The sequence below is a fragment of the Gossypium hirsutum genome, chromosome D04, assembly GCF_007990345.1.
Source record: "Gossypium hirsutum isolate 1008001.06 chromosome D04, Gossypium_hirsutum_v2.1, whole genome shotgun sequence".
Taxonomy (NCBI): domain Eukaryota; kingdom Viridiplantae; phylum Streptophyta; class Magnoliopsida; order Malvales; family Malvaceae; genus Gossypium; species Gossypium hirsutum.
The window spans coordinates 3,723,531-3,795,579 of NC_053440.1; the positions used below are offsets into that span (position 1 = coordinate 3,723,531).

The window sequence follows — 72,049 nt, forward strand, 5'->3', positions numbered from 1 at the left end:
AATAAAAAAACTATATTTGAAAGGCTCTAAACCGAAAAAATCTGAAAAAATAGAAACACAAACTAATTCCAATCCTAAAAATTTTGAATCCTAGTTTATTTGAATCCAAAAGTCTTAATCAGGGTCAGTTGAGTAATTTTTCGTTGTGTCTCATTAAATAAGACAATTGAATATTTATATACATGATTACTATTTATAGAATTGACGTTTTTAGTAGACTTTATACATGTAGGACACGTGTACTGTTCTGGGCTGTTTGCTGGACTTCGTGACCCCCACATGTGAACTCCTTAGGTATATGTGAGCTGAGACCACGAGCTCTCCTTGTGAGCACCCCATGACATGTGCAAGCTGAAATCGTGAGCTCCCGTTATGAGCACCTCGTAGCATGTGCAAGCTGCGACAACAAACCCCTATTACCGCTTTCTCACTGTAACACTTGAGTAGATAGCTTTCTCACTGTAACACTTGCGTGTATCCACTCGATGAGGTTTAACCGAATCGCAAATAAACGACCCAAACCTTATATAGTTATCGAATTGATGATCATGACAGAGTCCATTCGAATCAGCCCGATTGCAACCTCCCATTGCAGTTGCGTCTTTGTTTATTCTTGTATGAATAATAAATAGACTAAACACCACAAAATTATGGATGGATAGGGAAAGCGCAACCCGAAAAAGTAAATTAAAAAAAAAAAAGAGAGAGCACAGATCCCTAAATCAATCATGCTTCTCAAATTAAGATTGGATAAAGCGACCAACTTGTCTTTGCACATTCCTAGCCTCGCCTGTTATGTTTTTTGTCAGTTGCGGAAATTGGGTTCCACTCATACACCAAACTATACATCACTCATCAAATCAATTTATTTATCACATCTAACTATAGAAGAAAAATAAAGATTACGTCTCCCAAAATGTCTCAAGGATATATATCATCATATTTATGGAATAACCATATAAAAAAAAGTTCTGTAAATTCTCAAACACAAATAAAAAAGTTTAGGTGAGTAAAAACTACAATTTAGAATGATAGGATGAGTAATCATATAAAAATATTATAAATTCTAATGGACGTAAATGAGCTGCCGACTCTCCAATTTCTTGGATCTTGCGGCTTTGGATTAAAGCTTAAATCCCATATATGTATGTGTGAAAAAGAACAGGGAATGTTGGTTTAATTATTTGGTAAATTTTCACTGCAGGTGCTGTGAGTATGCCTCCTAGCTAGGCGTATGATTGATGTTTTGGACAAACTTCGTATCAAACCTCTACATATACCTGTAAATATGGAATTTCAGAGGCAATACTACAACCATATATCTATTATTGCCTTTCTTTCTTTCTTTCTTTCCTAGTGATTAATTATACTAAAACTAATGCAAACTATGAATGGTGTAGTAAGCTCTGAAGAACGCTCCTTGGAACAGGGACTTGAACCTTCCCTTTCTTGCAGTTCCTCCGTCCAACACAAAGCCAAACTCAGAGCAGATGAGGGCACTGAGATTAGCATTTTCGATGCCCAGAGATACTTCAACGAAACCAACAGCGATATCAGAGTGTGCAAGAGGGTTTCCCCGCTTAACATGCCCAACCTGGAATTAGATCCTATTTCATCAGCGCCCCAGCGTGATGTTTCCTCCACCTCTTGTGCCGACGGCTATGGCTATGGCTATGGCTATGGCATGACCTACCGAGTTCGTTCTTTCCATGCAACTCCAACGGCTTCATCAGAGGCTAGCTGGAATAGCCAGACTGGTCTTTTGTCGAATCCTCCTGGCGCCATTGCGGTGTCTATGACCATGAAAAATCCTACCACTGATCACAAGAGAAAAGGGTGTGGTAAATTGAAATGGCTTTGGGGCCGAAGCTGTCCCTGCTCCGGCAACAAATCCGTTCAAGTTGAGCCCAAAACACCCTTGGGCATGAATCAGAAAAGTTCAAGCGTTGCTGACGGAGATAATAAACGGGAAGAGAGATTATTAGCCTCTAATCCTCACAGGATGTCAGCAGAGAATCAATTTGATTCCAGCTTAGGGCGACAGCGTGTGGTAGCTTCGGTTTCAGCATCAGCAAGACCAAGGCCCCTGATGATAAGTGATGACTACTCCGGGACAGCTGTAGCTGGTTTCACCTTTCCAATACTTAATCAACAACCAACATCATCCCGTCTTAAAATGGCAGTGCCGCTAAATAGAAATCATAACTCCCTTAATGATGGTGGTGAGGATCCACCTCGAGACTCGTTGGAGGTGTTCCGACCTTCTGACCAATCATCATCTATATCTGTTCCAAAGAAACTGGTGTCCATAACTGACGATGATGTTGGCAGTGATACCAGCTCAGACTTGTTCGAAATCGAGAGCTTTTCCACGACCACCCAGGGCCAGACCATGTCAAATCCACTGTACCATCGTCGAGATTCGATGGAAGAGGCCTCCAGCTTTAATATAAGAAGATCGATGGTATTAGCAGCAGCAGCTTCGCCGATGATGTCGGAGTGTTACGAGCCGAGCGAGGCAAGCATAGATTGGAGCGTGACGACGGCAGAAGGGTGTGGTGAAGCGGAGGAGAACATCACAGCGGTTGGCAAAGGGGGGAAGAAGAAATCAGGGAATGGGGGGTTGTTGAGCTGTCGATGCGAGAAGGCGGTGAGCGTGGGGCCTAATCCCGTCAAGTACGTGCCCCCTCAGAGACAGGCAGCTACTACAATCAACCATGTGGGCTGCGCAACGTGAACAAGCCACCGTTTGCCCCTCTGTTTTCTTTTTTTCTTTTATTTTGAGTGTTCTCTGAGTTTTGACACTAGTAGACTTGTCATAAAATTTACCCATCATTCGGTTGTTTTGCATTTTTCCCATATTTTATACCGTTTCAATTTAATATAATAAATTAATTTATTATTTACACACAATTATTAATAAAGAAAAAATTTTGAAAGGTAAGTTCATTAATTTATTCAATGGATGGAATTATACAATTCAAATAAAATAATAATAAATACTCGTCGTAGATGATGAAAAATAAGCATCAACATAACAAAGGCTTTAGCCTTAGGCCCCCTTTGGATGGCAACGCACAACAGTGCGGTGGATTTTTTCTCCTTTAATATCAGTCTGACTGCATTGGAGTCAACTGAGACAGCCTTTGGATGTGTTGGCTGCCAGCACAGTGAGAGATTTCTACTGCACTGGACAGCCTTGGGCTGACTGGTGGATAAAGCAGCAGTTAGGACAAGCTGGGGCAATAGACATATTTAGGAGACAATAATACCATTACTTTAATTTATTAATTTACCATTTTATCCTTAGATGTTAAACTAATTTCTTTCCCAATCTTATTTGTTTTCAGATTTGGGAACAAAACAGCAGAAATCTCCCCTCGTTCTTGCTGGTTTCTCTCTTGTTTACTGGTTTGTCCCTCGTTTTTGCTAGTTTCTCCCCTCTTTTTTACTTTGTTCTTGGTTGTGGGAGCTTAGGATATTCTGTTTCCTCTATCAAACTAACAAGTTAGAGATATCTTGTGTTTTTTTCCCTCTATTTTCTCATGCTCAACATTTACCTTTTTTCTCTATTGACAGGGGAAGTCTACATTTGGACGGTTGGTTAGAAAGTGTTATTCTTCCTTCAAAGTGAGATGGTTTGCTGTCACTCACTGTTATTATTGTTGTTATTGTTATTGCTTTTCTTTTGAGTAGTCTGGTTCTAAATGATATATTGACCTTATCCTATAGGTAGCAACATTTTATCTTTTGATCTTTGGACCTATAATTTAGCATGGTTTACAGTAATATTATTACTAACTATAATTTTAAGTCATACACAATGAAATTACCTAAACATCTAAACTCAAAAACATTATAACTTAAAGCTTGTAGGGCACAAATCAAATTTCCAAGGCTTTTAACACTTGCTTAAGCAAAGAAAAAACACAAACAAATGCATGTAATTATTCCCGATAACGATCAAATTATACAATAGATTCAAAGTTAGAACAGAAAAAAAAGTGAAAGGAAGTCGAAAATAGTACTTCAAAGGAACTAGGATAGGAGTCAAATGGAGTCTCCCCTACTTCAATAGCATCAGTCCCCATTCAATATATATATCCCTGACTATATATAAACAAAGAACACTAGTCAAGTAATTAAACAGATCAAAAACTGCAAACAAGCTATAAATGATAAAAATTACAAACCAATCAATTTAGGAAGAAGGAGATTTAATTCATTGACCTGAAATTCAGCTGTCTTCTCAAAGGTAGTAATCTTATGCACAAATCCAAAAGCTAAAATACCTGCATTATTAAATCCTTTAGAAAGATGAATGGAAAATAAATCAAGTAAAAGGACTCCAAAAAGTCATTACAACCTATAATTTCCAGTAACAAATCTGCCAAAAAATAAGGAATGGAGATAACTTCAACATACCAGGCCTTAAGCATCGAGACAGAAATAATAGATAATATTAACAGAATACACCTTAACAATTGCAGTGATGCATTTCAGATTTTCTAATGATGTTAACAAAAATTATAGAACATGTAAAATCTATGAGTTTGCCGAAGTACTAGAATGAAGTAAAGCATAAAAAGAAAAAGGATGAAAAATTGATCTATATGTGCTAAGAATCAGCAAATCTTAATAAAAAAAACAAAAGCTAACAAAGGTATAAAAGATTTTACCCGAGCATAGAAGTAAACCACCATGGCACAAGTAATTCTAAAAAATTCAGGAAATAAATGATACCATACCAAGCAACAAAATGAGCCAACATAGCATCTTAATCCATGAAATTTTTAATATGACATAAGAAAAGAAATGTTGAAGAAACAAAGTGGCTGACAAATGATACTAAGGAACATAAGTAAAATAGTATGAGAAAAGAATTGAGGAAATTATTTTAAAAGAAAGAGGAAAAAAACAAAATAAGAAAAAAATCGAACCTTGGTATGAGGCCAAAGTTGATCAGGAGACACATGCATTGTGCAACCTTCTTTACCCGATTCCCACTCCACAACAAAGCGAGCTAAGACACCTGATCCAAAGCCTATATTAAACAAAAACAAGAGGATCTTATTTTATGTGTTCAACAAGTTATCTACATTAAAAAGCCTATATTAAACAAAAATTCTGAGTGTTGAGGAGGAGTCCATGTAGCAGGGGAAAATGAATTTTAAGCATAATTGATTTCATAATCCAGCCTATCTCCCCTAATTAACACCCAACATGAAAAGTCATTACATGTCTAGTTTTATAACAACTATGATTCCTACTGCTGCAAAGCTTGTTCTTTTTCTTGAAAGCATCAGCAGCAAAGTTTTGATGTGAAATAAGAGGTCTTTTTTCTTATTATTAAATTTCCATGTTTATGAAACGAGATGTAAACTGCTTTTAACCAAAAGCTAATCATCCAGGCAGTCTACAACACAGCTTAAATTGACTTTTGGCAATTATCCAATTTTATTTTATAATGGCAATCAACTATACGGTCTATTCATCTGTTTAGCTTCAATTAAAAACAATCCTTGTCTTTAAATTAATTAGCTTTAATGTTCTGGGCAAAAAGTTTTAGGCCATAAAGGCAGATTATTTTCTAAAACTGTAATTACATTAAAAACATAAACCACAAATATTAGTAAAAAACCTCAAACCTTAACTTATCTTTAAACCCCGCAAACAAAAAAGGCAGCAAAGTACTAAAACCAACAGATTCCTCAAAACATAAAACAAAAAAAGATCTAGTGTAAGATTCATGACAATACATGCATCTATCAATTTCATGCTATAACCACACTATTGTATTTGCTTATACCTCGCCGGTATGAGAGAAGCAACCATGGAGAAAAGTTTCATCCATCCAATGAACAAGGTCACCAACCCAGATCGTTTTAACCTCATCCGATTTACACCCTTGTTGCTATTTCTGTTGTTGCTGCTACTGCTGTTGGTATTGTTGATAATGGGAATGGGAATGGGAAATGGGAAATGGGAATGGGTATTGCATGGGAATGGGAAATGGGAGGAGGGCACGGTGGAAGAGGGGAATCGATGGAAGAGGGGAGATGGGAATGGGAAATGGGAGGATGGCACGGTGGAATGGGAAATTGGAATGGGTATTGCATGGGAATAGGAAATGGGAGGAGGGTACGGTGGAAGAGGGGAATGAGGGAAGATGGGAGATGGGAATGGAGAAATTGCATTGTATTTAAAATTTTAGAAATTAAAAAATACGTGTAGTGTATTTTAAAAATAAAAAAAATATATGTAGTGTATTTTAAAAATAAAAAAATATATGTACTATATTTTAAAAATAAAAAATATATATGTAGTGTATTTTAAAATATATATATATGTAGTGTATTTTAAAAGTAAAAAAAATATGTAGTGTATTTTAAAAATAAAAAATATATATGTAGTGTATTTTAAATATATATATGTAGTGTATTTTAAAAGTAAAAAAAATATATGTAGTGTATTTTAAAAATAAAAAATATATGTAGTGTATTTTAAAAATAAAAAATATATAAAGTAGTCAATTAAAAAATTTGCAACTCTCCACTTTCATATATTAAAGGTTTTAACCAACATTTTTATTAAAGGTTACAACTTAGAGGTTCATAAAAAAATTTTGAAGGATAAGTATTTTCATACATTATATTAGTTTGTTTGTTCAAGTTACTGTATTTTCATACACAAACTTTAAGTGCTTAAGCAATGATAACATAATGGAAAGCATATACGAAAAAAACAAAAGCTACTGAGCCCTTATTGGCAAATTCGGTACATGTATGTATGCATATGCAAGTGCATGTGGCTGACATGCAAAGCCAATTGCTTTTAAATTTTTGCTACCTTGCATGCAATAAGGACTTTGCAAACTTCATTAGCCAATACTAGCCTCTTGAACATCATCAACAAGCAATTAAAATTGAAAGGAAAAGGTAGATAAAATTAAGTACACAAGTAATAGAGAATAAAAGACTTTTAACTCAAATAGCAGATAAACACAAAAGCTATTTTGCATTACTTGTGATTAGAGTACGAATATTCCCTTAGTGTAATGATGTAGGACTTATTGCTAAAGAGTTATACATTTCCAATGAAATTAATCACCACTGCTTTTGTATCTAATTATATATTTATGGTTTTATGTCTATTGACATTTAAAATCAAAATAAAAATAGATGGTAAAGACACGAAATTTTGTGGAGGGAGATAGTAGCTTAGCAACAAAAGCTGTTTGGGGTGATGAGTTGACGTTGATATTTTGTGAACTTTGCGTGAATGAAGTCAATGCTGGCAATAGACCGACAACTCATCTAAACTCAAAAGGATGGGAAAATGTCATTGCTCTTTTTCAAGCAAAAACACAAAAAAGTTATGGAAAACCTCAATTGAAAAATAAGTGGGATACATTAAAAAAGGAATAGAGGTTATGGAGGGAGTTGCTTAAGGAATCTATAGGTATTGGATGGTGTCCATCTAAAAAGACGGTCGATGCTACCGAAGAATGGTGGGCTACAAAAATACAGGTTAGTGTTAACTTTATCATTATTTTAATGCATAAAGTTTATTGAAATTAATAATTTACAATTATAAAAATCTTAGTATAACATTTAACATTTAGCATTTTATGTAGGAAAATCCTGATTTTAAAGGATTTAAGAAGAAAGGAATTGAGCCACGATTGAATGAGTTAATGTGGCAAATGTTTGGTGGCATTGTAGCCACCGGAGAGAACGCATGGGCACCTTCGTCTGGTGTTCTTCCAAGTGGGGTTCCTATGGGAGATGATGCACCTTATAAGGGATTTGGTGATTCAGATGAACATAGTAACGAGAATGAAGGTATTCCCCCTGATGAGGTACCATCAAACCCTTCTCATGAAATCCCTAATCGAAGAAAGCAAACACTTGGGGCTGTACACGGTAAGGGAAAAAATCAAGTTCAAGTAGAAAATCATCAAGAAATACATTAACTACTCAGATTGAGAAATTGTGTGAGAGTATGGCTAGTCCAAGGAAGTCAGTGAATGAAATTATTTTTCCTCACTCTCAATATACTATTTCAAATGCAATGGATGCTTTGCGTGCTTTGGGAGACGAAATTCCAAAAAGAGATGAACTGTACTATTTTGCCACCAAAATGTTCCAAATACCGGTGAAACGAGAAATGTTTTTGAACTTAGATCCAGATGATAGGGTTTGGTGGCTTCGACGTGAGTATGCTGAATAAAATCCAATTGCATCATTTTCATCCTTGGTAGCAACATCCTCATTTCCCTTCCAACCATACCATCAACCACCTCCACCATCAGCTCCTTAGAAATATTATTGTAATATAACTATACTACTTTTTATATGTAAAACTAATGTATGCTACTTTTTATGTTTGGTATTTTTATGTTATGCTTTTAATCAAGTTTTTGTGTTGTATAGAATGTCACGAGATTTTAAAGGATTTATTTTCATTTGATTACTTTTTCAGGTTATGGATGAATTTAACAATATGTATAATAGTTTTGATATGAATTATGATACCTCTGAATTAAGTGAAGAAGCTCAACGAAGAATAGCCACAATTGTTACCCAAGTTGAGCACAACAATTATCATAATGAGGAAGAATATGTGTTAAGCAGTGTATTGGTACACCATGAAACTTATTTCACTATGCAACCGCGTATGGATTCAAATTATACTGGTCAAATGTGGGTGGATGAAGTATTAAATGGGCACGATGATCGTTGCATGATTAGTTTTAGGATGCAAAAAAATATATTTCACAGATTGTTGCATGATTTGCAAACAAATTATGGCTTAAAGAATGGGAAAGTATCGGCGATGGAGAAGTTAGCATTATCATTGTACATTCTTGGAAATAGAGAATCAAATTCAAATGCAACAGAGCGATTTCAACGATCTGCGGAAACTGTTAGTCGAATTTTTACTGATATGTTGCATATATTTGCTCGAATGGGAATAGACACGATTAAACCCATTGAAGGTCAATTCGAGGAAGTACCGAACCATATTCGACATGATACAAGATATTGGCCTCACTTTAAGGTAAAATTTACACAATCTTTATATTTTTAAAACATAAATTATTTCTAACTTTTATCTCATTACTTGTATTTATTTTAAAGGATTGTATTGGGGCCATAGATAGAACACACATAAAAGCATGCATTTCGCCTTCTTCTCAAATACCTTATATCGGACGGAAAGGTGAACCAACTCAAAATATTATGGCAGCTTGTGACTTCAACATGTGCTTTATTTTTGCATTTCCTGGTTGGGAAGGAACAGCACATGATAATAGAATTTTTTGCAAGCACTTAAAAAGCAAGAGTTGAAGTTTCCACACCCTCCACCAGGTCGAACTTTAATTTTTTAATTACTTTTTACATAAAAAATATTAAAATTTTTAATTTATTTTAAACTTGATATTATGTTTTACTTTTTTTGCAGGAAAATATTATCTTGTGGATTCCGGATATTCACAAATGGCAGGTTTTCTAGGTCCATATAGGGGGGAACGATATCATTTACCTGATTTCCGTCGAGGTAATCATCAAGTATCTGGAAAAAAAAGAAATCTTTAATCATGCCCATTCTTCGTTACGCTCTGTGATTGAACGAACATTTGGAGTGTGGAAAAAAAAAAGGCCAATATTAAGAGATATTCCAAGTTACTCATTCGACAAGCAAGTTTTAATAGTTATTGCAACAATGGTTTTGCATAATTACATTCGAAGACATGCTTGGTCAAATGATGAGGATTTTCGAGAATTTGAGAATATACCGGACATGCCAGTCTCTTCAAGCCAGTTTGACAGAGGTGAATCGAGTTCTTCTAACAGAGAAAGTGACCTTGAAATCACAATGTTAAGGGAAACCATTGCAACTAGTTTAATGAATCAATATTTGTAAACACATTTTGTATCATAACCTAATTTCTAGTAATAATGAAACTTGTTATGTCTTATGTTACTATATTTTTTTTATTAAAAATCATCCGTTTAGATACTTCAAAATTAGATCCAAGTATAATGTTATTATTTGTGAAAATAATATTTATCATTGTTATAAAAAAAATTAATTATAACTATAAAAAATTAAAAATAATTATCATTTTATCTAATAATTAATTTAAATTAATTATATAATTCATTAAAATATTGGAAGATATATTTTAATATTTTATTAAATGAATTTGCATATTTTAATAATTTTAAAAAAGTAAAATAATTTAAATAACTTCTATTATATATCAATTCTAATCTGATGTCCTTAATAGTCATTTTTCATTCTCACCTCACCGCTACAGCTGCGTTTGAATCCAAACACACACTCCACCATTATTTCTAATCTCACCGCTACAGTACCCAATCTCACCGCTACAATAACTAATCTCACCGCCACCACTATTTTTAACCTCACCGGAGGTAAACACACCGCCCATCCAAACTAGCCCTTAATATCAATAGAACATCATAACATGTTGACAATTGGCTTCATCACAACTCAAGCACGACATATCTGGAGTGATTGCAAGCACTTAATACGATAAGAGAATCAACCCCAAATGGTCCAAAACAGCGAGCAAAAATCGACAAAAGAATCAAGCATTCACTAAACTAGAGAGGACGACAACAAAACTATCCATAAAATCACTTGTAAAACTAAGGTTACATGCATAAGCAAGACTAAAAACGTGCTACAAGAGCAAACAAAAACTTCTAAAACTGAAAACTTATTAAACAATGGAAAAACAAACAAAAAAAATGTAAAACTTAAGACAACATAGGTCCAAATTAACTCGTAAAATCATTTATTATTTGGAAATACTCTCAAAACAGAAACATATTAAGAAGTTGATGAAGAGCCATCCACTTTCCAAAAAACTTTACTGGTGGCCGGTAGAGGTTTAGCGAACAACAAGCATTGTCATTTGTCCATCACAACTTATGAAGACAACAAAGATACCCACAGAATAAATCCGCAAACTGAAAAGAAAGAAGACACGTGGAGTGGATAAGAAGAAGTTAAAGAAATTTTTAACTTATTATAAATTTCAAAACACCAGTTGTTACCTTTTCTCAAACAGAAAACAAATCAAGCTCTACATGCTTAAACTTAGAGTGCAGACTGGATTTGCTACAGTTGCCATGGCACTTGAATTATCACACCACACCACAGCTTTGCCAGCAACTTTAACTTGTAGTTCAAACAAAAAGGACTCAAGCCAGGTAACTTCAGCAGCAGCATGAGTAAGGCTTTTGTATTTAGCCTCTGTAGTGGATCGTGACACCACATGTTGCTTCCTAAAGCCCCAAGAAACAGGATTGGCTCCTAGAAAAAGACAAAACCCAATACTGGACCTCCTATCATCTAGATCAGTTCCCCAATTAGCATTTGAATAGCCAACAAGAGATAAACAAGATGTAGTAGTGAAAGAGATCCCATAATCCAAAGTGGCTTGAAAATATCTCAGGATGCATTTGATTGATTTAAAGTGTTGATCAAGAGGCTTGTGCATAAATTGGCACACCTTATTAACAACAAATGCAATCTCAGGCCTGGTGATCACTATGTATTGGAGGGCTCCCACTATACTTTTGTATTCTGACTTATTTTCATAGAACTTTCAATATGTGCAAACAAATTGCACTAGGTAACCATGGGAGTGGGAGTGCCCTTGGCCTGATCCATATGACTCCTTCTTAGCAAGTCTGTGATATGTTTTCTTTGATTGAGAAACAAGACAATAGATGTAAATGACACTTCTAACCCTAAAAAATAACTCAACTTCCCTAGATCCTTCACAGAAAACTTGGAGCGCAAAGACTAAACAAATGCATCTACATTTGATTGCTTATTACCAGTGGCAATTATGTCATCTACATAAACTATAACACACAACACCATGTCTCCTGACCTCTTGATGAAGAGAGAAGTATCTGATTTAGACAAAACAGCTCCTGTAGCAACCAAATATTCTTTTAACTTGTGGAACTAAGCTCGAGGAGCCTGTTTGAGGCCATAAACTGCCTTTTTTAACTTGCACACCAATAGTTTGTCTCCTTTTGTTGCTTAAACCAGGCGGTTGAATTATATAGATCTCTTCTAAGAGATAACCATTCATGAAAACATTGTTGATGTCAACCTGCTTCAATTGCCAACCAAAAGTCACAGCTAATGTCAAAACTACTCGAATTGTTGTTGGCTTAACCACTAGACTAAAAGTTTCTTAAAAGTTAATACTAGCTTATTGCAAGTAAGCTTTGACTACCAATCGACCCTTGTAATGTGCTACAAAGCCATCAACATATCATTTAAGCTTGAAAATCCACTTACAGCCCACACCTCTCCTATTAGCAGGTAAGGGTACCAGTTCCCATATCTTATTTCTAATAAAGGCATGATACTCTTTTTGAGAAACTTTGGTCCACTCAACAATAGTGAAGGCTTCTTCAATAGTCAATGGCTTGTGCTTATCAAGTTTAGCTGAAAAGACCTTAGGCTTGTAAATTCCATTCTTGGAACGAGTCTGCATAGGGTGAATGTTGGAGCATAGAGGCAAACACTAAGAAGAGTGGGTGCACTAAGGGAACTAAGAGCAACAACAGGAATAGAGGAAGACTTGGATGATGGGAAACTATCTGCTGAAGTTGAAAGACCAGCAACGTCTCACCCAATAGGTATAGCAAAGGGGCACAGGTCTCTTTCACTCAACAATGAATTCGAAGGATTCCCCGAATTTCAATTCCACCAAAATATACTTCTTTCAATTCAAGGACAATTTACCCAACCCATTGGAAATGACCTGTTTTATTTTCGATGCCTCTTAATGACCTGTTCTATTTTCGATGCCCCCTCGTCTAGGCAACATAAAAGAGTCCCAAGCAGATGGGATCTTTCTTTTCTTTTAAATAATACATGTATTGAAACAAAGATACGTTAGGCCATATACCCCAATGTCCGCACAATATGATAAACCCTATGATTAGCCACCAAGAAATGCCAATCAAATATCCAAGCCCCATGCTGTAGTGCTTAGGAGCTCCTAGATGAAGGAATGCACAGAAAGATGAAAGCTCGCTCCCAGCACATACAATGGGAAATAAAACCCATGCTTGCCGCCACTATAATTTGGCCCATACGCAGCACTGAAATGGTGTGTCCCGCTTGGAACACTAAATTCATATTTAGGGTAGTTCTGAAGGAGACACATGCACCTCAGTACCCTCCATGTTTTCTGCTCCATGGCAGTACATTTGTACACACCGCTAACAACTACTTCATCTACCACCCTTTCATCTTTTGGATTTCTCCTTTTCAAAATTAACGTCACGGCAATGGGTTTATCCTTTACGACGTCGGACCTATCCCCTGACGACTAATCCCTAGCAAGTTTCTCTGCCTTTGGTGTCCACAATCTCTGCTTTCTAGCCATTTTTTTATTTTTTCGATAGCAACAACGCAAAAAGGATAAACGTGTCTACAGAAATTATGATAAAGAAAATAGGAAAGCCCCTAACTCTAACAACTAAAGAAGAACTTCAGATGAACAAGAAGGCACAGAATAATCTTGAAAACCAAAGGGATAAAAAATGGCTTCAAGGATAACCAAGGCCAACATTTATAAAATTTTCCTTAAAGTCCCTTACAAACGCACCGTTTTAAGCTCAAAGGCCATGAGCAATAACATTCGACCACGTACACTGTGTCAGATGCATCATTGTCACTACTCTCTAGACACAATTAAATCCAACTTTGCATTTAAGGTAGACCTTCTAGAAGAAATAGGACAACCCTTCATCTTTCTCGGTGAAAGTAACGTTTTGCCCTCCCAAGACAATTGAGGAAAAGAGTGTCTCACGAAAGGCCACTTTGTAACCTACCCTTTGACTTGGAAATTACCATTATACCTCTCCCCAACATATACACATTTCAGTAGAATATATGGCTTTAACCTTCCTTTTGACTCTATCGGGAGTTACAACTTACTTAGCCATCTGTCGCGACTAAAGATGTACCGACCTTCCTCTTTCATAGTCATCTGCTTGGAAACTCTTCCCAGCCAACTCCTCTGCTTCTAGAAATAGGGCATGCACCTGCCTTTTAGGTGTGAACAATCAACCTGTCCTTTATTCCATTTTTGACTCTTCGCCTCTTAAGATGAACACACCTCCTTCACACCACCAGATACTCCTCCTTACCTCCTCTCTTATTATACATTGTATCAACAATAATAAACAATGAAATACTAATAGAAAACAAATATATATATAATTGTATATCTTAATTATTCTATTTATATATATTTGTTACTAAAGTTATCTATTGCTACTCATTGTTATCAAATCATTATATACTTTATTTAATAGTTTTCAATAAAAATATATTTAAAACATTTGGCTTTATATTACATCAATATTAAATTTAAATTTAATTTAAAAATATAAATAAATATAATAAAATTTAAATAATAACAATAAAAATAAAAATAAATATGTAAACATTCTCTATTTTAATTTTCTATATGCATTTACATATGAATTATGTAAAATATAAATTTCATAATATTTTACAATAAAATTTTATTAAATAATTTTTTACAGTAATTTTAATTATATATAATTCTTATTTAATTATAAATTAATTTTAAAATTATATATTTTAAAGGAATAACTTACATTAGGATGATCTTAAAAACTAAAGTTTTTGGGCACTAATAAAATTTTGCCACATCATCAAATTTTCAAGATATGAAATTATTATTAACAGCCCGGTCTAAACCCTAGTCGGACAGTGGTTTCAGGACCACAAATCCGAATTATAAAAATATTTTAATATTATTTTCTGTGTCTATTATGTGTGAATTTGCTTGCGTGAAATTTTCGTGTCTTAATTTTATCGTTTAAGTGTCCGATTAAATGAAAGAATTTAATCGCATAAAATAAAAATTTAAGGGTTAAATTCAATAGGGCCGAATAATAGTTGTTCTTTTAATTTAAAGGCTTTATGTGGCAAATAGACCATTATTAAAGCTAGTGGGAGGTATTTGACAAGAATGACCTTAACATATAAGTTAGAAATTATTATTAAAGGTTAATTGGTAAATGAATTATAATGTATATATTATAATAAAACAAATGAAAATGTTAGTGGATTGTTCATCCACCCATCACCGAATGTTGAAAGAAAAAGAAAGAGTTGAAGCTTTTTTATATTCGGCCTAGGTTGAGCTTGATTGAGGTAATTTTTTAATCGGTTTTTGATAATTTTTACGTTTTTTGAGATCGTTGCTTCATGTTCTTCAAAACCCATGCTTTAATTTTTGGAATTTATGATGATTTTGTGATGTACCATTGATGATAGTTTTTGATTTTTGTTGGTTGATAGTAGAAAATAAAATGTATGTGATAGATTATAATGTTTGTTTTTGAATTTTTGATGAAATTGATTATTTTGAGTTAAATTGTAAGAAATATTAAATTGAGGGACTAAAATGTGAAATAAACGACATGCAAGGACCTATACGAGACTAGGGAATATTCGTCCAAACTACATTGTGATTAATTTGAAATATTTTGTGTTTTGTGCAATTTGGACTGAATTGTAAAAATGTTAAATATTTGGGGCAAAATGGTAAATCACTCATTTATGTCTTTTTGGATGAAATTAAATGAAATTATGTTTGAATGAGTTAAATTTGAATGTGTTTAGATCAAGAATTAAAGAAATCAGACTTGGATCAGGGGAAAAATAAAGTCGTCGATTAATCGATCCGTTCCGGTTTATCGCCATCCGAGGTAAGTTTGTAATCAAATAGGTGTTATAATTTCTGAATAAATATTAATTATATATGCTGAGATGAAAGTATGCAAATATAGCTGAATGTATTTTAGTTGGAAAGTAGAAATAGACGTGAATGTGATTTATCAATATTTAGCATTAAGTGTGCAAGTATGGGATAGCTATAGTTATATGAACGGCACTAAGTGTGCGAAACTAAAATGACGAGGTTGAATAAAGGGCACTAAGTGTGCGAAATTAAAATAGAGATGTTGAATAATGGGCACTAAGTGTGCGATACCGAGAGCAATTTGGTTAGATGAGAAAGAGCACTAATTGTGTAACTTTATTATGGTCTCGAACAATTATTTAATACATGATAGATCAAGTATGAAATGGTTGAATAATGCATGATATCAAGGTAAGTTGGTTGCTTCGATTGTGAATAATAAAAAAATGTTATATGAGGTAAATGAAAGTATATGAGTACATGAAGGCCTATATTCAGTCAAATGGTAAATATAAGTGATATTATAATTGTGAATTATATGCATTTATATATATGAATGAGCACATTTGGTAAAGAGTTGGTATATGATTTGAAAGTGAAAAAAAAATACGTCTTTAATTACATGTAGATTCGGCCAAGTTGAAATTGATTCTTAGTTACATATTAGATTCGGTATTTATAAAAGTTAAATATAAAATCTATGGCATGTATAGGCTATACTACCTTTTGAATATATATATATATATATTTTGAATGAAGTGTGTATATATAATAAGCCATACGAAAATGGCTTGTTTATTTTGTTATGGATGGTTTCATGTTTTGATTAAATATTATGGTTGATAATATGGCTATGTTTCGTAAATGGTTGAGATGCTAATTTAATGTCTTTATATTTGGTAATTGAGATTGAATTTGGATTATCATTTACTATGTGAAAGTTGTATATTGAGTTACTGTGATTATAGGATAGTTGAAATTGATTATTTGCATAATGAATCTTGTTTATGGAATTGGCCTTATAAATGACCTTTGATTAATTGGGAGAATAAATAATACTAATATATATATGTATATATATAGGATTCGGTGTTGGTATGTTTGGTATGAAAATGTTGAATATTGTTGAATTTGACATTAGTTAAAAATAAAATTATATTCGGCTAAAGTTTAAAAAATTGACCATATGAATAGTAACTTTATTTGTTTGATGAACAAATATTTATATACAATTTGATTAACAGTTTTGTGTAATTGAATAATAATATGTGAATATACTATGAAATTATATAAATGCTTATGGAATGTTTGGCCCAATGGTTATAAATGTTTGTATTTATAAGGTTGGTATAGGTACATATATTAAAATATAACGGTTACATGTAAAATAAGTAAATTTTAAATGTGAGTTTTATATACATAATTGGTCTTTGTTGTTTATTATAGATTTATTAGTCGAATAGGCAAAATGTGATATGACCGATAGTGGTGTTTGAAATATTCTGGATAAATTTTAATTATTAATTATATGTTTAAAAATATGTTTGATACATGATATGAAATGACTCGTAATAAGTTGATATTACATTTTTTATTTAAGATTAGGTTGTTTTAGTAGGTTGAACATGCATATATCTATGATTATTCGAATTTAATTTTGGTTCGTTAATACCTTGTAACCCAATTCCGGTGACGGTTACGGGTGTTACAATTATTATACTCTTATCCATATAGAAGTTATTTTATGGACCTTTTTCACCACATTATTCATGACCACTTTTCAATTATTTAATAATATTTCAACAATTTTTTCCATGTCATTGACACATAATTTTGGTAATTTTTTTACCCTGAATCTAGAATCTCAAACCCTTAACCAAAAACTTAGAACCCCAAACCATAACCTCGAACCCTTGCACCCTAAACTTGAACACTAAACCTTGAGCTCGTAATTTGTAACCCTTGAACCTTGAACCCAAACCTAGTTATACCCTTGAACCTTGAATCCAAAGCCCAAACTTGAACCCGAACCTTAAACCTTAAATCTCAAACCCAAATCTTGAACCTCGGGGTTCGGGGTTCAAGGTTCAGTGTTCGAGTTCAAGGTTTAGGTTCAAGATAAAATAATTATCAAAATTATGTGTCAATTATATGAAAAAAATTACTAATTTTTTTATTAAATTGGTTGCACAAAAATAAAAAAAATTAACTTATGATAAAAAACAAAATAATTATAATTTGTAAAAGAATAAAAATATGTTTGTTTATAATTTTAAAAAATAATTATTTTAAGTAATTTAATTAAAGTTAAATTAAGTTGGAGAAGATATTAGATATAGATGAGTGTATAAATACTTTGTTATCTTTAAAATAAAATTTAATGGCGTGGCACTATTTTATTGGTGCATGAAAACTATACTTTTTAGAATGATCCTAATATAACTTATTCCCATATAAAAAATATTGTAATATTTATATAAATATACATTTTTACTTTGTTAATAAGTTATATATCATTGATTACTTTATTCATAATATTTTTATCTTATATAAGTTATTTATTACTATGTTATATGTAAGTTAAAAATTTCGTGTATAAAATTACATATTAAATTATAATTCATGTATCGTTTTGAGATTTTTCCCTAAAATTTATAGTACATAACTAATAACGTATTCTTATGCGATCAATCATGTATTATTTTACATATTTTATAAATCTTTTAATATCATGTTATTTATCATATAATACTATTTTATAACTATATTTTTAATTATAAAATTTATCAAATCTTATTAATAAATTACTCGTATAATTATTTAACTATTCAAGAGATTTGAATTTGTTTATTCAAATATTAAAATTATTTGACGAACCGTTAAAGAATAATGTATGTTAGTATCATGTTATATCGTAATAAACTAAAGTCAAAGGTTCCCTTTACTTGATTTGTTGCATTTCATATAGGATTGTGGAGAGTGGTCCAAGGTTGATAGGAGAAATTATTGAATCATTTTTGGTGAAAAATCAATCAAAGCTGGAAAGTTGCTTTCTGTATAAGGGAATGAATAAATGGCAGGTACGATATTTTAAAGCAACCCTCTTGAATTTCAGGTTTTGTCATCCATTTTACTAGATAAGATTATAAAAATAATTTTTTTTATTTTTTATAAATTATTAAATGCTCTGTTTGAGAATTAAAATATTTCAAGTAAATCTCAAATTTATATATCAATCTTGATTTAATGTAAAATTGTATATATGAACTTTAATTTGATGTAATTAAACATAAGAAACTTTAATTGCGGTTTAAATATATATTTGAAACTTTAATTTTGATTTAATCATACACATTTAAAGAAATAAATACATTAATTTATTTTTATATTGAATTAATATACTTATTTATATATGCAATATATAAAATAAAATGATGTTATATCAATAATTATGTTAATAATTTATAAGAATTTAATCAAATCAAAATTTCATGTATAAAATTACATAAAATTAAAGTTCATATGTACAATTACACATTAAATTACAGTTCATGTATAATTTTGAGATTTATCTTTTTTTTTTATAAATTCAAAACTTCTATTGCATATCCAAATAAATGATTTGGATTTAAAAATCTAAATTCAATTTTTTTTTCTCAAATCACGGTTTCCAAATTGAGCATAAGCAATTTAGTGAATAATAATTAATAAAGGAAAAATATTTGTTACATTCTTAATAGAGATTAAAAACTCCACAAGTAAATTAATTGAGTCTTAACTTGATTGGTCTCGACATTGTTGTCAATGTAGGAGTGGGCTCAAGAGCACTGAAGCACATTATCCTTCTATTTAAGGGTTGGAGAAGGATTATGGGTAATTCTATGTAATGAATCAAAAAAACCAAATATAATAAGAACCTATAATGAGATTAATGTTAAAAAAAAACTCCACTAGTCGAGTTAGGATATAGTAAAAACACTCTACTTTTGAAATTAAAAAGTGCATTATCAATGCACTTAAATTTCACTAGGCCAACTAATTGGACCAGTTAGACTGGGAGCAGGTTGGGTTATCGGTTCGATAAGAAGTAAAAAACTAGTTGACCCACAAGCTGGTATGGATTGGCTGAACTGAACTAAAAAAACCGATTGAATCGATAGTTGAACCAATTTCGAATAGGTTTGACCAATTAATTCCCAAAGTGATCGATCAGACTAGTTTAAAGCAAATAAGTTATTTAAAAAATAAACATATTAAAAAATTATAAAAATCAGTTCAATTTATTTTTTTATCTCAGTTTAACCAGTTCATACCAATTCATGGGTGAACTTGTGTTTTACCTCTCACCAAATCAATATCCAACCTAGTTCTTGGTCCGACCGATCTGATTTAAGTAACATTGAATTTTGGAAATTTTTATATTTTAAAAATATTTTTATTTTTGAATTTTAAAGAGTTTTTTTTCATATTTTTAGTTTTTTAAAATATAATTTTTAAAATTTTTATGCATTTTGTTTGAATATGAAAAATTTTAAGTTCTTTTAAAAAGTTTACATTATTTTTAAAGGGTATGAAGTAGATTGACAAAAAATTATAAATATTGAGGGCTGGAAAAGTCGGTTGACTGTAAATTTATACGGATTGATTGAATTGGGTTAAAAAAATTAGTTGAATCAATTTTTATAATTTTTTATTTTTGATATTTTAATAATTTAATTGCTTTGAATAGGTCAAATCGATTATTCAGGGAGCCAATTGATCAATCTAGTTGAAATCAGTTCAATTATCGGTGAAATCGGTCTTTTAACTTAGTTCAACTAGTCTGTATTGGTTTACGGGTCAACTAATTTTTTTACCTCTTATTGAATTGATATCCCAGTCGATTCTCGATCCAATTGGTCGATCTGGTTTGGTTTAGAAAACATTGAATTTTGAACTTCTTTAATATTTTTAAAATTATTTTTATTTTTTTGAATTTTAAAGTGTTTTTATTTTTTTAAATATAACTTTTAATTTTTATGGTTTTATTTAAAATGTGAAAAAATAATTTTAAAATTTATTTAAAAAAATATGTACCACTAAAGGTAATGACCACATTGACAAAAAAAAACAAAACACTATGAATATTGAAGGCTAAAAATGTTATTTTACTTTTAACATCATTAACTTAAATGACAAACGAGAGATTCAAGATTTTTAAATAAAAAAGTACAGGGTTTTAATATTTCAAAATTAAAGGATAAAAATTAAATTTTAAATTTGAGAAGAGCATAGAGAAATTTGAAAAATTTAAACCATTATTAAATTATAGGTTAAAAATATCTTATTAAAAATTTAAATAATACAAATATTAATATTTTAAAAATTGATCCTCCAAAAAGGGTAGGCACCCCTAAAGAGATGACTTGAAAAGAAGTTCTTGGCAAAGCACATATGAAAAGGAAAGGAATCAAAAGGAAATAAAAGTAAAGAAAACGTGAAGCAAAGAAGTCTTGTAGAGCTGGGAAGAGCCAAAATAAAAAACACAAAAATATATATAAAAAAACGCATTTTACAATTATTGTAATTTTAACTTCCTTCCTGATTTTCGTGAAATTAAAATTTCTAAATGAAAATAAGTGCATTTTTGAGTTTATATTTTCTCAAAAAAAAACGTTAATTTATTTTTATATTAGATAAATATAATTATTTATGTATGCAATATATAAATAGAAAATAATATTATATCAATAATTGTGTTAATAATTTACAAGAATTGGATTAAATAAAAAAATTATGTAAAAAATTACACAAAATCAAAATTTATGTATGCGATTACACATTAAACTATAGTTCATGTATAATTTTGATATTTATCTCTTTATTAATTAATTATCTAAAATATCCAAAAATTTATCTAAATGAAAGTCAAACCCTTTCCAAATTTATAATGAAAATAAATCTAAAATAATGGATTCAAATATAAAAGAAAAGATTGATAATTAGTTGAAAATTTAAGAACAAATACATAACAAAAGTTCAACACTCTTATAGTGTTCTGCCGGTACCGCTTGATATATTGGCGACACTAGACTAAAATGTGATCAATTAAAATATCAAGGACCTGATATGAAAATTTCCCTTTAAATTTACTTTTGAAAAAGCACAAACCTTAAATAGGGTTAATTATTTTGCAAACCCTCTTTGTTTATTCCCTTTTAACACAAAAAAAAATAGTAGAAGTCTTTTACCAATTAGTCAAAAAAAATCTCTTACCAATTAGTCCAAAAAGAATTTATACTAAAAAGTATTTTTTGTAAAGAAGTCGATTCACCGAAAATAAATTTAATGTATTTTTCGAAAAATAAATTTTCTATTCAAATTATGTTTAACAATAATCATAATAATTTTCTTTCGCTTATATTATACTTGGAAATTATAAATTTAATAAATAATTATAATTTATAGATAATAAAAAAATAAAAAAATAAAGATAAAAAATTGACTGTTGAATAAATGGAATCGCTTATGAATTTCGTGTATTTTACTTTACAGTTATTAATCGAGAATGTGAGCACTTCTGGTTCTTACAACATTAATAAATAACAATTAAAAGAAAAAAGGAAGAGGCAAACACGAAGCATGAGCGACCGACGTTTTCATAGTATACAAGAAAAATACCTTAGACTCCTCGTGCTTCAGCTTTACAAAAAGGACGCATCATTTGGCGTTGAAAACGCGCATTTCTATCCTCCTCCTACTCCTTCTTCTTCTTCTTCTTCTTCTTCTTCATGAATTTTGGTCTCCGTCTATGCCACTTCTCCCTCGTTGTCTTTCTCTCCTACCTTCTTTGAATCTTCTTTGGATTTTTAAATTTTAACAAAAACCCTAGGCAAAACAAAAAAACCAATAACGAAATTAAGTTTGAAATTCGTAGAGCCAAAGAGAGAGGGAGAGAGAGAGGGGGGTGATTGTTTGTAATCGTTAGAGATGATGGATCTAAGGAGATTAGCGTTGGTGGTTGTGACTGTTGCGGTGACGGTGGTGGGTGAATTCGGTTGTGGTTGTTTTGGGAACGTGTTGACTTTAAATGTGTTACGTAAATTTGCAGGCCACGGAAAGAATTTAAGTGCATTGAGAGCTCATGATATCCGTCGTCATGGTAGGCTTCTCTCTACTATCGGTGTGGATCTCCCTTTAGGTGGCAATGGTCATCCTTCTGAAACTGGGTTAGTTTTCTTTCTTTCTTTCCCTGAATTACTTTTGGTTCTATGTATAAATATTTGTGTTCCTTTATATGTTATGTTTGAAGGAATTCTTTTTGGAGTAAAACCGAATCAGGTGAAGGGAATTCTTATTTTTCCTTTCCAGGAGAATTTTAGTTTGGCTGAATTTTGATGTTTCTCTATGATGATGGTTAATTATAGTAGAGTTCACTTATTGCATGAGGTCCGATTGCTGCAAGAAAGGATTTTTTATTTTATTTTAAATTTCTTATTCAGAGGGTCAGGTATGATTGAATTTATTATTATTTTCAATTACTTTTGAGTTTTATCTTATTTAGTTGAAAATTTCAGCTGGTTAAAGTCCATGGTGCCTTTGGTTAAATGCTTAATTGCCCTCTAATTCCACCCAATGCATATACTTAATAATTTTTTTAAAGCTAATGGTAGCTTAATATTCAGCTGATTTGCTCTATTGGATCTATCAGAAATAGGGGTTAATTTTCTTTGCATTAATTTTGTTTTGGGGTGCTAGTTTATCTCTCATTTTCTTAATCTTTTTCAGGCTTTATTTTGCTAAAATTGGATTAGGAAATCCATCAAAGGACTATTATGTGCAAGTTGATACTGGAAGTGACATTCTATGGGTGAATTGTGCTGGTTGTGACAAGTGCCCCACAAAAAGTGACCTCGGTGTATGTTCATTTTATAACTAGATCTTAATCTCTGTAGAGTACTATGTCTAGTTTAAAGTTGTGGCTATTGTGTTCTTTTTATTATGATAAATTTTTGTTGTGAAAACATTTATTGTTTGGTTACTCTATTGCAGCTAGGATTAACATTATATGATCCAAAGAAGTCCTCCACTTCAAGCCTGGTTTATTGTGATCAAGATTTTTGTACTTCGACATATGATGGTCCACTCCCTGGTTGCAAGTCCAATCTTCAGTGCCAATATAATGTTGTTTATGGTGATGGAAGCTCAACAGCTGGATACTTTGTAAAGGACAATATGAAACTGGAGCAGGTGACTGGTAACCTTCAAAGTAGATCTACAAATGGGACTGTTGTATTCGGGTGAGTTGGAATTCTGATGGATTCTGATTTTTCAGGACACAGCTTAGTTTTCTGCTATTGTTGCTTACTTGCTTATTCTCCTTGTTCATGAAAATGGTCCTTATAGGTTGGTCTACTAGGAAGCTAAATGTTTATAATTCACTTGAGCATGGCCTTGGCTTTGAGGCTAGTTTTCATTCAGTCTTGACCTAGGAACAGTTTGTAACTATTATTTGTCCTACATCATATGTATATTGTGCACAAATAGATGGGTAGTTTCATTTTGGGGCTTGAAGTCTTAATCAAGTATTCATAGATTTGTTGAGCACTCTTGTCAGAGGCTATAGCTGACAAAGACAGTTTTATGGTTCTCTCTAAGTGTTTGGCTGTAATATAAGATACCGTTGTGCCTTGCTATGCTGAAATATTAGTTCTGCTCTTAGGTTAAGATCTTACCAGACAAGGCAGAAAATGTGGGGTTAATTCATTTAGCCTCTAATTTCTTTGAACAGGACTTTTCTTTGTGCACTTGCGCATTTAATTTTCGATTAACTAATATGTGGTGTGTATAATTCCTTTGTGTTTGTGGTACCTGGATTGCAAGACATACTAATCGAGTCTTCTTTTTTCTTCAGCGGATCTTCCTCCTACCTCTTTCTTCTGTTCCTTACTGGTTACTGGATTTAGTCATGACTGGGACAATCTTGTTTATTATCTTAAAATTCTGTTCAAGTTTTTCATGTGTTTTTGGCGCCTACCCTTTTCTTTCTCTACTAGTTGTTCAACATATTGAATCACTCCCCTACCCCCACCAAACCAAAAGAAAAAGAAAAGGGAAATAGCTCATGTTCTTTAGAAGTGATTTGAGATGGGTGGAGTCTGTTGATGTGTATTTGTTGTAGGGGCAGAACTTACAATGTCAAGGGAAACATGTTCTGCTGCAACTGCTGCTGATGTGTATTTTTGGTTATTGATGTTTAGAATTTCCTTTTGTGGTTAGGTGCGGTGCTAGACAATCTGGGGAATTAGGATCATCAAGTGAAGCACTAGATGGGATACTAGGATTTGGACAAGCAAATTCTTCTATAATTTCACAACTGGCTGCATCTGGGAAAGTAAAAAATCGTTTGCACACTGTTTGGATAATATAGAGGGAGGTGGAATCTTTGCGATTGGTGAAGTGGTATCTCCGAAAGTCAAAAGGACACCTATGGTTCAAAACCAGTAAGTGGTCTATCTTAAAAGCTTCTTTTTTATATCTATGTTTTATGATTGATGGTTTGTAGCTTAAACTTTTTTCTCATTGAGGGTGATAATGACCAAGAAATTCTAGTTGGGGCTTCCTAATTTTGCTTCTTTTTTTTTTTTTTGGGGGGGGGGTGGTGTTCTTTATCTACCCTTCTTTCTGATTCAGTAATTTAGGTGCAAGATTGTTTCACTGTTGCATGCTTGGTTGTAAAGCATAAATGTTGCCTGTTTTAGGTCATGCTCAATTTTTTAGAATGGAATATTGTGGTTTCTTTATCTTGTAGTTTAATGTCTAAGTTGTATTTTACTTCCCCAAACTAGCATTTGTAAATGGCAAATTGCGCTTCAAGTTGTTGGCTATAGTAATTCTTTACATTGACTATTATATTGGATGATGACCATGATTACATTCAAATCTAGGATTTGATAGATCTCTATTACATTGTTAATCTGAAACACGTATCTTAAACTCATTCTCTCGTACTCCCTCTGATAAACAGTTTACAAAGTGTCTTCTTTTATTGTCTGCATTCATTCTCATTTATGCATGTCAAAGTGAATGCAAATCAATCCTATCAATTTCTTGTGTCCCAAATGAGGCTTATGGAATTTAGGAAGAGAGCAGTATAGATTTAATTCATAGCTAAAATGTTTTCAAGTTTCTGGTGCATCTCATCCTTGGGAAACAATATAAATGCTGTGTTTCTTTCATAGCGCAGGATTAAAATTTTTGTAGGAGATCATGATTGACAAATTAAACCATTTTGCTATTTACTTGTGTTTGTTCATGGATTGCCTTGTAGTTTTCAACTTTTTGTTTAAGGTCTTACTCTTTTTCATCTATCAGGTCTTTTGGTTTATAAATTCATAAATATGTTTTTATTGACACTCTTAGGGCACATTACAATATTGTAATGAAGGATATTGAGGTCGGTGGTGATCTACTGCGACTTCCAAGTGATATTTTTGATAGTGGAGATCAAAAGGGAACAATAGTGGATAGTGGTACAACCTTAGCATATCTTCCATCATCAATTTATGAACCACTAATGACAAAGGTAAACATTACCACTTATCTTATGTTGATTTTGACATTATCTATTACTAATTACATCATCTCTTCTGTCAATAGATTCTCTCCCAGCAACCTGCATTGAACTTGCATACTGTAGAAGACCAATTTACATGTTTTCAGTTTGCGGGAAGGTAAGATACTGCAATTGTAGTCTCTGGTATATATGTCGGTAATACACATCATTTGTTTGTTCTTGATATGGATAATAGCTTTATCTGCAATGTTTGCAATTTCTGATGTTCCGAATGTTACATTTCCCAAGATTTACTTTAATTTGAACATTTCATGCTTTAATATTATATCTCATTTTATATACAATTCCAAATTGAGGTGTTATTCCTTATATTCCCTAACACTAACAATAAAAAATGTGCATTTGATCGAGGATGCAGTTATAAGGAAAAAAATTAAACAGTCAAATGCACTCATGCAATACTGATTTACCTAAAAGAAATTGTGAGATAAGAACACATACGTTTATTGCATATTTTTATTTACTTTGAACCAGAATGACTAGAAAGTTTTATTCTAACTTGGAATCTCTTAGGACTTGGAGAAATATGGCAAAATTGTAGTCAGTAATAAATAGATTTTTTATCCCACTCTTGTCAAAAAGATGTACTATGTGATTGTGACTTTTCAAGAACATGTTTTTACTTCACTTTTGTTTCTTGTTTTCTTTTTAACTGTTGCTCTCTCGCGCTTTTCAGAAATCTTAGGACAGATTTATAATAAATTGCTGCCTTCTTGCGCTTAATCATAATTTGTTATTGATAGTCTAGCAAAAAAAAAAAAAAAAGGAAAATTGTTAATTTATATTTTGATTGCCTTGATTCTTTCATTTCTTTGCCTCAAGGTCAAGTTACTTTTGTTGGACTGATCAGGCTTTTTCTTTCATTAATTCCTGTGAATTACTTTGTTTGAGACTTGCTGCTTCCTTTTGTTATGTGCTCTTGCAGTGTTGATAGTGGATTTCCAGTCGTAAAGTTCCATTTTGAAGATTCCCTTGTTTTAACGGTTTTTCCCCATGAGTATACATTCCAAATTCGTGTAAGTACAATATATATCTTTTAATTCATTTTATGATCTGCAGACATGTTTCTTGCATTGATGTTGATATTTGGAAGTCTTATATTGCTAATCACCTTAGGCGTTTACGAGGGGAACGTTTGTTTTTATTGTAGAATGCTAACTATTAGTCCATAAAGCTTCATACTATGGTAAAGTATCTTATGTTGAACTTTGTTTCTCACCCAAGTCTTCATCTTTTTGTGTAATTTATGCAAATTATGGGTCTTGTCTATTATCATAATAGATGCAAACATGTTAACTTGCATAATTTAGCTAGGCCTATTTAGAGGTATGCATTTGGTTGGTTTGGTTTTTATGTATCAATAACCGAATAAACAGACAAATCTATTAAAGCTGAATCGACCTATCCTATTGCCACAACCAATATAACTGAACCGAACTTCAGTTAGGTGGGTTTTTTCAGTTTTGATTTCTTTTTCTTTTGCTTTTTAAAGTGCATTTCTTTATATACCCTTAAAAGTTCCATCCTTGTTTCAACTTTAGATTAGCTTCTATCTATTGACAGAGACAGATCCGATTAAAAAAAACATATTTGAACCAATAAAATTAAATATATTTGTTAAGAGAAACATAGCGTTTGATTTGGTAAATATAACGAAAGAGCTGTTATGACAAAAGAAAAACATGGAATTTGTATAACTAAATTTAACAAAAGATCTCAACTTATAGTAAATGGGGACTGGAAGGAAGAAGAGGCTTAGAGCAGATGTTTGATTTGTTACGCCTCTGTTTTATGTTCTAGTGTTTTACTCATTTACCGTTGGTAGGGTTTTTTAGATTAATTAATTTAATTGTAAGTTTTGTATTAGGGTAATTTGGTTTAGATTTGGAGTTGTTGGGCTGGTTTCATATGGGTAATCGGTATTTATTTATTAGGGCTTGGTTATGGATATAAATTTAGGGTTTGTTAATTAAAAAATATTCAGTGTGTTCAATTTATTCAGTTTGCAAATTCAAAACCGATTACAGACTAAATGAACTGCCTTGACCGATAATTAAACTGAAAATCCAACTTAACCATTTTTTTTTCAGTTAATCCAGTTCCGTTCACTTCAGTTCAATCAGTTAATCGGTTTTTTGCTCACTGCTTCTTCTTTTTTTTTAAATATAAGGGCCCATAAGGGTGTATTTTTTGCTCACTGCTAAACCTATTGTTTTAGTTTGGTACTTCCATCTTTAATATACGTTCACTTATTTTGTAGGTAAACTTTTGACATTGTTTTTAATCATTCTATCAGCCTTTAAGATTTCTAAGCCTATTTTTCTTTAGCACATTTTTATTTGGCATACTAAAACTTAATTTGACCTACTACTACTGAAATTGAATTTTGATTAGGAAGTAATTTTGGAAATTTTAAAATAGTGATATTCCCTTTTCTTTTAGTTGTTATTACTTTCCTAAATATCTATAAATTATCCACTGTACATGCCTTTAATTCGAATAATACATCTGGATAAATAAATTCCAATTACTTCATCCAAGTTTCTCTTTTGAGTATTCCAATTACTTCATTCCCGTTTCTCTTTTAAGAAGCACTAAATAAAACTTACTTGATGAAGTCCTTTAAAGACGATGCTTCAAACTTGGAAGTTGCGGAACGGCCAATGTAAGGCCTTGTCATTTGTACAAGCACTGGCACTTCCAGGAATGAAGCTTTCAACTTACAATGCCTACTCTGTCGGCCTGTTATTTGTTGACATCACCTTCAAAAGAACCCAACTACAAATTTACCTGGGAAAGAGATAGGACTGGGCAGAAGGGAGGGTTGGGGTAGTGACTTGAGGGAGTGAGACACCAATAGAGGGATAGAAAAGTGGTTTGTTTAAGGATGATGCTACTGGTTTTTGGCAGATTAGCTGCTTGAAAGTTTCATCCTTTCTCTCTGGTTTTGTCTACAAAAAATAGTTGAAAGTATAATGAGAAATGAGAAACATGAGAAATATCTGCTTCTTTTCTCTGCCCAAAGTAATTTCCCTTCTTCCGTAACAACTTGTTCTTTCAACAAGCTGAGCTGCTTGCCTGGGCTGGATCCTGGATAAAGCTTTTCTAACCCAGCCTAAGACCCGGGAATTATTTTAGTTAATAGAAGCTTTTTTTTATTTAATTTTAACTCTAGATTATGGTTAAAACTATTAAGATGAATGTAGAAGTAGTTCTATAATATTATTTTTAATACTTTTGGGCATTCTGGACTTCAGAGGCCAGGCCTTAGGCAAAAGTTTTGAAGTGTTGATCAGGTTGGCCTTGGTCCATGGGTATCTCTGCTAACAGGTGGGTATGGTGAGAATTCTCAAGTTTCAGGTAAAGTAACTTTTATAAGCATACTAGAGGAGCCCTCTATTTGTCATAAGCTGACTGGACTATGTAGCCTTATGTTCCATGATGCTCTTGTAGTCAACTGTGAAGCTTTGTTGCACGGAGTTATATTTGATAAATATGACAGTTCCATCATTTTCGTTTCTTCTAGATTCAAACAAATTAGCAAGGCCAGTATACATGTTCATTTTGTAATTGTGATCACCATTATCGTCATCATTGTCATTTAATTACTAGCTGGGCATCCGTGTTCAGATAATTTATTTCATTATGTGTAGTGTCAACTTTTCTTTTTGTTGTGAGTTATACGTTAAGATGTCAATTTATGGCTTTTTGCAGGAAGATATTTGGTGTTTTGGTTGGCAGAACAGTGGAGTGCAATCTAAAGATGGCAAAGATATGATTCTTTTGGGAGGTATATCTTTAAACTCCTTGTTTTGAACTCATTTGTCATTTTTCTTGCAAAATATAAGATGTACAATATCTTTTACTTTTATGGGTCTTATGCATCTAAATTGTGCACATTAAAAGGAGTTTCAACATGTACTCTGTGTCAGTGTAGCAGAAGCTCACCTTGCAATTGGCAATTTTTAAAGGCAAAATAAATCCGAACATAAAACCTGCCTGAAAAAGCCCGAATTGGACACAAGTCAGTTCAAGCTGAACAAAAATCGAAGATCTGAATGCTAATTAACTCGAATCTGAAATGTTATGAACATTACCTGAATCCAGATGGCTCTGAACACAAAATCATACTGAAGTGGTCTCAAGTTACAGAAAATCTTAGGTGGCTTGACTAAAAGCAACCAAAAACTGAAATTACCCCATATCAAGAAATCCAAACACAAAATGACCTTAACCTGACCCATACCTTTGATGAATTAACCTTAGACAGTCTGATCTAAACCCACACAATTTCTGCTTCCAGCAATCTTCTATTATCCCTTGTTCTCCTCATCAGTCATCCTTCTGCAGTAGTAAAATATCTGCTTAAATCAAAAGCCTATGAATGTGAAATTTAGTTTTTCCTCCTACTGCTTCTATGTCACTGATCTGTGGTATTGATCTTCTAAAACTGACAAAAGGTAAAAGTTCAGTTCAACAATCATCTCAGTGATTCGTCTTAGCTGATCTTTTTTTATTTTAATCTACTACGTCGTAAAGATGAGAACAGTAATAAAATAATGTGAAAGGTTTTGATGCAACTCTCATTTATTTAATTTCTTTACAATGCAGATTTGGTGCTTTCAAATAAGTTGGTTATATATGATATAGAAAATCAGAACATTGGATGGACTGAATACAATTGTGAGTACCCTCTTGAACAACCTTACCTGTGTTTAGGTTGAATCCTTTAATTAGTTTTTGTTTTTCTGCTTATTATTGCTGCATTTTCTATGTCCACACATGTCTTGACTTCCTAATGTGCTAGTTTCAGGACTATGGTTTGTGCGCTAGGATTGTATCTCCTTTAGGGTCTTTCGACCTTTAGGTTCTGCTTTTGATTTTTGCAGTTTAGTAATCGCCAACTAGTAACAATATTCTTTTTGTTCGAAACTTAATGTCCACCTTTCAGTTTTGGGAACTTTCAAAGCCTAATCATATTTCGTTTCTCCAAATGCCTAAAGTGTGTAGAATGTGAGCATGCTAGTTAGTTTCGTGTTAATTGCATCGGTTTTTCTTTGAGAAAGAAATAGAACAGAAAATTATGTACTCTCTTCCTAATTAATTAGGATTGCTCTATATTATCTCCCTTCCCGAAAATTGAAAATAAAATAAAAAGAAAGCTGATTGTAGTTGGCTCTGATATGTGATTATGGTTACATTTAGGCTCTTCGAGCATCAAAGTGAAGGATGAAAGTTCGGGGGCAGTGTATTCGGTTGGTGCCCATGATATTGGTTCAGCTTCCAGTTTGAGAATTGGAGGAATTCTAACATTATTGTCCATAATAATTGCTTTACTCCACAGTTCTATAGCTTAGATTGTTGGAAGCAGCGATAAAACATTCTTTGATTCTGTTGTACCATAATTCATTTTTTTTACGGTGAAATTGCGGGTTTTCTTTTTTTAATCATATTTTGTTAATTTAATGCAACTCGTATCCACCACTTATTAATTTATACCCATACTTAAAATATTTTCAGTGGTTTGCAGCAGTGCAACCTACAAAATGACTGGATATAAATTTGCCAATATCATTTATATATTTGCTGCAATATGAAAGTCTTTTGAGGCATATATGTAATCTACATGTTCTTCAGTCTTTGTTTTTTTTCAATACTAATTTTGGGTTGAGATTTTGGATTTTATTTTCATAAAATGGCTTTGTTTTATGTTTTTCTTTTTACATAGTTTGAATTTTCTTCACATATTTATTTTTAAAAAAATTAACTTTATATAGTATTTGTAAGCTAATTTTACTAACCTAAATATAAAATATTTATTTTTACATCATAAAAAATAAAAAATAATTATAAATTAAAAAATAATAATTAAATTTTGTTCAGATAGTTGCGGTTTGAACTAGTAAATCGAAAAACGTTCAAACACTAATTTGAATATATAACAATATATTAATTTTTCGTTGGTGATCATAAGTATATAACAATTTAATCCCCATATTGGTTTTAAATAAGGTTATAAAGTGGCGCTCTTTAGAGCCATCACTTTGCATTCACATAGCCTTGTTGAATACACAATGACCATTGGTACACGACATTAAGTTTGCCACATGTACGGGTGGATCGCGTCTGTTTGTATTTAGCCGTTGGAGCTCCTAGGTCATTTGAACCGTCAAAACGCGAGGAAGACGAACTTATTTAAAAGGGGTTTTTGGGAAACCCAAAACTTAGAATCTTAACATTTTCTGCAAATAGGCTTGATCGAGACTTTATTCAAGGTAACATCTTCTATCCTTTTCTTTTCTTTCTACATCAAAAACATGTTGAGAAATGGGGTTGCTAATGGTTAGACAATTTCTCGTTGCCCACCGCGAAAGCGTGCTTCAAAGGTCCTTGTAGAAGTCAATTTCTTCATCTACGCTACAAAAGGGGAAGAAATGAGTTGAGTTCTGAGTGCACAGAGGATTCAAATCCTTAATTTTGCTTACGAATTTTCTACCCCTGAGGGTCCTCATAGGCTTAATGATACTAGTGATGGCAGCTTCCTGTTTCCCCTCCATGCTCTGGAAACGGGGTTCCACTTGCTCTTGCGTTCGTTCTTCTGTAATGTTCTTCAAGATTACCAGATTGCTCCTGGTCAACTCTGCGGGTTCTTCTGATCGCGATTGCTTATTTTATTGATTGCTGCCGACGTAACGAAGCACCACAATTCGCAGTTTTCCAAAGCTTGTATCTATTAAAGGCCCAAAATTGAGGGAGTTCATCAGGCTTTTACTATTTTTCTCCCATCGGTAAAGGCGAGACCATAATTGCGAACAGATGTGCTAATATTCGACTACATTGGGGAAAATATATCAGGGTGAGATGTAAGCTCGCAGACGGATTTGGTTTTTCTACAGAGTGGTCCGCACCGAGTAGGGACATGTGTTCATTCAGGCGATCAATCAGGATAGATAGAGGTTCAGTCCAGCTAGAAAGGCTTCGCGCTTGTAGTTCCTTGGTTATCGAAGATATTATAATCGTGAGGAACGTGTTCCAATATTGCTTTGAGGGCCTTAGTCCTAATGGGTATAGGTGAGGTAACAATAGGGAAGTTGCCGAAGCATTAGGTGCAGACCCAGAGAAATGGACATTGCCTTACGTAACCAATGATGCTAAGAGTTTCTTTTACAATTATTATAGGGTAAGGCCTCGTCCTTGGGTTTTGGTGGTCTCATCGCAGGAAAAAAGCGATGCTAATATTAATTTGATAACTGCTCCTACTAATATTGGGATTGTTGGTGGTGCAGGCACATCTTGTACTTTAGGAAGTGATTCTGAGGAAAGTACCAATATATCGCGGGAAATTAACGAAGCTATGGACCTACGAGTTGTTCTAAGGGACATGCGCAAGAAGCGCATGACTGATATGGGGGCTGTTAATGTGATCATCAGTAGCAAGGAGGAAGCGGACAATGGCAGGTTAGAGTCTCGTCGCAAAAGGAAGGCAGATCATGCTGGGCCCTCTGTTATGCGAGCTCAAAGTTTGCAACTCGCAAAAGTTCTCCTATTGTAACTCAAGGTAGTTCCCCTTCTCTTGCTCCTCTCTGTATCTCTCATCATTCTCTACCTCCCACTGAGGAGCCATCTGCTAAAGATGATTGCGAGCTGGTCCTAGGTTGCGGGAATTTAAGCACGAGAGAGTTGCAAAGCATGATTGAAAAGTGGAAAGCTTCTGTGCTAGAAGCTGCAAAAAGGCATATGCGTGCTGGTGAGTCATCAGGGAGTTCCCAGAAGTCTACATTATCGAAACTCAGTTCCTCTTTGCAATATTTGTTGGTTGAGGTTACCGTGATCAGTTTGGGCCTTGATGAAAATGTTGTTGGGGTAGAGGCTAATCAAAAAGAGCTCGAAGGAGATTTTGAGAGCACTCGTGAGCAATACTTGAAGATGAGAGATGAAAATGAAGTGCTCTATAAGCAAAACGAAGAGCTCGCTGAGAGATCAGGGGCTGCACAAGTGAGAAATGATGATTATCTAGCGAAGTTATGGTTGAAAGAGAAAGAAGTGAGGCTTTAGGTGCTAAGTTAAGGAGAACTACTGAAGAGCACAAGGCCATTGTGAGTTGAATCGCTGTTGAGCATGAAGTTGCAATGGCAAGCTTAAAGCAGAAACATGAAGAAGCTTTTGAAAATTTTAAGGAGACTCTAGAAACCCTGAGTAGTCTCACTTCTGAGCTCACGTCTAACATTCTTCTGCATACTCAGGTTGTGGCTGGACCCTTCGATGCTCGTAAAGTTGACTTTGACGCCCTCTACGAGATAAATATGGATCAACTTGGTTTTGATGCTCGCTTCCCCTCGGGAGCTGCTTGGGATGGGTTCGCATCTAAGTGGAAGAAGTATTTTTACCTTGATGAAGGTCCTTCTGAGTCGGTCGTTGTGCCTACTAATGACAATGCCACCATCGCGGCTATTGAAAATATTGAAGTCGTAGAGGGGGAAGGTGAGATCGCCAGGGATCTTGAAGGGGGAGGATGTGCCTTAAATGATTGTAAGCATGTATTACTTTGTTATGATCTAAATAAAAAATTTAAAGTTTGAAAAAACTTGATGTTTTGAACTCCTTCTGCGAACTCCATCAAAATTTTCAATTTAATCAAACCTTTAACTTAAGCATGTTTCGAACTTAAAGAAATTTTGGGCTTAAGCAAATTTTTGAACTTAAATATGTTTTGAACTTAAGTAAATTCTGAACTTGAGTAAACTTCAAACTGTCTTCTCTATAATCCTTAAGCAACTTAGTAAAATTTGAGTCACTAACTGGATTGGAGCTACGAGCTCGGATTTGCGAACTCTTATACTGTAAGTTAGGAATGTAGGTCCATTACTTGTGTTGGAGTTGCGAGCTTGACCCTACAAGCTCTTAGAATGTCAGATGGGAGCGTAGGTTTGCTAGTTGTTATAAAAGTCCTTAAACAGTCCATGGAAAGTCCATTTACAAACCAAAACAAAATTAAAGTCTAGTCCCTCAAAATAAACTTACATTGACATCCCTTATTGCCTACTAAAACCATCTCACATGCACAATCAAGATGCTTTGCCTTGGGATCACAAGTTTGATTACTTCACCACTCCATTCAAGATATTTCTCCTCAAAAATAAATACAAGAGAGTGTGAGCTTAAACAAGCTCAGTGAGTAATTGAGATGCTACAACAAACCTCAAATTCAAGAGTTAAAAGCAAAACTAGTAAGCACAGATACACTTATTATCACTAATCATATATTCATGTTGATACATTGGCATCTTGTAATTATGAAATATACATAACAATACAACACATCGGATAAACGAATCTCTACCACACCAATAACTCATAGAGTTTAACTTGTCCCAAATAAGTGTAGCATTATGCCAACCCTCTCCAACACACCAACATATCCCAATGAATGAAGCTATGCTTTACATTTCTTTATCCCTCCAACAAGTCTCAATATCAAAACACATATATGAGTACTCAAATATTATGACATGCCAACTATATTCAATAGTTTCAAAAGATCACAAGATCAACATATCCATGTTTCACATATATTTTTCTGATTTATGCACACTTACACATATCACTATCACATCACTTTTCACATATTCATATCATGCACTTTCAAGTGCAAGCACTTGCCCATTAAGCCATATATATTTCATATGTGTGCACAAAACCAGTAGGTCTTAAGGCATATTCAGACATGTACTCATCACATATTATCACATTACACTTAAGCAAATCACATCACACATAGGCTTTATTTGCAAAGTAACAAGGCACAAATAAGATCACTTAGCCTTAGGACTTAGGATAGGTGATTAGCCTAAACCCCACTTTAACTCACTGCTTTGTGCATTAATTACAGCACACTAGATAACTCACCTTTGCAACCTTGGTTTCAATGACAATGCTCAAGTAAGCTTATGTTTTCCTTTTTCCTTACTTGTAAAGGCTTCCAATCGAGTTGACACTTTACATACACATCAAACATAATACAAAGGCATTACAAACAACAATAAACACAACTACATCACTCAACAATCACAGATCAAAGCCTCTCATTCACAATATCGAAAAGTTGGCAAATTTTGTTGAAATAGGTGTTTAACCACTCAAATCTCGTTTCTAAGATTAGATTTTGACTTCATATATCCTAAATATCATCTGATTATATATCTAAACCATCAATTTTATCTAATTACACGGATCTAATTTTTTTGGAAAAAATAAGCTTATATGATCATTAAAAAGGGGAAAATGTTCAATTGGTTTAAATTATTTAAAAGATTTATTAAATCAAGATCAAATACCTTTTAATTAGATCAAAATGAGTTGAAAATTACTTTAAAATAGAAGCTTAACTTAGTAATACGAGATCTACCATTTTCAAGCTAAAAATTGGTTTAAAATTGATTGATTTGTTGAAATTTTAATTAAATCAATTAAAAATCGAATTGAAATAACAACACACTTAGTTTAATCATAAAAATTTAGAATCTCACCTCAATTTGACAAAAACGACGAGTTTAAGATCAAATTCGAACTAGGAGCTGTGAAGAACAATAGAGGAATTGAGGATGAGAACTTGATTATTCTTTGAAATTGAAAGAGGAATTTGTGTTAGAAAGATTAAGAATAAAGGATGAACCAATTCAAAGAGAAAATCTCTAATTTGGTGTTTGAGAAAATTTTAAATTAAGGGGGAAAGTGAGAGGGGAGGGACGGTGGGGGTTATTAAATAGAAAACCAATTTTCAAAAATTGGGTCATTTCCCATTTAACCACCCCCAGTTTTTTCCTTTTTTTCAAATAGGCATTTGTTTTTCAATTAAAATTTATTTTCTAAATTATTTGTAAATCCGAATTCATTTTAAAAATTCATTTTAACCAAATTATTTCCTAGATATCTAACTTTACTTTCTAAACTTAATTTTTTTTAATTCTAATTTTTTTAATATTTTATTTATTCCTAATTATTTAAATTATTTAAACTAATTACGATTTTCGATTCACTAACTCTTGATTTCCTAACTCAATTCTACTAACCTGATTTTTGGGATATGACATTGTCCTAAGGTACTTGTAACAACTATTTCTATGCTTAGACAACTCAGATTTCAATTTACCCGAATTCATAAAACTAGAATTAACATACGAATGTATAGAGCCATGGTCAAGTAAATCATGAACGGGTGGAGAACATAAAAGAAATATACTTGCTAAAACATTGGTAGCATCACCCTTATCTCTGGTTCTGACCACATAGGCTTGAGTAGTAGCCTTAGCTTCAGAATCTAGTGCTGCTAAATCAGATTTTTCCTTTGTCTACCCCTCGCAATTGAACTACCATTGGGATTACCCTGACCTCTAGCTACAGGAGCAGATATCTGAGTAGGTGTATACATATCATTAACATTTATCAGGCAATCTTAAGCTAAATGCTCTAGGAATCCGCATTGGAAACATGCTCTTGTTTTCTTCCAACATTCACTTCTATGTATTTGACCACAATACTAACAGTTCGAGATACTCACATCTTTCACTAGACCCCCAATACTACCAACAGATACTGATGGTTGCTTAACTCAGTCTTTCTCTCATCTGACATTTGATGGAGTTGATCTCGAAGAACCTCGATACTCCCTAACTCGTGTAGGAAAAAGTTGTGAACCAGTGGTTCCAACTCTTTTCCCGAATGCTTGGGAATCCTCAACTTTCTTATCAAGATTCATGGCTTGTTTAACCATCTTTGCTCGTTCAGCTAAACTAGAAAACATTTTAAGTTTGTGCAAAACTAGCTGAACTCGGAGTTCATCCCTCATTCCTCGAAGAAACCGTTTTCAACTTTCTTATTTCGTTGGCACTAACTCAAGAGCTACTTGCTAAGTTGTAAGAACTCTCATTTGTAGTCAACTACTAGCATATCCCCTTGATTCAATTTCATGAACTCTTGTTTTCGATCCTCCAGATACAATTCGTCGATGTATTTCTTTTTTAACTCGAACTAGAAGAATGTCCAAGTAACCTGATATGCTGACACATGTCAAGTGACAATTAGCCACCATTGATATGTCTCTTCTTTCAATAGAGATACCACGCAAGTGACATACTTAAACGGTGAAAACTCTAGCTATTGTAAAACTCGTTCAGTTGACTCTAACCAGTTCTCGGTAGAGGAAGGGTCAACACTCAGTTGCTTCATACTTTCATAACCTTTTTATCAGAGACTGCAGTTATTAATGTAGCTTGCGGAGCATTTCTTGTTACTTTTTGGAGTGCATCCACTATTGTGCAGAGTGTCTCCCCGACCCTCCTAGAGAGGTCTATTAGCTTTATTTCTGTATCGAGCACCAACTTGATCAACACTATATGCCTTGATCTCAACATGGTTTTCTCCCTCAACGGAGTGATCGCTACTATTGACTTCTTCCTTAACAGCATTTCTCGGTTCATCAGACATTTTCAAGTCATAACACAAAATAATGAATAATCAACATCCAAAACTTGACTTAGACTTAACTTGACCTTGGCATGTGCCTCTAAACTCAAGATGGACCTCGATCCAAGAATCGACTAAACCTATAGTTCTGATACCATTAAATGTAACGCCACACTGTCAAGCCAATCGTCGGATCTAAGACATAAGGTGCCACATTTTTTGCTGAAACAACTATAATGTCGTTTCAATATTCAACTAGACAAATTATACAAACAATTAAATATTACATCTTTTAAACACATTACTTAATCAAATTTGTGTCATGAGTGAGCTTACAAAAGCTCTTATAAAACACCGATGATATACAAGGGATTAAAACGTAAAATTTTTAGAATATAGGGGTAATGTCGCGACCATGAATGAGGCATGTTGTGACACTAAGGGCAAAAGCATGTTGTCACGACCATGAAGACAAGAAGCTGACATTGTGACTTAAGCAAGAGAGTGTTGCGACCTTGAGGACAAGGAGATTCAATGTTGCGACCTCAGCAAGGGATAATCGCGACTACAAAAACAACAGCTCGATGTCGTGATACTGGTAAGGGAATGTTGCAACCACAAAGGCAGTTTTTCCAAAACTTTACTTCATTCCTTTCAAATTTGTCATGTGCAACACTCAAATGGTCTAGGTGATTAAGAAGAACTTAACTTTATACAATTTAAGCATTAATTTAAATACTAGACTACCATCTTTGGTACATTTAACACCTTAAAGCATATGATCATATATTCATTCACTTTCATTCAAGACTCAAACATCTCTCTCATTTACTTGGCATATGAACAGCAATCCAAATTCACTTTATAGCATTTCATATCTATTACCAACCTATGTGATTATATTAAAGGTTAACAATTCCAATCTTAAGTATGAAAATGACAACATGAATCCAAGGACAACTTAAAAGTTAGGTACATGCCACTTGCAACTGACAAAATAAAAATATACTAACTTGCTGAGTCAAGAGTTAAATCTGGATGTTGTCAATCACTTTGAAGCTTCAAGATCTACGATACTTGCATACGAAAATAGACAAACGGTACACTAATCAATAAGGCTCAATGATGCTATCATGATTTGAATCAATAATCAAATAGAAATAAGATATCAAATACAATCAATATGTGATCTAATTATCAATTAGTATCATGTCTCACGTGCATATTCTCGTACCATATTTCATTTGGCATGTCATATATGAACATATAATCTCATTATCATCATATCACAACTACATATGTACTATAGCATATCACCAAGTTTGCTTCTTTTCTCATTTCTATCTCGAATCCATTGACCCGTTTTATATTTATTTCTTTTCTCATTTCTATTTCAAATCCACTAATTCATTTTATATCCATATCAGCTCTCAGGGCCCGTTATATCCATATCCATCCAGTGCAAGGATAAAACATTTTTATATTAATGTAGATTCTTTTTATAAATATATATTTGAACAATAAGGTTAAATTTTGCTATTAATACCTGTACTTTACAAAAATTGTGAATTTAATTCTTACATTTTTGTTTGATCAATTTTAGCCTTTATACTTTTAAATTGATCATTTAGTCCTTATACTTTTCAAATTTTAAAATTTTAATCTTGATCCAAACTATAGCTGTTAAATCCATTGAGTTAAATTCAATTACTAGTCCTAAACTATTCACACAATTATAAAATTAGTCAATTTTTTACAATTAGATCATTCTAAGTCCCTATATTTTTTAAATTTTGAAATTTCAATCTTAACAGAAACTACAATTGTTAATTCATCAACTAGATTTTTAGCGAGTCATTTGTGAAAATAATAAACTAACATGACAATATACAATAATATGTTTATCACATCATATTCAAAAAATAGCATAATTTTACTTAATGAATTTGATAATCATTGTTTGATGATAATCGAAATTTTAAAATTTAGAAAATATAAAAACTAAAGATAACCAAATAAAAATACAAATATTAAATCCACAACTTTTTTTCTAAGTACAAGGACTAATAGCAAAATTTAACCAACAAATAAAAGATATCTATTCTCCATATGATCATTTCAAAAAATTCATTATATGAAGCTTTCCTTGCCTATCAGTATGACCACTTCACCGTTCATCACATACACACACAGCCAAATTCAATAAAAGACAGCAGCATTTTGAGGATTAGCAAGTGGAAATTCCTAGTACTAAGGCCATTAGTGCTACCAATATTCAAAAGAAGAAACAAGTTATGAATGCATGCATGCTCTTCAACTTTGAAATCTATTAAGGATAATGAGGCTTCATTTCATTGTCACAAAGTAAACATTTAACAGCATAATACAATGACTTAACCAACAATTCACACATGAACATTTGAAGGTGGAACACAAATTAACAATAACAATAATAATGAGATGGAGAGCTGGATTTACAAAAATTCCAATTCTACCCAACAGACTATAGATAGAAAGGACAATTTCCCAGACACACTAATACAGCCGGGTCTGCTTGCTCCATTTTTTAACATCAAACCAAACCAAACCAAATCAATGCCCCTCTTTTCCACTCTGTAGAAAAATGAATATAAATATTACAATAATTTATCTAAGCAAATCTCAAAGTAATAGTAGTAGTAACCGAACCTTTCTCATGTCGAAGCCTGGCTTTGAACCTCCTGCATCAGAACATTACTTTCCAGGATCGAACCTTGGGAGATTGAAAAGGGTATTGACACGAGATACTCCTTCAAGGGCTGACCAATCTGTTCCTATTTCTGAATTCATTTCCTCCTCCTTTGAGCAGTCTAAATCTACATCTACATCTAAATCTAAATCTTCATTCCCTCCTGGAACAACTTTTCCACTTCCAACAGTCCCAGACCGGTCCACACTGGTTAAGACATTGATATTATTGTCTTTCTCATTCCCATTCTCAACTTGGTCCATTGAAACTGGCTGCACTTTGGCATTAGCATTGGAAACAGTAGATAGGTTGTTTGAGGTTGAATCAAAGAATAGGCAAACAACAGCACAATCATCAACTTTTGAAGTTGGGTACTTGTATCTCCAAGCTCTAACAGCTGTCTCAACCAAAGCTCGTGCGGCAGATGTGCGAGCTCGACAAGATGCTACAATATCTACTACTTCTTTGTTTGAAAGCACATCCCAAATCTGCAAAAGTTTGGAGCAAACCTTATTAGAACTAGAGAAAAGGGCTCAAATGCCATTTTCGTTTTGATTTTTAATAAGAATTAAACATGTTGGCTTCATTACCCCATCAGTGGCCAAGACGATAAATTCATCCTTCTCTGACACGTGCCAATAAGATATTTCAGGCACAGAGATGAGACCAAAATCCTTGAGGCAAAAATCTCCAAAAGCCCTTGCCATGGCAAGGCCAGGTGCATTACTGTTTGGTAGCCAAACTCGGGCAACCTCAGGTTCATCTTTAAGAGCAAAGACACGACCTTTATATTTTTGAATTCTCTCTGCCTCCGCTGTAAAGGAGTAAAAAGGATGATTTAGAGTAAGTTTGATGTTGAAAGTATAATGATAGAATACAAGAATTAAGCAATCAAATAGAACAAGAATTTATTTTCTAGTGCATTCTATTTTGGAAGTGCACACCATATAACCAAGCAATTTGAATCAATAATGCTTAGTTCAGCAGTTTATCTTCCCGAGACTCCTTTATGTTTTTCATTTCAGAATATCTGCAGATGTTTTGTTTTTGCAAATCAATTTTGTGTTTCCACATTAATCTGGATTTCAACATAATTTCCCATCGATTGGGAAATTCATTCCATCTGGTTTTCCATAAATTACTACATTGCTCAGAACAAAGGTGGTTATCATAATTACAAAACCTTTCAACATTTTGTAGACTTAATAATTTCATCAAACCTGTGATGCTCATACACAAATCAATCAGTTTTGAGTGAATGCACCTATTCTATATACACTTGGACTTTCAACTATCTTTTTACCATTGCGACCAGCGTCTCATACTTCCTCAATCAATTCATCTTATTAACCACATTCTATTCTTGTCCCCCATTATTCTAGTCCTTAAAAAGACACTACAAACAACTTTTACAAAATCCTCAACTACAACTAACTTTTAAGCTCCCTCACCAATCATCGAACATATCCTTCCAAGTTTTAAGATATTTCAGCCTCACATTGCCAACCAATTGAACCAAATTGTTTGATGCTCATACAAGTACACAATGTGAAAATGTTAACTAAAATGAGTCAAGTTAAGCGTAATATGTATACATGTGTGTTTATGTATGTAATTGTGTTTGCAAATAATAAGCTTAAGGCATCTAATAAAGTCTACAGAGTGGTCTATTTTATCTACAAAACGATCAATTTTTTTGTTGGCTAATATGCATAATTTCCTTATGGTTGATGTCCGTTGTTGACTACTTAAATATTGTGAAGTAGAGAATTTGATACTATCCTCTTCTTACTACTCTATATCTAATGAAAAAAAGATCAAATAAAGTAAATTAAAAAGAACTTGAATCATATGGGTTTTTTTGCATGCCTATAGCTTTAAAATAAAAGGACACAAAATTTAGGGGCCAATCAGCATACAATGGATGCAATGGGCATGAGAAATGGTATGGAGAGCTAAAAAGAATCTTATTAGAAGAGCTGATACACACAAAAGGAACATTTCAAATAGCATTTTATATTCCCTTTAATTATACCTTTTTATCTCCTATATCAACAATAAACAATGAATTTAAAGAAAAAACCAAGTGGGTGGTACACTCGGTGCAGCATATACAATAGGCAATGAACGATAGAGAAGACAAAACTTGGCATAAAAAGTCCAAAGCATCAAAGTTCCTAAAACTGAAGTATTTTTTATTTAACTGAGACAGTTTTTAGCCTGAAACTCAGCAATTAAATACAAAGCATGAATGACTTTCACATATGAATGAACTTGGGTTGATTAAAACAGACACACGGACCTGGAAGATTTGGTTTAAGATCAACAGTCAACTGAACTGCAATAAGTGAATTGTCTTTGTCCCTTGTACCTAAAACAGCTCTGGAGTCCCCAACATTTCCAATGACAATATGTGGACCCTATAAAAAGAGCCAAAGGAATTATGTTTAAAATCATAACATAGGTTTTCAGAGCTTTTAAATTTTGCAGCTGTATACCTGCTTCACCAAAGTTACAGCTGTCGTCCCACTGCAGAAGCAATCAATACTGGCATGTGTTCTAAGATCCCTATCCATTACTTTGAAAGCCTTCAGAAAAGACTCTTTAAGTGTCTGAAAGATCTCTGGGTACTTTTCTGTTTCCTCGAGATCTACAGATGCCCTAGATTCCTCATCAGCTGTTAAAAATGAGGTCTGCTCACTGTTCATGCTTCCTGCAGTGTTCAAATTGATCTCTCTGAGAGCATCCTCACCAGATTTACTAACTTCCCAATGAGCATTCAGTTTTAACGGAAGATGGTCTCTCACTCTCTTAGCTACCATATGACCATAGGGACCATGACCATCAAAAACGCCACAGAAAACAGTATCTGTTCTTGAACCAAAATTCTGAGAACAACAGCCACAGACAGCGAGAAGTGGAACATGATGTTGCAGAATAACAAAATTTATAATGTTACTAAAAACATTTAAAACAAGGAGAAATTGATGATGATAGAGAATATATTAGCATGACGGATTCAAAAACAAGGATATACACTCCAAAGATAAAAAGGTTAATGCCTTGGCCTTCTTAACTAACAAAGGGTCAACCGTAGAAAAGAGTTAGAAATGTTTTTTCATCATTCCATCTATACACGTTACCATCATCGATATTTATGGCAGCTTCTAAATAAGAAAAAAATATGTTTGCTTCCACTACTAGGGAGCTACATGGATTATATTGCAACCTGTATTTGAGACCATATTGTAGATAAGCAGAGTAACTTTAATGTCTTATTAAACAGTTTCCAACCATAACCTTTTAGGGCTTCCTCTACTTCTCTTGACATTGGAATCCACCATATATTCTCATCCATCAAGAAAGAAAGATAAATATCCTAAAACAATGAGTTCCAAGGTGTGCCAAACACATAGTCCCCAAATACAGACACATTTAGCAAATACAAAGTAGAAAAAAAAGAAGAAGAGTTTAATTTGCCACCATGGAAACATTATTTCATAGTGCCACTAAATAATTGGATAATATCCTAAAGAAACATGAGAAAGTGCAGCCAATTAATATAAAAAGTGTTGATTTTCCTCTAATTAGACAGCTATGAAGATATGTATGCAAGGAACTTGCGTATAAGATACATAAACAAATAAAAGAAGGAATTAGAAATTAACATTAAATCCATTAAACATTGTAGATAATAAAAGACACCAACAAATAATTCTAAACACTATGGGATTGCAAGCAACCAGAAAAAAGGCAAGGTCCTTCATCCAAGAAATATTATACTCCTACTATAAGATAAATTGTTTGTTTTCAAAGCTATTCAAGAAAACATCGCACATAAAGCCAAATACATAAATGAAAATTTTAAATAAACACGTGTAAAGGTATAAAAGGAGCTAACCTCCCAAATAATCATGGCATCCTGGTTGGTACCTTTCTTGCCTTGTTGAGTAAAGAGTGAAGCAACATCATTGTACCCATTCAAGAACAACCGCCCTGGAATTCTATGCAACGGTTCTTCCTTCCGGTAGTCAAAGGAAGAATTCCGAGACCCTAATACCTTCCTTGAGTTCCTCCTCTTCATATTCGCCAGATGAGGGGACGAAGGTGAACCAGGGCGAGGGCTCCTGCTTTCAGCAGATAAGCAGGACCCCATTCTAAGGGCCCTGATGATGCTTAAGATGCACTCCAGACCAGCCAGACAGTTGCAACCCCTAGTTTCAGTAGACGGATCCGTCAGAACTTGTTGGGAAAAATCCTTAAAGAAACCTGTTCAGACTTTCCAGCTAATGTGCAGATTATTCCACCAAATAACCTTCAATTTTACAATTCTTTTCACCAAATCTCAAAATTTCTTCCTGAACTCAGAGCCAAAATCCTATTCAATGATTGATAATATCTTGATTTTTTTTCCTTCAATCCCTTAAAATTCTAATATTCTCTTAAAGCAACCGCTTTGGTATCGCACCCAAAAATATATACTACTCTGAGTTTCCCTTCAAACCACTGGAATAATGAATCTGTATTAAACTAGCTGGGTATCCTTTTCCACTTTCAATCCATTGATCAGATCAATCCACAAATTCAATCCCATAAGCTGCTTACAACAAAAACAAAAAAAAATCTCAGAATCAACCAAAAAGGCCAAATTGAAATTTTGGTTTCTAAAGCTGCCTAAGTTAGAAAAGAACAGTGAACTTTTTGATTTATATAACCAAATGGTAAAAGAATCTTAACTCCATTCTTCTTAATCCCAAAGCAAACAAGAAGAAAGGAAGATCAAAAGGCGTAAGTATCCAAAAAGGAGATCTATGGATATATAAATCTAAGGGAAAGCAGAAAATATCGAATCTTTAATTGTACATTCAATAATAACACTAAAAAGGCAACACCCTTTTTAATAAACAAAGACCAACAATTGGAATCCAAAAAATTGAAGACAATCAAGAGTATTATATTCCTCACCGGAAACTATCCAAAAGAGAGCAATTTTTTTTTCAGCAGATCAACAGAAAAGCTGATCAAAGCCAGTCCAGAAGTCAATCAAGATCAACAAAAAAAGGGCCCAGCCCAAGACGGAGGCCAAGAATTGGAAACTACTGAATCTGAAAGGGAACGAAAAAGGAAGGGCCAGTTTCAGGGAGAACAAGGGGATAGTGAAAATGGGTAGACAGAGGATTGAGGAGAGAGTGAAGGAAGAAGGAGAGATTCTAGAGAGAGAGAGAGAGAAAGAGGAAAAATGGGTCGGAACGGGGAAAAGACCATGTACAACTCAGCGAGAAATAACCGCAACCACCAACTACAAACTCGCCTTCTTTTTTTCTTTGTCTGGGAAAGCTAAGATTTTTAGATATTCTGGCTATTTTTTTTTGCTTTTTGGAAATAGGTGGTTTTTATTTATGGCAAGATTTTGAAATAATCACACACTTTGTAAAAACAATTTAGGTAATTAGAAAATAATATAAAAAAACAATTTGATTAAAATGGTAAATTTGGATATTTTAGGTTGAAATTATCTTATTCTAGATTTTATTTAAAATAAAAATAGATAAAATACTCTCAAAATAATATTTAATTATTTTATAAAAATATTGGTATTTTTGGTAAATTCATAATTGAGTTTGCGAGGCCCATCTTAACTAACCCTTTTAACATATAACTAGATGTACCATATACCTACGACGTGGGTGAAAAAAAATTATGTAATAAATATATTTATTTAAATTTCATATGAAAGCATATGATACTTCGGTTGTCATGGTAAAGTTGAAGATTTTATATTTGAAATAATTTTGCATGCCCGATTGATTCATGAAATTAACTCAGTCAAAAATTTAATATAAGTATAAAAAAATTAGATAACTTAATTTGTATATATAAGATATTTTAATAATTTCTCAATTACATTGATGTTCGACCGACTCGTGATACCAATTCAATCTAAAACTTAAATATAAGCATAAATATAAATTTATAATAATATTATCATCTCATAATCCTTCTTTTAGTTAACTGCATTTGTTTCTAATTTAAAAAAAATTAAATTTACTAAAACTAATTACCACTTCAACAATCCTAATTTTATTCTATTATTTAAAATTTTAAATATTTTTATTTAACTAGTATTGCTTAATTGGTTTTTATTTGAATATAATATAAAATTAGTTCATTAATCAAATTAACTCTTAATTTGTGTCTTGATTATTAAGGGAAAAGTATTGTGAAGTACAAAGTACAAATCTCGACACATATAACTATCAAGTTCAAGCTAATCAATTTTAACTGAGATATTTAATATTTGTTGGCCCAATCAGCTCATTTAATATGAGGAATTCACACCAATATCGAGTTCTTCTCCTATAAATACCAAGCGTCATCTCTTTTGTTTCCATCGAAAATCCTCTCAAACTTTTAAACTTTATCACTCTAAAAACAAACCCTAAATTTTATACTTCTTTTCACAAAAAAAATGTCTCTTTAAGGTTTTAAGAAAACTAATAGCTTACCATGTTGTCTAATTTTGTTAATAGTGAAAATGTTAAGATTTTGTGAATTTAAACATTATCTTTTTGTGATATTTTAAACAAAAAGAGGATCGAGTTGTACATGACTAACATGATTTAAACTTTTGGAGCCGAATGGATGCATTCAAGACCCTTTAAAGAGCGTTCGTTTATTTGTTATATCTAAAGTAATAACGTTTGAAACGTTAGAGGAGTTGTTTGTCGCTTTGTGGTGTGCAAAAAGTGTTGATGAAAATAGTAATAAAATATAATCAAAAATTTTAAGCCAAAAAATTGTTACCACTTTCTCACTTACTTGCAAGTATACGAGATCGTTACTAAATAATAATTACAACGAAATAAGTCTATTGAATAAAAGCATTCCAATTATTGAACTCATAGAAAGATTGGTATTAAATTGATAATTAAATAATTCGTGCAACTTAAATAATTAAATAAAGTAATTACTAATCTAAAGCTATCTAAGATTAACTATGATAAATAAAAAAGGAATTTTATCAATCTAATCTAATCTATCAAATCTAACTAAAACTAAGAAAACAAATCAAAAGTAGACTGTGGTGATTATACACAGATTGTAGTGGTGAAGTTGTTCGAAAAATTCGGTTTAGAAAATAGTTTTGATCTATGGTAAAAAAATGATTTTTTTCCTAAAAACTCAAGTATTGTGATATTTATAGAAATAAACCTCTTTATCAAATTCGTACATCTGATATTTGAAAAGGCGGTCTAATCCAAATCTCGATTTTCAACCACTCAAGTTTCTCCACTATTCTTAACCTCGACTTGCTAGAGTGTGGGTTCTATTCAAAAACTGATGAATACAATTAAAATTTTAATTGGTATTCTCACTGAATATCAATATCTTTCAATGGACTAGAAACCAAAAACAAGTTCTCATGAAAATAGAATATATTTGGGTAGAATAAATCTCACTATTTTTCGATAGAGTGTCTACGCTCAATATGGTGTATTTTCGACCTACCCACAGTCTCTATTTATAGAGAAAAATACAAGATTCACAACTGAATAAGGTGTGACTGAATAATAATATTTTAATATAACAAAAAATATACTCCTATTAAAAGTACTATAGGTGTGTGGCGACAACTACTTTTGGAACTAGGCTTTGTCACCTACTATTATCTATTAGGCCTAATCGGACTTCATTATGTATTAGGTATAATTATATACGTTATCTAGTTTTTAAATCAACTCACATAATTTATCTAACCAAATAATTCTCTTATTCCAAAAAATATTATTTATCGAATTAATTAAATAAATTTAATTAATTAACTTAATTAAATTATATTCTCAACCCGATTCTAGTTTTATTAAAGTCATGAAAACTTTATCGTACTAGAATTTATGAGTAAATAAATTTAATTAACTTATTCAATAAAACTATGATGACTTTAATTTAATTTTTGCCTTGAATTTCAATTATTTAATTATGATTAATTCAACAATAAAAACAATATCAGATTACATCAAATTCTCATCCAAATACATGGTCAATATTTTTTATATTTATTCAATTTAGTCCCTATACTTGGGATACACATATTTTTCAATATCTAACATCGAATCAAAATCCAATTTCACACTTTCATTAGGGACCTTTACTTTTTATCTATAGCATAATTTCATGAAAAATTTTAATTTATTCAATTTAGCCCCTAATATTACAAAGTTATCTAACAAGATCAGTTTACTTTCTAATTTTGTGAAAACCCCCCAAACAAATGGTCAAATTGGAGCAATGAACAAGAAAAACTTGGCAACTTTGGAAAAAAAGGTAAATGATGCCAAAGGTGCTTGACTTGAAGAATTGCAAGGAATCATATGAACCTTAAGAATGTCTCCTCATACAGCCTTATGAGTTCGTACCACCATGCAGGTGAACCCATATGTGTTGGTCCTAGAGTAGGATATGTGTTGACATGCATGGGGATTTATCTAATCTTAGTACGCCACATCGAGGAACCATGCCTTATAAATGGGGGAAAATAGCCTCCATGAGGAGAGACTCACGAAAACACTCCACAAGTACCAAATCTTTTTTTTTTTTTGGTAATACATCATGCAACGATTTCATGTTAAGACAAAGGAAGGTAAAATCTAAAGTTAGAACAGAATTTACCCCATCACATGATAATATAACATTGAAAAAGGCTTGAAGTTTGCAAATGTCCTAACTCATGACGAGTACCTCAACTGCCAAGTACTTGTCTTGTTTGATGTGCATCCAAAGTCTTATATTGAGTTTCTTCTTTTCAGCAAGAAGAATTTCATGGATAACACCATCCATTTCAACAATTGTATTATACATTTGCTCTAAGTATCGTCAAGACCTGTCGATGATCACAAAAGAGACTCTGAATCCAGCAGTACCCTTCTTCCAAGCGAGAAACCCCACATAACCAAAGCAAGCATATAGCCGCACTATTGAGAGATTAAGGGAAATCTGTTGTGCTTCCTAATTTGAGTGCGGAGCCTGATTTCTGCAGAAAACTAGAACAATGATTTGTTTGTTCAGTCTTTTACTAACCATAGTGCTTGCAATGGATCAGCTCTCTTGTTTTCAAAGATAACATTGTTTATCTGCAACCAAATGCTCCATAAACTTGCTACTATTAGTCTATAACAGTAGGAATTAGCATCCATGGTTGGATCAATCACTAGTTTGAGAATAAGCTCCTTCAGGTTTCTAAAGCTCACTTCACTCGTATGTAAACCCAACTCACGTGCAAAGTTGCATTGGATGAAAAGATGATCAATGTCCTGTATGCTGGAATAGCAAAAAGGGAAAAAGACGTCCAAAGAGTGCAACAGTCTCTTTACTAGTTCTACCTTACAAGTAAACAATTTGAACAAATCTTCCGAAGAAATAAGACCTGTTTAAACACTTCCATAATTGTTGCCATTTATCTTTGCTCCATCCCTAAGTTATGTCCCATCCTTTGATTGTGAGCAATAAGATTAACCTGGTTTAACAGAGTAAATACCTAAAGCATTTGCACACCAAACTAAACGGTCATATTTCTCCTGAAAAGAAAATCCTTAAGTAACTTCAGTCTAGAATCCTCATAGAAGTGAGACTTCATACCATCAACATTCCAACTCTGGCTTTAGAATCCTTACTAGAGAAAGGAAGATGTTCATGACAAATCTCACCATCCACCAACAGAAAGCTTTTCCCCATTTCCTACGCACCAGTCCGGCCGTTTAATCCGGAGGTCCTCCGATGTCTCAGAGCCTTTGCTTTTGACTGCGAGGAAATTGGATTGCCTGCAGTATTTTTTGACCAACGTATCATTTAACAAGGGAGCCAATTCTCGAAGCTTGCCTAGTAAGGAGAGCTTAGTTGAACTGCTTGAAAGCCCAGGCCGCCTTCAAATTTAGGAGCACAAAGCTTATATCGTGTAGAGAAATGTCATGCTTCCACCAGCAGTTACTCATGGCTTTATCCATAGACTCGCATACTTTTATTGAAGCTCAAAAGCACTTTTTTTCCCCTTTAGATTTGAGTTAATTTCATCTTGGTCGCTTCGTTTTCACCTTACTGAATTAAGCTATTTTTTGTTCCTTTCTTTCCAGAGACCAAGCTGGGCATGTAGATATATCATCCCTTATCCACATCTTTTTTTCTTAGTGAAGTAGTAAACCCATCTTACTTCATCGTTCCTCGCACAGTCTTTGTGAATGAAAACCCCCCACTGTTTTTGGTGACAGACATGAATATCGATGAAAATTAAATTCCTAAACTTAATAATTCTTACCATCACCCTTAAAAGATTGAACGTTTCCCATTCATATAATAGAAAAAAATCAATAACCATCATCCCAGTACGAAATCGGCCATTCCATTTCCTTAACTAACAAATTCAACAACTGAAATCAGAAATAATACAAAGATTGAAACCATAAAACATGCATACCAAAATCCAAATTCTAAAATCACCACCCAAATCAAAGGACAAATAAACTGAATCCAACCACAACCACATGCATCTACCCCATACATATATATAGACAGCGAGAGAGGGTACAAAGGAAGATTTTTGTTTATTGAACCATCATATATTAACATTAATTACTCCATCAATTTTAGCATCTCATATTTTAATAGCCACACCATGAGTCTTAAGGATCTGGTAACTATGAGTTGGTTGTCTCACAAACAGATAGCTAATAAAAACAAGGAACAAGTACAAGGTTTATCACCATTTCTATAGATTGCTGACCATACTATTATTATTGGCCAGCTTATTCCTCTTCTTCTGCTTCTTCCAGCCAATTCACAAATGGCTCCAGGGCCTTCACAAAGGTTTGCCTGCCATCATTTACAGTATATTTTAAAAGATAATATATATAAATAACTGGAATAATATGGACGAGGAAAATATAATTCAACAGAAATAAGAAACAACAATAAAGCTTAGACTAGAGAATAAGAATGAGCAAAAGGCAGTAAGAAAAATGGTTATTTAGCAGGTTACTCACACAGATATAAGCACATGCAGCAGACTACTAAGCAATATTTATGACCTCAACAATGGGGTTGGATGATATAGAAATTGGTCCATCCTTCATTTTCACATAAAAACTAATGGCATAACAAGAAAACTGAACCTTCGCCTTACACAGTGATAATTCAGTATTCTGATTTATTATTATTACGTTCCGGCAGTCACTCATGTGCAGAGTGTTGTAAAGGACGTGCATTGATCATTGCACAAGGTGTAAGGTGCAAAAACGTTTATCCAAATAAAAGCACAACATGAAAGTGTGCATTTTTGTATGTGTTTGTGTATGTTTATAAAATAAAAGATAATAATTTTGATAATAAATCCAAAAAGGTAAAGCTTTTTCTACACAAGCAAATTGTTCTTCTTCCTTTGTTAGTCAATACTCAAATATTTAAAACTGGAGTTTTGCGTTGTCATTTTTTAGGAGAATTTCAAAGATGTGGGTTTTTGCACCAACTGCCTAAAATAAAAAATCTATGCCTCGACACACCAAGTGTGAGCTTCACTGAAAAGATCTCAAGCACTTTAACTGTTTGGTGCAAAGGTGTAACAACTAAGTGCATGCCTTAACAACACAACTCCAGTGCTAAGCAGAACCACTGATCTATGTTACCCTAATTCTTCATTTCCCTTGAAGTATCTGACACACATTAGGACACCAATATGGGATACAATCCTTCCAACATATGAAAACCTAAAAAATAATTGAGCATACCCATGTCAAATACATTCCCCTCTTTGACACTCACCACTTAGTTCAAGTAAACATAGCTACTAGTGATACATCATACTTCTCAAAGATATTAGAGCACATATGAAATGAACGCATACCTGCCCTTCAGGTTGGTTCCTTTGCGGAACCAATGAAGAATGGTGTCTTCTGCAAGGACATCCTGATCATAGAGAGATCTCACAATCTCGGGAAACAGCTTCATCAATTTTGCATCCTCATAGCATTGCATCTGAACTTTATATATAAGTTCCAGCTCAATGTTTCCACTGGTGCAGAAAGAATTTAACAGCTTTGCCCATGTTTTGACCTTTATCACAAGAACAGGTCCTATGTTTATTCTCAAAATGATAACTAATAATTGAGGATAAAATTGACATTATTATCAGAATTACATCAACTTTATTTATGCACCACTACAGGGAAAGTATTAGAATTAATGGGATCAGGGTGGAAAATTAACTGATGCAGGAATGGGCAGCAGCTGAAGTTATGCTCCAGTCAGACAAATGCATTCATGTAGAACATAATAAAAATCATACAGGCATTTAAAAAAAATAGAAGCAAACATGAGAATTCAATGACAAGGTACCATATAAAAATTTTGTCATGTGGGAAATGGTACCTGTTAAACGTAAGCTCACGTCAGATACTTAAGCATTAAGAAGTATAATCATGGTATGGGCAGGTGTCCAAGGACCAATTTGAGCCATCATTTTACTTTAGAATGCATTTCAAAAAGAAAAGTTCACTTTAGAGACTTTACACAACTACAAACACATGCACTGCAAAAAACTCTGCAAAATGATTACTTCTACATTTCACTAATCAATTTGAAACCAGGTAGCCATCCAACTTCCAAATGCTTTCAAGATAACATTAAAGAGTGTGTTTGAATGAGGGATTTGCCATAGGAATTTCATTTCTATCAAAGTTTTCAAAATTCCAAAACTAGATTTTACTTATTTAAGCAAAAATAATAGAGAATCTCAAATTTTGTAAGGAATTTCAGAATGGGTTTCAATAACTCAAATTCCACCTAAAGAGGAGGTTAATCTTATTTCATTTAGTAAATATGGTCCCACAATACAATAAAAAATTTAAACTTCAAAATATCTTTTTTATCCAATTCTAATAAATATTTTATATTATTAAAAATATTTATATAATTTTACAAATCTAATGATATTCGTATTGCAAATTTTTATATTATTTATTTTCAATATCACTATTTTTCTTTTATAATTATTTTTTAACTCATGAAATTCCAATACCCTAAATTTTTCCAAAAAAAAATGTATCCAAACAAAATAATCACAAATATCAACATTTAGAAACAATGTATTTTCAAGATATCCAAAATTTTAAAATTCCTCTTCAAAATACACCCTAATAAAGGAACTAAACCATGTAATTGTTCACCATCATCCCAAATAACCAAAGGACTATTCTGAAGTGAGATAACCAACAATAGCAGAACGCAAAATGCAATGAACCACAAAAGTGGTGAATATAACGTAAGGCAATAACATGTATCAAACCTGAAGTACTCAACTTCAGAATGAGATGTTGGAAAATACAACTAAACATACCATTATTCAAGTAACAACCAACCTAGCATGTAATAAAAATTCATACTCAACAATCTCATCCACAACCAATTGATCAAATCATGAATATAAGCATCAATTTTCCCCAAACCTTCTTCCTAGTATTGTGTTATGGCCTATTGTGGCTGATGGTTCAGCTCATCAAAGGGAGACTGAAACCTTCCAACTCATCAGAAGGAGACAAAAACCGTAGGACTTGGTAGGGAGAGACCCAAAACTTTTAATGGTTTTTTATAGAAATTCTGCTTCGGGTTTATTATTCCATGAGTCCTTTAAATAAGGACTAGTCAAATTGCATAGATAGGAAACCTATTCTAGAAAGGAAATAAATTAACTGAAATAAAATCATAATCAGGAAACCTAAGGAAAGAAATAAAATCACAATCTAAGCTTTAATTAGAGAATAAAAATTAATGGCCCTTCCTAAACGTAGATTCACCCATAACAAGCTGGATTCTGAGGAAGTCAACATCCAGGCCTCTAAGCTGAAGCCTGTGAAGAAAACCTTATTTTGTTGTAAACATATCTTTCTTTCCCCACCATTTTTTATACCGGCTACATTAACCCTTCCAAACCCATATAAGTGAAATCAAGAAAAGGACAGAATTAAATAAGCATCACTCACCAAGAAAGATAGCTACATCTACATCTCCACACATGCACATAGATGTTAAAACAAGGAAAAGAAAAAGGACAAAGCAACAGAAGAAAGATCAGAAGTATGAGCACTCCAAGGTTCCTGAACCATCAGTAGGTAGTATAATATTATGAAATCTTTATTAGTTGCAAAAGATTCAATCCATTTTACTGTCATCTGCACATAGGTTTCAATTACCACCTCCTTTATGGAACTTTTTCTAATAATTTTTCCTCCATATTTTCCATGTGGAATAAAAATTTCCCTTTATGCATGATACCAGAGATTATGAACCTATTTCCAGTAATGCTTGATAGAGGTAGATTTTTCATCAAGTACCAGACATGCATCTGCTGTTGGGGTTTGAGTTGGGCCACTAGATCATGGTGTGGCTAAAGAGCATAATCTCCTATAATGCATTGAGCTTCCATCAAGAAGGTTAAAAGAGCAATAAATGTCGAGAGAGAAACTGTAGTACCTGTCGCAAAGCTGAATTGGCATTCTGCTGCTGGTTCTTTCCAGACCACTGAACAGCATCCATTATTACATCCCACAAAATCCTTATAACCTCAATATCAGGTAATTTAGCATCTTTAACACGTTGTTTGACAGTTTCAATGACTTCAGACATATCAGATTCCTCTACTATCTGTGTTGTCAAAGCAGACTTCATTTCCTTCAATTTTACCTCAAATATTTTTTTCTCATTGTATTCAACCAAGGGTACCAACCCTGCCTTGCTGAAATCAACAGAATTAAGCACAACTAAATTTGACAGAACCAAGAAACATGATATATACAGAAAGACGGAGCATGGTTCGTTTACAAATACAAAGATACAATAAAACCACATACTGTAACATTGCCGATCATATTTAACAAACTAAGGGTGCATTCAGAGAGCTGGATAATTAACAGATGTGAGAAAAACATCCTATGCCTGGCTCTGAGTGCAATTCAAATGTCAGGATAAAATCAGTTGTAAGCGGGAGGATTCAGAGGATAGGGTGATTGGTATTTGCAGCTAAAACTAATCCTGCTTTTATTCTCCACTGACAAATTATCTAGCTCTTAACGGTGAAAAGTATATGTTCAAGCTTTTAAAACCATAAAACTTCACATTTATATTATATTCATATCAGAAATCAGATATTTACTTATATTTAAATTAAGAAAGGGTAATTTTGACCAATGAAAAGAAATCCAATCCTACCCTTATCTTGTATAGATAAAAAACCATCCTAGTCTTAATCTTGCACATACACAAAACATGGGATACGATAATATCATTTAATCCTATTCACTGATCTATCTCTTTTTTTATAGATCTATTTCATGTTTTGATTATTATCCATCCTGGCCATTTTTCTGGACAGCAACACACCCTAGTTCAATATTTTCGAACAGACAAATCAAATTTTGGCATTAGACATCGACATATATACTTAATCACATGAAACCCACTATGAAGAAAGATTCAATTATATCACGATTATGTATAAATCTTAAGTTAATAGCACATTTATCATTAATACTGCTTATCACTGATAATGTCAGAAACAAGCAAATACTTGTTTTGACCAATAAAAACCATGCCCCAAGTTTAATTATATATTAGCAATCTTGCTCTTATATCTCTAGTTTCTTTCCCTAATTCCACTACTAGGACCAAAGTCAAGTATACAATTTACCGAAATGTCAAACCAATAAAGGTGTAATCCTTTTTAACCAAAACCTCAATCTCTAACTCCAGCATAAATTAGGAAAGCAAATTAGTTTGGTTCTAACTAGACTGAAAAGTTATCCATTTCCAGACGATGCCTACAAAAAATATATCAGATAAAAGGATATACAGGGAATTTATAAACAACAATTCCTCTCTCTAACCAGAAAGCTTACGTAAAATGCTCAGAGAAACCTTCAGCAGATCGCTTTGTGGAGGGGAAAAACTGCAGGAGATCATCCTCAATTTTCCCTCGCTTCAGAAGAGAAATTAAATCATCAAGGCTATTATCCACCAGATAGTCCTTGAAGAAGTCTGTCATGAATGAAAGAACTAGCCCTTTTGCCACAAGATTATCCTTGAGCAATGGCTGGAACACAGTCTCAGGTGGCAACCCTGATAATTTCTGGGAGAAAGCAAGTGCTGTGAAAATTGCAAGCTTCTTCCTCTCATTTTCCTCGAAAAGCTCCAACGACTGCAAGAGTCTTCGCATAACATTTTCAAGATTCTTTATCAGAAAAGGTCTTCGGCGCAAGATTTTCTGAATGTAAATCACAGATAGTAAAATGGCATCACGTTTAGCCTCACACTCTATGATAGAGTAAGGGTGGCACTCCCCTTCATCAGGTTTAAGTGTGCCAGGTTGTGTGCGGCCTCCAGCAAAAACAACCTGCAATTGCCATATCCAAATCACTCCAAAGCAGTATAACCAAAATCCACCATGGGAGAAGGGAGGGAGCAAGCAATTAGAACTCCACTGATTTGAAGAACTTCAAAATTAAATCAAAATCAGGAATATCTAGTTTTAATATTTTCATTGAAAGAGTTTTGGGCCTTTCTTGTGCAAAATTAGTTAATTCCAAGCATGAAAGAAAGAGAGAAGTTATTGTAGATAGGCCAAGTAATCCTATAAGAAAACTACTTGTTACCCTAACAAAACCCAAATCAAAATCGGGAATACCTAGTTTTAATATTTTCATTGAAAGAAATTTGGACCTTTCTTGAACAAAATTAGTTAATTCCAAGTATGAAAAAAAGAGAGAAGCTTATTGTAGATAGAACAAGTAACCCCATAAGAAGCCTACTTGTTACCCTGACGAAATTAAATTTGCATGAAAACAAACAAAAACTATAAAAAGGACATCTCTAACGTTCCAGCAGATATGTAAGCTAAAAGTTTGGAGGAAAACCATAATTAAGTTCAGGGGAGAAGTGACTTGTCAAGTATTCTTAACATGGTCTTTAACAGTATCAGGTTTTACTTAGAAACTTGATGCTGGTGTCAAACCATGAGGTAAGCATAGCAGGTAGATCAAGTGTTAGCCTCAACACATCTACCTAGTAACCACCTAACATCCATAACACCAGAATGGTGAGAGAAATCCCATATCTATTTGTCCAGTAAATCAACATTCATATTGCATGATCTAAAGATCCAATGGAAATAACAGAGAATAACCAAATGCAGTCCTTTAATGAAAAATATCAAAACAATGAATTTCCATATTAACAGAAGTGTACCTCAAAGAAGGTGTCACCGTATCTTGAGAAGTTAAGATCTGAAGATTCAATGCTCCTGGCAACAAGTTCCTGCAAGACACAAGAAGTGTTTGATTGGGAAGCCTACGATAACCAACCAGAAATCAAGAATCATGCTTAAGTCCTAGTGTAAAAACACGTATATTGTGCATCCTGATATTTACCAGGTCACCAGCATTATCCAAATAGATCTGGACTACTGCATCAGCAAATGCTGAAGGGTCCAGGGGTGCAGCAATATTCCGTTTGCGGGTCTTAATCCGCGTACCGCTGCACAACAGATAAATGATACTTATGCACAAATTAGAAATAGCATCTAAAAAATCAGACAGGAACACTATTAAAGTTCTTCCACATGTTAGAATGTTACTTTTCTAAAGACAAGCTAGCACATGGTTTGATTTCTGAGAAATCAAATGGGAAAATTTTCAGCATCAAACCCAAAATAAAAAATAAATGATTTAAAAAAGTTTATATTTTACAGGAACGATAAACATTCCGTAGTTATCAAAATAAATAAAACAAAACCCTAAAGAAATCAAAATTATTAAGGGAAAAAAATAAAAGGTGCAGTTTATATATATACACATATATATCAAACATACATGGGGATGTCTAGCAGAAAAGTCCAAACTTTCCCTACTTTTAAATCAAGTAAGAGCTCTAAGAAATGAGAAACTGTAAGGAGGTCATCATACCATATTTAATTTCAGAGTAAAATTCAAAGAATAGTCCATTTTTTGAAGTTAAAGCATAAAAGTTCAGAGACAAGGAGATCGAAAAAACTTTGCAGCTAGAAAAAATTAACTTTGGCCTATTACTTGAAAAGTTCATTGAACCTAGCATGTAATTAGCATCGTGTGCTTCATAATACTAAGAATTAGAGACAGCCCAGTTTATTATCTTTTATAACGTCAGCACCAATTCCACTAAGAAATCAGGATAAAAAAATTAACTTACCCAAGAGTGGGTTTCTCCTTCGAGCTGCAGATATGCAAGACCAAGACCAAAGACGCAATCATTAAAATCAATTAGTCAGTAATCATATATAACAATTGAAGTTTCTTATAAATAAAAAATTGCACAAAAGGTAAATGCCTTCTTAAGCCCAAATTTTTTTTTTCTATATTAGTTTACAAAGGTGAAATCTCAAAAGAAAAAAAAATATAAACAGTTTTTGAAGGAAACCCAATATAAGGAAATAAAGATAAATAAATAAATAAAAACCAAATAAAAAACTATATAAACAATCACGCAGTAGCGAGCCAAAAAAAACAAAAACCTTCCCGGAAAGCACAAATTATTATAAAGTACGGCTCAAGGCAAGAAAATTATTACAAAATAACCTTTTTGCCCTCACAAGAAGAAAAGCCTAAAAAGGAAAAAAGAAACCCCAAGAATTTATGTTTTTTTTCTATTTAATTAACCTATTTAAACATCATCGGGAATCAAATCAATAAATTTTCAAACCAAAAAAATAGAAAAAAAAAAACTTTAAAGAAATCCCTAGATAATGAAACATGGATTAAGAAATAGCTAATGGGATTGATTTTTGGCGATAGAAAAGAATAGATCTAAGTTTAAGAAGAAGGAAAAGTGAGGATCGAGAATGAGAGTACCTCATAAACCAAGTCGAAGAAAAGATCAGAGGAGCGGAGAGTATTGGATTTGAGAGATTTTTGAGAGAGAAAAAAGAAATCTGACAGAAAATAGAGAGAGAGTGCACTGCGCTCTGATAGTTTTTAGACAAAGATTTTATAGTGGTAAATAAATAAATAAAATATCATATATCAGGTACTTTATCACCTAAGCATTACAAATATCATTCATTCATATATCATGTGGGCTTTTTTCATTAATTTTGTATATTCTAATATTATTTATTAATTATTAATAAATTTAATTCTCAATAGTAATTTTATCAATATTATTTTTTAAGTTAAATTTAGTTTTTTTTTAAATGGATTTTTAGATAAATGTATCAAAATAGTCACTTTTGTTTACCTCATGTTACATTTTAGTCACATATGTTTGAAATGTTATGTTTTAGTCACTTACGTTATCGTGTTGTAACATTTTAGTCACTGAGCCGTTAATTTTCGTTAACGGTGCAATGGTAAGCTAACGTGGCACATTAAATCATCATTTCAAACAAAAAATTTAGGTTAAATTCTACAATTGGTCCCTATATTTTTTTCATTTTGAGTAATTTAATTTTTTTATGTTCTATCAACTTTCATTTTTTTCCATTCTCTTCTGCTTCTACCTCTGTTTCCCTCCCTTATTCATTTCTTTTAGTGTAGTTTTTCTATGTTTTTCATTTATTAAAACTAGTCCACAAGCTCGCCTCACTCGAAAAAATTAAATTGTTCGAAAAAATTAAATTGTTTTAAAAAATAAAAGTATAGGAACTAGTTTTAACAAATGAAAAACATAGAAAAACTAAAAGAAATGAAGGAGGAGGAAAACACAGGGAGAAGTAGAAGAGAATGGAAAATAAAGAAAAAAAATTAAATTGCTCAAAACGAAAAAATATAGAGATCGATTGTATAAATTAACCTAAAATTTTTGTTTGAAATGATGATTTAATGTGCCATATTAGTTTACCGTTACACCGTTAATAGCAATTAACGGCTCAGTGACTAAAATGTTACAACGTGATAACGTAAATGACTAAAACGTAACATTTCAAACATAAATGACTAAAATGTAACATGAGATAAATAAAAATGACTTTGCCCTAAATTTTGTTAATAGAATTGATAACTAAAATATTAACTTTATAACAATATTTTAATGGCATGGCAACCCAGTGGGAGTCCACTTCTATTTCATTTGTATAAACTACATCAACAAATAAATTATAATTATAAAAAAATAAAATTTAAGATTCAAAAAATTATAAAAAAAATTCATAAAAATTTAAAAAACAGCATGAATGTTACGTGAATTGTCATATAGGTTGTCATGTTTAAAAATTTAACGTTTTAATCAATATTTTCATTAAAAAACAATAAGTCAACTCTTTTTAAACGATTGATGTCAAATTCTACTATTTAAAAAAAATAAAGGGTCAAATTTAGCTAAAAACAAATAATGATCAAATTTAACAAAAGATACAATGGTTAAGAGCTAAATTTGTCGTTATACCTATTCATTATTATATGTTTGGCTTAATACCTCTTTCGACCTTTGTACTATAACTAAATTATCACATTGGTGTCCGTACTATTTTTTCTCAATTTGGCCATGTAATTTTCATTCTATAACACTCATAGCCCAAGCCGAAATTTCCTTTAAAAAAAATCAAGGTAACGAATGACACACTATCGCGTATAAAAAAAAAGGAAAGAAATACTTAAAATATTTTAAATATATTAGAAAAATTAAAAAAAAATCATAAAACCTCAAAAAGTCTTAAAAATTAGAAATTCTAAAGTTAATATATTTTTGAAATTTATATAAAAAAATTAATTATAAGTATATGAAACTTCAAAAAATTTAAAAATTTTCATAATATTTTAAAAAAATGGTTAGCTTGGAATTTTAGGTGTTTTTAGAAAATCTTAGAATTTTATGAATTTTTTTAAGAATTTTAGGGTATTTTTGAAGATTTCAATGATTTTTTTTATGTTTTTATGAATTTTTTTTATATTTTCTAAGAGGTTTTGAGTTTTTTTAGTAAAAAATGCCATAAATTTATTAAAATTTTCATAAAATTCTAAGATTTTTTTAGAAAACTTAAAATTCCAAACAAACTTCTTCTTTTTTTTAATTTTATGAAAAATTTTAAATATTTTTGAAGATTTGCATACTTATGGTTTTAAAAATGTATTTATAATTGAAAAATTAATTATGAGTTTTTTAATTTTATAATTTATAAGATTCTTGGGGGTTTTCTATTTGAAAATTTCTCTTTAGAAATTGATTTTGTTGCACAATAAATTTTTTATTTAAATCGAGCAGTTGTGTTGTTTACAACAATAAATCCTAACCAAATTAGTTCCTATGTTTGGATAGTTTAAAACGTTTCTCAATTTTTGATCAAAATGATCTTCTTTGTTAATTTCAAACATTGAACTACTTAGAGTGTGCGCTCGAATTTCAAGAATTTATTGCACAAAGTGAAAACTTTATTAATATTTTGTGGAATATTAATTTATCTCAAAGGCTAGAAACTGAAAGGACGAACTCTCTAAAAATATAGAATTTTTTTGGAAAGAAATCACACTAGATTTTAACAAGGAAATCTTTACTTGAGTGGCGTGTATTTGACATAGTTAATAGTCTCTATATATGGAGAAGAATATAAGAGTCAATTGAATAAGGGTTAAATAAATAATATTATTTTAATAGAAAAATCTAAATATTCCCCTTAGGGAATATATGGGGCAATGACAATCCCTCGTAGGAACTAGGTTGTCGCCCATTACTATTCAGATAGGTCCTAGTCTTCTCTCCCATATTGAATATTAATTATATATGTTATCTGGTCTTTAAATCAATTCATATAATTGAATCAACTCAATAACTATTTTTCTATTCCCAAAAATATTATTTATTTTAAATAAATTTACTTAATTTCCTAATTAAATTATTTCATCAACCTAATTTTAATTCCATTAAAATCATCAACCTTAAACCTTTTTTGTATGTATATATTTGTAATGGCCCGTTTTTTCGGTTAGGTTAGAAAATTTGGTTTCGAGGCTAAATAATCCAAGTTGAGCTACTTCGAAAATATCTAATTCGAGCAATTAGGATGTGCATGTGAAAATTAGGGAATATAAGTAGTTAGCAATTAATTAAATACATTACTTAGTATAGTACAAGAACTAAGTTGTAAATGACCAAAACCGAGTGAAATTGAATTGAATATTTAACTAGGTTCTTAGTGTGAAATTAGGTCAAGGACCCAAATGCAAATAGACCATAGCTAAAACTTATTAGTGGCATGATTTAATCTTAACCCTTAATCAGCTTCAACTTAGCTATCATTAAATTATGACCATTAAATTTATTTTCTAACTAGTTAAATTAAGGTAAATGTATATAATTATAAGCATATTGGTGGGAAAGAGAGAAAAGATGTTCATCCCATCTTCTTCTTCACCATTGTCTAAGGAAAACCAAAGAGAGGAAGAACTATTCCTCTATTACCATCCACCATTTCAAGGTATGAAGGTCCTTTTCCTTTAATTTTTTGTTGAATTTTTAATATTTTACATTAGATAGTCATGATCTATTCCTTAGAATATTGAATTATCAAAGCATGACTTAGATTTCCATAGTTGATGATATGAGAGATATAAAGAAAGAAGTTGTTAAGTTTAGTTCATATAAAATCATGTTGTTAATGAAATGTGTTAACTTGGAGTAGATTGAATTGAATTAGAACTTTATAACCATTATTGAATTCTAAGGGACCCATTTGTAGTAAAAGTGAACTACGGGATTTCATTGTAAAAAAATGATAATGTAAGGTCCGTAGAAAAAATTCGAAGTAGGATTTCAATTTGGTTAGAAAAATTGAAAGATGCAAAAATTTTTTATAATAGGGTCCAAAAGAGTATCAGGAGACTTTGCATTCCATGACATTTATCATTAGTATTGAATGGCCATTAAGGGACCATTTGTTTCTAAATGCATAATTTTAATTATGGATTTGTATGAATTTTTAGAGAAAGAATTGGAAAGTGTTGGATTAAGCAAAGGAAAGGATAACGTTGTTGAATAAGCTTTGAAAGAGATTGACTTATTTTATGTTTTGAAAGGTAAGTTCTCATTGAACTTGCTATCTTTTCTTGTTAGTTATGTGTACTTGTATGTGTCATCAAGTTTATGTAACAACCCGGTTTGACTCTAATCGGAATAGTGGTTTCGGGACCACAAATCCGAGTCCTAAAAATATTTTAATTATATTTTATGTGTTTAAAGCATGTTAGAATGCATGTGTGAAATTTTCGTAAATTAATTTTACCGATTGGTTGTTTAATTTTATAAATGGACTTAATCGCGTAAATTATAAAAGTGACTTACTATTTGTTAAAGTGCTATATTGCTATGTTCTTTTAATGTGGAGGCCTTAAAATGAAATTAGGCCACTAAATGATAGTATGGACGGTAGTGGACTATCATTTTTTAGCTTTTATATTATTTCATTAAGGATAGTTTGGTAATTATGTTAATAATGATAATAAAAATAAAACAAAACATCACTTGTTCATCTTTTTCATCACCATTGCCGAAACTTAAAGAAAAAGAAAAGAAAAAGAGTTCCTAGGGTTCGGTCTTGTCTAAGCTTGATTAAGGTATGTGTTTAGCTCGGTTTTTGATAATTTTTACGTTTTTGAGATCGTTGCTTCGAATATTATCTGACCCATGCTTGAATTTTTGATTTTGATGAATATTTTGGTCTATGCCATTGATGAATAATTGCGTTTTGTGATGTTTGATAGTGAATAATGAAAGATATGTTTTAGATTAATATGTTTTGTATTGGAATTTTTGGTGAAATTGAGTAATTAGGGTTAAATTTCAAAATAATATTTTTGAAAGGCTAAAATGTGAAATAAATGAAATGTGTGGACTTGTTTGAAGACAAGGAACATTCGGCCCTAGCTTAGTGTAGGCAAATTTTGTGTATTTTGTGTTTTGTGCAAAAAGGACTAAATTGCAAAAAGTGTAAAATGTTAGGGGCAAAATGGTAATTTTCCCATTTATGTATTTTTGGACTTAATTGAATGTTTTGATGAATAAAAAGGTTAAATTTGATTATGTTTAGATCAAGAAACGAAGAAAACGAATTTGGATCGGGGAAAAACGAAAGTAATCGAATAGTCGATCGTGTCCGCTGAAATCCGAGGTAAGTCTATTAGCTATTTAATTTTATTAAATCAACATATGAGTATGTATATCAATGGTATGTGTGTTGAGTTAAATTTAAAAGTATAAAAGAAAGAAATTTGGAATTTGAAAGTATGAAATTATGAAATTATGTATACATATATATGTTAGATTCGAATGGCTATGAATATACAAATATGCATATGAATGTCCATGTAATAAATTTAGGTATGAAAATATATGTATAAATTTTATTCGAATATACATGTATATATATGTAAAATTTGTTGTATTGAATTTAGGTATGAAATTTCACAGGTATGAGATATATTTGAACATTTGTATAAGTTGAAGTGAATAAGTATGTGCACTTATGAATAATAATTATATTGAGTATAAGTATGAAATTATATTCAATTATATATATACATATATATATATGTTAAATTCGAATATGTATGAGTATTTAGGTATATGTTCTTGTTTCGAAAATAAGTATAGAGTAATATATGGTTGTTAGATTCGAATATGCATATATGTACATGTATAAGATCTTGTATTGAAATGGCATATGAAACTATATAGGTATATAGGGAATTCAAATGTTTAAGGTACCTAGTATATTATATGTTAAATTTTATGGTATTAGAAGTGGAATCTATAGTATGAGGTTATGTATACATAAATGTGTTTCGGTTGAATCATTGAATTATTTAAGCTAGATTTGATGATTGGGATTTATATCTATCCATGTGTTTTACAAACATAAGTTATGAATATTGAGCTGAATTGTATGTGGATTTTATATACAAATAAGAGATACAACTTCTGTGAATTGATATTCTTTTATTAAAGCTCAGTATCAATCGAATTTATTGCCAGTGAAATTGTTCAGACTATACGTCTAGCAGGCTAAGTGCCGGTGAATTGAATCGGACTATACGTCCAGCAGGCTAAGTGCCGGTGAATTGAATCGGATTATATGTCCAGCAGGCTAAGTGCCGGTGAACTGAATCAGGATATAGGCCTAGCAGGCTAAGTGCCGGTGAACGGAATTAGACTATAAGTCTATCAGGTGAAGTGCCAGTGAATCTGTTTAAATTAAGTGATTCTAAGCATTGGGTATAAATATATATATGATTTTAATTAAATGAAATGGATAAATATATGAACATTGTTTCAAGATGTTTGATGAGTATATAATCGTTCGAATCTTTGTGATTAGTGGGTATGTATATATATATTGGTTGTCATGAAATTGTTGGATATTTAAATGTGTATATGTATGCATTCGGCATAGGTGGGTATAAGTGAATATGTGCATTCGGCACTTATAGTTGATAAGTATAAAAGTTATGCTTTTGGTATATGTAATTGAATAATTATATATAAATGGATCCGATGAAGTGCGAACAATAAGTACTCTAGAAATCAGTATATGCAGTTAATGATTATGTTAGTAACTTGATTATATGCATATAATGTATATACCTTTGTCCGTTTATGTATATTAGTTAAATATACATTCTTTTAGATTTAAACAAAATGACTTAATATAGCAATGTTTGGTTAGTAATTATATTTGATATTTGTGATTTCAATAAATTTACTTAAAGAATTATGTGATTCTTTTATATGTATTTTTAGATATGCTATAGACTTACTAAGCTATAAAAGCTTACTTTGATTGTTTTTGTCCATTTGTTTTTATAGATTTTGGAGACGCGTTACGAGCTCGGGGATCATCAGCATAGTCTATCACACTATCAACTTCTTTTGGTATTTTGTTAAATATTTGAACTTGATCTTATGGCATGTATAGGTTTGAGCACGATGTTGGTTAGATTTTGATTGTAAATTATAAACAGCTATGCGAAAATGATTAAATTTTCATGTTTGTGATCAGTTTGGTTTTAAAAATGGTTGTGTTTGTTCTGTAATGCCTCGTAACCCTAATTTGGCGATGGATACGGGTTAGGGGTGTTACAGTTTATAATATTACTAGTTATAAAACATGTTTGATATTTATTGAACTTAATATTCTTGGCAAGGAGATACTAATGAATGGAAGTAAGTTGATGAAATGGTGATATGAATCTCATCTATTTGGTGAAATAGAAAATATATATATATGTGCAAAATGATGTCCTTGTTAAAAAGAGCCAAAACAAATGGCTAGTGATTTACTTATGAGTTACATTTATGAATCATTAAGTAAAACATGTAATTGTCAAAACTTGAATATGTTTGCAAGTGGTATGTGCCTATGTAAATTTGGTAAAAAGACTATGACATAGTTGACATGCCAATAATGTTGTATGCACATTTCTTTTTTAGATTGATAATAAGGTGGACACTATGTTATGTCATTATGGGATCAAACATTTGTTGCGGATCATCGAGTACGCATTGTTTCTACGAAAACCTTACTACGATGGAAGGATGCATTTGCATATGTATTTGTATTTGTTGATTACAAGCTTTGCACTTACGTGCTTTGCGTGGTGTAGTTCATGCTCATTAGAGCTATTTTGGTGTGATGTAGTTCACCCATGTGCCCGAGTCCATTTTTACTTAGGTTGCATTGGGTGAAATGTCAAATTGAATATGCGAAAAATGAACTTTATATGATATGTTACAAATCCTTTTTAAATATAATTGTCATGGAATGGATGAGTAGCACATTAGAAGGAATTGAGAGTTATATAATCACATAACAAATGACATGGTCCCTTGATGCTTTTGGTTGTAGATATGATATTTGACACTTAAACCTATATATATATACATATGCTTATCTATACTCACCTTGCCTTGTGATGTTATGTACATTGTTTAGCTAGACTTGTGTTTATTTCTCTTGGCATTTAATATGCTCACCTAAGACCAAGTTAAGTATAGTAAATTCTATTTTGAATTTACTAAGCATTGAATGCTTACCTACTGTTGTTTCCTTATGTGTAGATCCTCAGCTATCGGATTCTCGAAACTTGTTTGGTGCAAATACCACACTATCCGTATGATAATAAGAGTAAACTTATTTTTGTATAAAATGTGGTGGCATGTACATAGGATGTCATTTGTAACTAAAGCTCAAACTCATGTATAGAAATGGTAAGCTTGATTTGTTATGAGGCAACTAGAAATTGCTTAGTTCCTTGTCAAATATTATTGATCAAGTTCTTTTGTTATTATAAGCCTTACGATCCTCTTGTGCATAGGTTTAATTGATATGGTTTGAAGTTGACATACGGTAACAAGTTGAATAGATGGTAATTTGGCATTTGAAATAATCTCTACAAAGTTTTTGGGTTACATAGACCATTTGAGTTGGTATTTGACAGTTTAAGGATAAATATGAAAAAAATTAAAAAGTATGTCCTCATGATCGCGACACTCTCCTGTTGGTGTCGTGACATTAAGCATCTGATTTCATAGTCGCAACATTCCTTCGTTGAAGTCGTGACCCTCAACCCACTGCCTTCAATGTCGCAACTTGTCCTTGCTGAAGTCACAACACTAAACTCTTTACCATCAATGTCTCGATGTTCCCCTTTCAAAGTTGCGACATGGAATTACTGTTTTTAGGGTCGCGCCACAACTATATTGAAGTCATGATATAGAGCTATTGCCCATAATGTCACAACACTTACCCTTTGATGTTGTAACAACACCCTAATGTTTAGTTTATACATTTTTAGTCCCTCAAGTGTTACCAAATTACCATGAGAGCTTTCATATGCCTACTTATGATCCGGATTTGAATAAACATTTTTAAAAGTATTAAAACTCGATTAACTTGTATGGATTGTCTCATTGGATATTGAAATAAAATTGTAGTTACTTTTGCAGTGAATATGACCTCTCATATCTTAGACCCGACGATTGAATCGATAGTGGGATGTTACAATATGTGTTTTAGTTATATGACATGTACTTAGATGTTGAATCTGGTGCTCTAAGTGTAGTATATTCGTTTGTAAACTTGTAATTTTTTTCGAATAGATTAGTTAATAAAATAATTCATAGATTACATTAATATTCTTTGTATAATATCCTCATGTGGTTTTTGCAAGTAAAGCAGAATAAAAGTAAATATTAGCTCAATGGTTATCTAATGTTTTAAACTAATACTAAACGATATTACGTGGTAGGATCATAAAACGAAAAGACAACTTATATTAGCAGGCGAACATAAACATGTCATTACTCTAATCAGAAATTAACAAATTGATTGAAAGACTAATATGTCATTTATCAAGTCCAATTGTGGAGATGCTTTGTCTTGAGCATCGGAGTCGATGACTCTCAAAAGATAGAGACATACATATGACTGACTGGATTGACAGTACATCGAACTAAACCTAAGCAGAATAGACCTTGAATCCGTTTATGGATTTATTCACTTGTGACATTTATAGTATGTCATACCTAAATCTTGAGTAGATGACAGACTATGTACGTGTAACTTGTATACTTTAATGTAAGTAAAAGTTTGAGTTCAAATAGATAAGGAATTGAAAGCTGATGCGTTGGATATACAACTTCTATAGTATGTAGTGTCATTCACAACAGTGGAATTCATAACCCGAGACATGGGTAAATAATATCCTCTCATTGGCATTACATGGTTGATCAAAAGTAAACGTAACCACAAGTCCTTTGTCTTTGTGATGAATGACTTGATTACTATTTTATAGTAATTGACTTTTCATGAAAGAAGATGTAATGGTTACCATGATATAAAATAGGATCATATTGGGAGAAGGAATATTATCCCAAAGAGATTAAGGATATTCTATGAGGGTAACACATTTATAATAAGGTCCTTGGACGAACTCAGTCATAATACTATAGTGGAATGACTTTATGAGTAAATGAGTTTATAATTAATAGGCGAAAAGCTAGAATTTAATTATAAATCATTTGAATCTTAATCACATATTTCCAATCGACTAGCTCGTTAAAACCAAAAATGTATTGCATGTTAAATCAAATGAACAAAAATGGATAAATATGGTAAAGTTAGAGAAATGAGAAACATTTGGAAATGAATATGGTTTTTTTCTAAATGGAAATGACCTGAAAAATGAATTTATGATTTTTTGAATTATTATTTAATTAAGTGATTAAATAATTGAAGTTCAAAAATGAAAATAAATTTATTAATATGATAAATCCATTAAATTTATAAATATATTTTCTCATAGATCTTTTACGGTAAAGTAGTCATGATTTTAACAAAATTAGAATTGAGTTAATAAATTTAGTTAGGAAATTAATTAATTTAAATTAATTTAAAATGTTTATTTTGGTAAATAGAAAAAAAATATCGAGTTAAATTAAATTATAAAATACTAGGTTAAAAGTGAAGAAGTACTTGTAATTGGACCCGATATGGGAGAGGCCCCAAAACCCCTCATATTTAATGCTAGGGACGATAAACCCTAGTTTGTTTAACTAGGGTTGCTGCCCCACCTAATCCTAGTTAGATTAGGAGTTTGTTTTTCTATTAAAATATTTTTTTTACAATTCAACAAAGGTTTCACCTCTTCTCCTTATAAATAGATGGCACCAGTAGGGCTAAAGACACAACTTAAAGATATTATTATTCTACCTGAAAATAGTGACACTTTATTCTCTAAGTACTAATTCTATTTTCTAGAATAACAATTCTACCGATTCCTATTGAGAGAGAATTTTGCTTTCCCACTAAATGTAAAGTAAACTATTTTTGGTTCTATATTTGATTCGAATTGTTTGAGCTCATACTTGAAGCAGTTCGTAGTATGAAAATAGCAGAGAAGGTTGTTCGGTTGAAAGCTAGAAATGACAATGTGTAACAGCCCGTTTTTAGTGAAATCGAAACAGTGGTTTCGGGACCACAAATCTGAAGTCAGAGAAAAAATTATTTTATTTTTATTTTATGGTCTATTGTAATGATAGAAATACAGTATAAAAAATTCGTCAAAAAATTTTACCGTTTACATACCTAATTTGATGAAAAGGACTAAATTGCATTAAGTGCAAAAGTTGAGTTCTAATAGCTATTGGTATTAAATAACTATAGAATTTGAAATTGGAGGTCCTTATATAGTAATTAATCTATTAAAATGCTTAGTAGTTAAGCATGAATAGTCATCATCGGAAATTTCATGAAACATTAGGGTTAATTTTGAAAATTAAAGAATAAAGTTATATTAAATCAAATAAAAAAATCTATTATCATCATCATCCACCAAACATAAAAAAAAAGAAACCCTAGCCATGGAAGCTTGAGATATTAGCA

General features: G+C 32.2%; 4 protein-coding genes and 2 long non-coding RNA genes across 9 annotated transcripts; 2 read left to right on the plus strand and 4 right to left on the minus strand.

The window, feature by feature from the left end:
- Positions 1 to 1,153: 1,153 nt before the first annotated feature.
- Positions 1,154 to 2,906, plus strand: LOC107943396 (protein PHYTOCHROME KINASE SUBSTRATE 4). The gene has a single exon (XM_016877148.2). It carries the CDS (start codon positions 1,379 to 1,381, stop codon positions 2,735 to 2,737), a length of 1,359 nt encoding a protein of 452 aa, XP_016732637.1. The 5' UTR covers positions 1,154 to 1,378; the 3' UTR covers positions 2,738 to 2,906.
- A 1,032-nt stretch (positions 2,907 to 3,938) lies between these two features.
- On the minus strand, positions 3,939 to 4,289 carry LOC107943397 (uncharacterized). The gene is made up of 2 exons (XR_005912343.1): positions 4,231 to 4,289; positions 3,939 to 4,110 (listed from the first exon to the last, which is right to left on the minus strand). It is a non-coding gene; the product is annotated as an uncharacterized lncRNA (long non-coding RNA).
- An 18,091-nt stretch (positions 4,290 to 22,380) lies between these two features.
- Positions 22,381 to 31,873, plus strand: LOC107960874 (aspartic proteinase 36). The gene is given in 11 exon segments (XM_041091709.1): positions 22,381 to 23,019; positions 23,579 to 23,708; positions 23,843 to 24,090; positions 25,070 to 25,188; positions 25,191 to 25,293; positions 26,213 to 26,375; positions 26,450 to 26,523; positions 27,352 to 27,442; positions 30,141 to 30,216; positions 31,038 to 31,109; positions 31,632 to 31,873. Coding segments are annotated over 11 exon segments (1,467 nt in total). The 5' UTR covers positions 22,381 to 22,780; the 3' UTR covers positions 31,784 to 31,873.
- A 3,765-nt stretch (positions 31,874 to 35,638) lies between these two features.
- Positions 35,639 to 37,160, minus strand: LOC121216246 (uncharacterized). Its single transcript, XR_005912344.1, has 2 exons — positions 36,953 to 37,160; positions 35,639 to 36,420 (listed from the first exon to the last, which is right to left on the minus strand). It is a non-coding gene; the product is annotated as an uncharacterized lncRNA (long non-coding RNA).
- Positions 37,161 to 41,217: 4,057 nt separating this feature from the next.
- On the minus strand, positions 41,218 to 47,051 carry LOC121216247 (probable protein phosphatase 2C 33). 4 transcript variants are annotated; one of them, XM_041091710.1, is made up of 7 exons: positions 46,582 to 47,051; positions 45,518 to 46,213; positions 44,115 to 44,504; positions 43,919 to 44,036; positions 42,207 to 42,430; positions 41,577 to 42,104; positions 41,218 to 41,501 (listed from the first exon to the last, which is right to left on the minus strand). In XM_041091710.1, exons 2-6 carry the CDS (start codon positions 45,770 to 45,772, stop codon positions 41,622 to 41,624), a joined length of 1,470 nt encoding a protein of 489 aa, XP_040947644.1. In that variant the 5' UTR covers positions 45,773 to 46,213; positions 46,582 to 47,051; the 3' UTR covers positions 41,218 to 41,501; positions 41,577 to 41,621. The 4 variants fall into 4 exon arrangements, with proteins under 4 accessions (XP_040947644.1, XP_040947645.1, XP_040947647.1 ...); XM_041091711.1 differs by having other exon boundaries at positions 45,518 to 46,216; positions 46,582 to 47,028; XM_041091713.1 differs by having other exon boundaries at positions 45,550 to 46,213; positions 46,582 to 46,982.
- Positions 47,052 to 52,192: 5,141 nt separating this feature from the next.
- Positions 52,193 to 60,726, minus strand: LOC107959401 (basic leucine zipper and W2 domain-containing protein 2). The gene is made up of 8 exons (XM_016895458.2): positions 60,534 to 60,726; positions 59,875 to 59,898; positions 59,079 to 59,184; positions 58,897 to 58,965; positions 57,552 to 58,045; positions 56,131 to 56,392; positions 53,507 to 53,715; positions 52,193 to 52,479 (listed from the first exon to the last, which is right to left on the minus strand). Exons 1-8 carry the CDS (start codon positions 60,536 to 60,538, stop codon positions 52,413 to 52,415), a joined length of 1,236 nt encoding a protein of 411 aa, XP_016750947.1. The 5' UTR covers positions 60,539 to 60,726; the 3' UTR covers positions 52,193 to 52,412.
- Between the last annotated feature and the right edge of the window lie 11,323 nt (positions 60,727 to 72,049).

What these genes read in the sequence shown, in the direction of transcription:
- LOC107943396 (XM_016877148.2), top strand. Translation starts at nt 1,379, where the DNA reads ATGCAAACTATGAATGGTGTAGTAAGCTCTGAAGAACGCTCCTTGGAA.
- LOC121216247 (XM_041091710.1), bottom strand. Translation starts at nt 45,772, where the DNA reads ATGGGGTCCTGCTTATCTGCTGAAAGCAGGAGCCCTCGCCCTGGTTCA. An exon ending in ATGCCATGATTATTTGGGAG is followed by an intron (nt 44,505 to 45,517) that starts GTTAGCTCCTTT and finishes TGTTGTTCTCAG; the next exon opens with AATTTTGGTTCAAGAACAGA. An exon ending in CTGTAACTTTGGTGAAGCAG is followed by an intron (nt 44,037 to 44,114) that starts GTATACAGCTGC and finishes CTCTTTTTATAG; the next exon opens with GGTCCACATATTGTCATTGG.
- LOC107959401 (XM_016895458.2), bottom strand. An exon ending in AAGGAGAAACCCACTCTTGG is followed by an intron (nt 59,185 to 59,874) that starts GTAAGTTAATTT and finishes TCTGTTGTGCAG; the next exon opens with CGGTACGCGGATTAAGACCC. An exon ending in GGTTTCTCTGAGCATTTTAC is followed by an intron (nt 56,393 to 57,551) that starts GTAAGCTTTCTG and finishes TGTTGATTTCAG; the next exon opens with CAAGGCAGGGTTGGTACCCT.